Raw genomic sequence first — 60,948 nt, forward strand, 5'->3', positions numbered from 1 at the left:
ACTGTTGTGGCCTCTCCCGTTGTGGAGCACAGGCTCCGGACACGCAGGCTCAGCAGCCATGGCTCACGGGCCCAGCCACTCCATGGCACGTGGGATTCTTCCGGACCGGGGCACGAACCCGTGTCCCCTGCATCGGCAGGCAGACTCCCAACCACTGCACCACCAGGGAAGCTCTACTGAGAGTTTTTATCAGGAATGAATATTTGATTTGTTAAATGTTTTTTTTCTGTATCTATTCAGATGAGCTGTTTTTTTATCTTTCAGTTTCTTAATACATTGAATTACATTCATTGGCGTTCAAATGCTAAACTAACTCTGTATTCCTAGGATAAAACCCACTTGGCCATGATTTGATTTGCTAAAAATTTGTAAACAATTTTTGTGCCTATGTTCATGATATTGGTCGGAAGATTTATTTTCTTATAATGCCTTATTAGGTTTTAGTACTAGGGCAATTATGGCTTCATGGAATGATTTGGGAAATATTCCCTTCTCTTAATGTTTTTTGAAGAGTTTATGTGGAATTGATATTTCTTCCATAAAAGTTTAGTAGAGTTCTCCAGTGAATCATGGGGCTTGAAGTTTTCTTTATAGGAAAGCTTAACTACAAATTCAGTTTCCTTACTACACAGGGCTATTTGACTTATCTACTTTTTCTTCATTTTTTGTAGTTTGTACTTTCAAGTAATTTGCCTATTTCATCTGTTGTAGAATTCATTGACATAAAGTTGTTCATAATATTCCCTTATCTTTTTTTGAAACACCTTTATTGGAGTATAATTGCTTTAAAACAGTGTGTTAGTTTCTGCTTTATAACAAAGTGAATCAGCTATATATATACATATATCCCCATATCTCTTCCTTCTTGCATCTCCCTCCCACCTTCCCTATCCCACCCCTCTAGGTGGTCATAAAGCACTGAGCTGATCTCCCGGTGCTATGTGGCTGCTTTCCACTAGCTATCTATTTTACATTTGGTAGTGTATATATGTCCATGCCACTCTCTCACTTCATCCAACCTTACCTATCCCCCTCCCTGTGTCCTCAAGTCCATTCTCTACATCTTTGTCTTTATTTCTGTGCTGCCCCTAGGTTCGTCAGAACAATTTTTTTCTTTCTTTTTTTTTTTAGATTCTATATAAATGTGTTAGCATAAGGTATTTGTTTTTCTCTTTATGACTTACTTCACTCTGTATGACAGACACTAGGTCCATCCACCTCACTACAAATAACTCAATTTCATTTCTTTTTATGGCTGACTAATATTCCATTGTATATATGTGCCACATCTTCTTTATCCATTCATCTGTCGATGGACACTTAGGTTGCTTCCATGTCCTGGCTATTGTAAATAGAGCTGCAATGAACACTGTGGTACATGACTCTTTTTGAATTATGGTTTCCTCAAGGTATATGCACAGTAGTGGGATTGCTGGGTCGTATGGTAGTTCTAACTTTAGTTTTTTTGAGAAACCTCTATACTGTTCTCCATAGTGGCTACATCAATTTACATTCCCACCAACAGTGCAAGAGGGTTCCCTTTTCTCCACACCCTCTCCAGCATTTATTGTTTGTAGATATTTTGATGATGGCCATTCTGACTGGTGCGAGGTGATATCTCATTGTAGTTTTGATTTGCATTTCTCTAATGATTATTGATGTTGAGCATTCTTTCATGTGTTTGTTGGCAATCTGTATATCTTCTTTGAGAAATGTCTATTTAGGTCTTCTGCCCATTTTTGGATTGGATTGTGTGTTTTTTTGATATTGAACTGCATGAGCTGCTTGTATATTTTGAGATTAATTCTTTGTCAGTTGCTTCATTTGCAAATATTATCTCACAATCTGAGGGCTGTCTTTTCATCTTGTTTATGGTTTCCTTTGCTGTGCAAAAGTTTTGAAGTTTCATTAGGTTCCATTCATTTATTTTTATTTTTATTTCCATTTTTCTAGGAGGTGGGTCAAAAAGGATCTTGCTGTGATTTATGTCAAAGAGTGTTCTTCTTATGTTATCCTCTAAAAGTTTTATAGTGTCTGGCCTTCCATTTAGGTCTTTACTCCATTTTGAGTTTATTTTTGTGTACAGTGTTAGTAAGTGTTCTAATTTCATTCTTTTACATGTAGCTGTTCAGTTTTCCCAGCAACTCTTATTGAAGAGGCTGTCTTTTCTCCATTGCATATTCTTGCTTCCTTTATCAAAGATAAGGTGACCATAGGTGCGTGGGTTTATCTCTGGGCTTTCTATCCTGTTCCATTGATCTATATTTCTATTTTTGTGCCAGTACCATACTGTCTTGATTACTGTAGCTTTGTAGTATGGTCTGAAGTAAGGGAGCCTGATTCCTCCAGCTCCGTTTTTCTTTCTCAAGATTGCTTTGGCTATTTGGGGTCTTTTGCATTTCCATACAAATTGTGAAATTTTTTGTTCTACTTCTGTGAAAAATGCCATTTGTCATTTGATAGGGATTGCACCGAATCTGTAGATTGCTTTGGGTATTAGAGTCATTTTCACAATATTGAGTCTTCCAATCCAAGAACATGGTATATCCCTCCATCTCTGTGTATCATCTTTAATTCTTTCATCAGAGTCTTATAGTTTTCTGCACACAGGTGTTTTGTCTCCATAGGTAGGTTTATTTCGAGGTACTTTATTCTTTTTGTTGCAATGGTAAATGGGAGTGTTTCCTTATTTTCTCTTTCAGATTTTTCATCATTAGTGTATAGGAATGCAAGAGATTTCTGTGCATTAATTTTGTATCCTGCTACTTTACCAGATTCATTGATTAGCTCTAGTAGTTTTCTGGTAACATCTTTGGGATTCTCCATGTATAGTATCATGTCAACTGCAAACAGTGACAGCTTTACTTCTTCTTTTCCGATTTGGATTCCTTTTCTTTCTTTTTCTTCTATGATTGCTGTGACTAAAACCTCCAAACCTATGTTGAATAATAGAGGTGAGTGTGGACATCCTTGTCTTTTTTTTTTTTTTTAAATGGCTTTATAACCTGGCTTCAACCTTTTTTTTTTTAAATTTATTTATTTATGTTTGGCTGTGTTGGGTCTTCATTTCTGCGTGAGGGCTTTCTCCAGTTGTGGCAAGTGGGGGCCACTCTTCATCGTGGTGCGCGGGCCTCTCACTGTCGCGGCCTCTCGTTGCAGAGCACAGGCTCCAGACGCGCAGGCTCAGTAGTTGCAGCTCACGGGCCCAGCCGCTCTGTGGCACGTGGGATCTTCCCAGACCGGGGCATGAACCCGTGTCCCCCGCATTGGCAGGCGGACTCCCAACCACTGTGCCACCAGGGAAGCCCCGACATCCTTGTCTTGTTTCTGATCTTACCAGAAATGGTTTGTTTTTCACCACTGAGAACGATGTTGGCTGTGGGTTTGTCACATATGGCTTTTATTATGTTGAGGTAAGTACCCTCTATTCCTACTTTCTGGAGAGTTTTTATCATAAATCGTTGTTGAATTTTCTCAAAAGCTTTTTCTGCATCTATTGAGATGATCATATGGTTTTTCTCCTTCAACTTGTTAATATGGTGTATCACATTGATTGATTTGCGTATATTGAAGAATCCTTGCATTCCTGGAATAAACCCCACTTGATCATGGTGTATGATCCTTTTAATGTGCTGTTGGATTCTGTTTGCTAGTATTTTGTTGAGGATTTTTGCATCTATGTTCATCAGTGATATTGGCCTGTAGTTTTCTTTCTTTGTGACATCCTTGCCTGGTTTTGGTATCAAGGTGATGGTGGCCTCGTAGAATGAGTTTGGGAGTGTTCCTTCCTCTGATATTGTTTGGAAGAGTTTGAGAAGGATGGGTGTTAGCTCTTCTCTAAATGTTTGATAGAATTCGCCTGTGAAGCCATCTGGTCCTGGGCTTTTGTTTGATGGAAGATTTTTAATCACAGTTTCAATTTCAGTGCTTGTGATGGGTCTATTCATATTTTCTATTTCTTCCTGAGTCAGTCTTGGCAGGTTGTGCATTTCTAAGAATTTGTCCATCTCTTCCAGGTTGTCCATTTTATGGGCATAGAGTTGCTTGTAGTAATCTCTCGTGATCTTTTGTATTTCTGCAGTGTCAGTTGTTACTTCTCCTTTTTCACTTCTAATTCAATTGATTTAAGTCTTCTCCCTTTTTTTCTTGATGAGTCTGGCTAATGGTTTATCAATTTTGTTAATCTTCTCAAAGAACCAGCTTTTAGTTTTATTGATCTTTGCTATCGTATCCTTCATTTCTTTTTCATTTACTTCTGATCTGTTCTTTAAGATTTTTTTCCTTCTGCTAACTTTGGGGGTCTTTTTGTTCTTCTTTGTCTAAGTGCTTTAGGTGTAAGGTTAGGTTATTTATTTGAGATGTTTCTTGTTTCCTGCGGTAGGAGTGTATTGCTCTAAACTTCCCTCTTAGAACTGCTTTTGCTGCATCCTATAGGTTTTGTGTCATCGTGTTTTCATTGTCATTTGTTTCTAGGTATTTTTTGAATTCCCCTTTGATTTCTTCAGTGATCTCTTGGATATTTAGTAGTGTATTGTTTAGCCTCCATGTATTTGTATTTTTATAGACTTTTTCCTCTAATTGATATCTAGTCTCATAGCATTGTTGTCAGAAAAGATACTTGATACGATGTCAATTTTCTTAAATCTACCAAGGCTTGATCTGTGACCCAAGACATGTTCTATCCTGGAGAATGTTCCATGAGCCCTTGAGAAGAAAGTGTATTAGGTTGTTTTTGGATGGAATGTCCCATAAATATCAATTAATCCATCTTCTTTAATGTGTCATGTAAAGCTTGTGTTTCCTTATTTATTTTCATTTTGGATGATCTGTCCATTGGTGAAAGTGGGGTGTTAAAGTCCCCTACTATGACTCTATTACTGTTGATTTCCCCTTTTATGGCTGTTAGCAATTGCCTTATATATTGAGGTACTCTTATATTGGGTGCATAAATATTTACAATTGTTATATCTTCTTCTTGGATTGATCCCTTGATCATTATGTAGTGTCCTTCTTTGTCTCTTTTAGTAGTCTTTATTTTAAAGTCTGCTTTGTTTGATATGAGAATTGCTACTCCATCTTTCTTTTTATTTCCATTTGCATGGAATATCTTTTTCCATCCCCTCACTTTCAGTCTGTATGCATCCCTAGGCCTGAAGTGGGTCTCCTGTAGACAGCATGTGTACGTGTCTTGTTTTTGTATCCATTCAGCCAGTCTATATCTTTTGGTTGGAGCATTTAATCCATTTACATTTAAGGTAGTTACTGATATGTATGTTCCTATTACCATTTTCTTAATTGTTTTGGGTTTGATTTTGTAGGTCTTTTCCTTCTCTTGTGTTTCTTGCCTAGAGAAGTTCCTTTAGCATTTGTTGTAGAGCTGGTTTTGTGGTGCTGAATTCTCTTAGCTTTTGCTTTTCTATAAAGGTTTTAATTTTGCTGTGAAATCCGAATGAGATCCTTGCTGTGTAGAGTAATCTTGGTTGTATGTTCTTCCCTTTCATCACTTTAAATAAGTCCTGCCACTCCCTTTTGGCTTGCAGAGTTTCTGCTGAAAGATAGCTGTTAACCTTATGGGGATTCCCTTGTGTGTTATTTGTTGTTTTTCCCTTGCTGCTTTTAATATTTTTTCTATGTATTTATTTTTTGGTAGTTTGATTAATATGTATCTTGGCGTGTTTCTCCTTGGATTTATACTGTATAAGACTTTGTGCTTCCTGGACTTGATTGACTATTTCCTTTCCCATATTAGAGAAGTTTTCAACTATAATCTCTTCAAATATTTTTCTCAGGCCCTTTCATTTTCTCTTCTTGTTCTGGGACTCGTATAATTTGAATGTTGGTGAGTTTAACATTGTCCCAGAGTTTTCTGAGACTGTCCTCAATTCTTTTCATTCTTTCTTCTTCGTTCTGCTCTGCAGTAGTTACTTCCACTATTTTATCTTCTGTTCTTATCCATTCTTCTGCCTCAGTTATTGTGCTATTGATTGCTTCTAGAGAATTTTAAATTTCATTTATTGTATTGTCCATCATTGTTTGTTTGCTCTTACTTCTTCTAGGTCCTTGTTAAACTTCTCTTGTATTTTCTCCATTCTATTTCCAATATTTTGGATCATCTTTACTATCATTACTCTGAATTCTTTTTCAGGTCGACTGTCTATTTTTTCTCATTTGTTTGGTTTGGTGGGTTTTTACCTTGCTCCTTCAGCTGCTGTGTGTTTCTCTGCCTTTTCATTTTGCTTAACTTACTATGTTTGGGGGCTCCTTTTTTGCAGGCTGCTGGTACATAGTTCTTGTTGTTTTTGGTGTCTGCCCCCAGTGGCTAAGGATGGTTCAGTGGGTTACGTAGGCTTCCTGATGGAGGGGACTGTTGCCTGTGTTTTGGTGGATGAGGTTGCATCTTGTCTTTCTGGTGGGCAGGACCATGTCCGGTGGTGTTTTTTTGGGTGTCTGTGACCTTGTCATGATTTTAGGCAGCCTTTCTGCTAATGGTTGGGCTTGTGTTCCTGTCTTGCTAGTTGTTTGGCATAGGGTGTCCAGCACTGTAGCTTGGTGGTCATTGAATGGAGCTAGGACTTAGCTTTGAGATGGAGATCTCTGGGAGAGCTTTCACCATTTGATATTACATGGAGCTGGGAGGTCTCTGGTGGACCAATTGCCTGAACTTGGCTCTCCCACCTCGGAGGCACAAGGCGTGGCACTCAGCTAGAGCACCAAGACCCTGTCAGCTAAATGGCTCAGAAGAAAATGGAGAAAAAAAGAAAGGAAGAAAAAAATGAAATAACATTATTAAAATTTTTTTTTTTAATTATTAAAAATAAAAAAAATTAAGGGCTTCCCTGGTGGCTCAGTGGTTGAGAGTCCGCCTGCCCATGCAGGGGACACAGGTTCGTGCCCTGGTCTGGGAAGATCCCACATGCTGTGGAGCAGCTAGGCCCATGAGCCATGGCTGCTGAGCCCACACATCCAGAGCCTGTGCTCCGCAACAGGAGAGGCCACAACAGTGAGAGGCCCGCGTTCCGCAAAAAAAAAAAGTAAAAGGTAATTAAAAAAGAAAAAGTAAGAAGAGAGCAACCAAAGCATAAAACAAATCCACCAATGATAACAAGCACTAAAACTATATTAAAAAATAAAGTACAGACAGAACCCTAGGACAAATGGTAAAAGCAAAGCTATACAGACAAAATCACAGAAAGAAACATACACACTCACAAAAAGAGAAAAAGGAAAAAAATATATACATCTATATATATAAAAAAGGAAGAGAGCAACCAAATCAATAAAAAAATGTACCAATGATAATAAACTCTAAATACTAAACTAAGATAAACATAAAACCAGAAACAAATTAGATGCAGAAAGCAAACCCCAAGTCTACAGTTGCTCCCAAAGTCCACTGACTCAGTTTTGGGATGTTTCATTGTCTATTCAGGTTTCCAGGCATGCAGGGTACATCAGGTTGATTGTTGAGGTTTAATCCGCTGCTCCTGAGGCTGCTGGGAGAGATTTCCCTTTCTCTTCTTTGTTCGCACAGCTCCTGGGTTTCAGTTTTGGATTTGGCCCCGCCTCTACGTGTAGGTTGCCTGAGGGCGTTTGTTCTTCGCTCAGACAGGAGGGGGTTAAAGGAGCAGCTGATTAGGGGACTCTGGCTCACTCAGTCCACAGGGAGGGAGGGGTACGGAGTGCGGGGCGAGCCTGCAGCAGCAGAGGCCAGCATGACATTGCAACAGCCTGAGGCATGACGTGTGTTCTCCCAGTGAAGTTGTCCCTGGATCACGGGACCCTGGCAGTGGCGGGCTGCACAGGCTCCCAGGAGGGGAGGTGTGGGGAGTGACGTGTGCTTGCCCAAAGGCTTCTTGGTGGCGGCAGCAGCAGCCTTAGCGTCTCATGCCATTCACTGGTGTCCGCGCTGATAGCTGTGGCTCACGTCTGTCTCTGGAGCTCATTTCGGCGGTGCTCTGAATCCCTTCTCCTCATGCACCCCGAAACCATGGTTTCTTGCTTCTTAGGCAGGTCCAGACTTTTTCCCGCACTCCCTCCCGGCTAGCTGTGGCCCACTAGCCCCCCTTCAGGCTGTGTTCACGCAGCCAACCCCAGTCCTCTCGCTGGGATCTGAACTCCAAAGCCCGAGCCTCAGCTCCCAGCCCCCGCTCGCCCTGGCGGGTGAGCAGACAAGCCTCTAAGGCTGGTGAGTGCCGGTTGGCACTGATCCTCTGTGTGGGAATCTCTCCGCTTTGCACTCTGCAACCCTGTTGCTGCGCTCTGCTCCGTGGCTCCGAAGCTTCCCCCCTCCCGTCCCCCATCTCCACCATTGAAGGGGCTTCCTAGTGTGTGGAAACTTTTCCTCTTTCAAGCTCCCTCCCCGAGGTGCAGGTCCCGTCCCTATTCTTTTGTCTCTGTTTTTGTTTGTTTGTTTGTTTGTTTTTCTTTTGTCCTACCTAGCTACGTGGGGAGTTTCTTGCCTTTTGGGAGGTCTGAGGTCTTCTGCCAGTATTCAGTAGGTGTTCTGTAGGAGCTGTTCCACACGTAGATGTATTTCTGATTTATTTGTGGGGAAGAAGGTGATCTCCACGTCTTACTCCTCTGCCATCTTGAAGGTCTCTCCTCCCTTATGTTTTTAACATCTGTAGAGACTGAATCTATAGTGATATCATCTCTCATTCTTGAAATTAGCAACTTATGCCTTCTTTCCTTTTTCCTGGTCAGTCTGGGTAGAATTTTATCAATGTTGTTGGTCTTCTCAAAAAACAGCTATTGGTTTCATTGATATTCTCCATTGTTTTTCTTTTAATTTATTTTCATTATAATATTTATTATTTCCTTAGTTTGTTCTTCATCTAGTTTCTTAAGGTGGAAGCTGAGGTTATGGATTTAAGACCTTTCTTATAGTCTACAATAGGTCATTGATGCTATAAATTCTTCTCTAATAGGTGCTTTAGTAACATTCAATAACTGTGTTTTTTATTTTCATTAAATTCACAATATTATCTAATTCCCCTTTTGGTTTCTTTTTTCACCCATGAATTAAATAATGTGTTATTTAGTTTTTGTTATTGTTTTTTCTTTTTTCTTTAGAGATTTTCCAGATCTCTTTCTTTTATTGATTTCTAATTTATTTCCACTGTGGTCAGAGAACATATTTTATATGACTTGAATCTTTTTTTTTGGGGGGAGGGTCTCATTTTACTTATTAACATAATTATTGGAGTATAATTGCTTTACAATGGTGTGTTAGTTTCTGCTTTATAACAAAGTGAATCAGTTATACATATACATATGTCCCCATATCTCTTCTCTCTTGCATCTCCCTCCCTCCCACCCTCCCTATCCCACCCCTCTAGGTGGCCACAAAGCACCGAGCTGATCTCCCTGTGCTATGTGGCTGCTTCCCACTAGCTATCTATTTTATGTTTGGTAGTGTATATATGTCCATGCCACTCTCTCACTTTGTATATGACTTGAATCTTTATGAATTTATTGAGATGATTTTATGGCCCAGAATATGGTCTATCTTGGTAAATGTTCTGGGTGGACTTGAAAAGAATGATGTTGTTGAGTAGAGTGTTTTAAAAAGTCAGTTAAGTCAAGTTGGTTGTTAATATTATGAAAATCTTCTGTATCTTTGTTGACTTTCTGTCTACTTGTTCTATCCATTACTGAGAGAACAGTATTGAAATCTCTATTTGTGAATATGTCTGTTTCTACATGTATTTTGCAGCTCTTTTATTAGGCAAATACATGTTTAGAATCGTTGTGTCCTCTTGATGTTCTGACTACTTTAATATTATAAAATGACCTTCTTTATCCATGGAAATATTCTTTGCTTTAAAATCTACTTTCTCTGATATAATTATAGCCATTCTAGCTTTCTTTTGACTACTTTTAGTGTTGTATATCATTTTTCACCCTTTTACTTTTAACTATTTGTGTCTTTATATTTAAAATAATTTTTTTGTAAGCAGTATATAGTTGAGTATTGATTTTTTAAAAATCCAGTATGAAAGCCTTTGCCTTTTTATTAATGGTGTTTTTATTAAGTTTTTTTTAATGATTCCATTTTATCTCTTTTCCTGGCTTATTAACTATAACTCTTTGTTTCATCATATAGGTGGTTGCTTTAAGGTTTATACCATCATCTTTTTTTTTTTTTTTTTTTTTTTTTTGCGTTACATGGGCCTCTCACTGTTGTGGCCTCTCCCGTTGCGGAGCACAGGCTCCGGACGCACAGGCTCAACAGCCATGGCTCACGGGCCCAGCCGCTCCGCGGCACGTGGGATCTTCCCAGACCGGGGCACGAACCCGTGTCCCCTGCATCGGCAGGCGGACTCTCAACCACTGCGCCACCAGAGAAGCCCCTATACCATCATCTTTAATCTATCACAATCTACTATCAAATGATATTATACCACATCACATATATTATAAGAACTATTCTGTAGTATACTTTCATTTTTATCCTCCTGGCTTTAATGCTAGTTTTTTGTTCTGTATTTTATTTATACATATGCATCACACAAACATCATTTTTATTGTATTTAATAAGATATTTAAATAATAAGAAAAATCTTACTTATTTACCAATTAGTTTGTCATGTAGTTACCACTCTGCTCTTCATTCATTTCTTTGTGTAGATTTAGTTTTCTATCTAGTATTATTTTTGATTATCTGAAGATATGCTAGTGATGAATATTTATTCTTTTTTTTTTTTTTTTCAGTACATGGGCCTCTTACTGTTGTGGCCTCTCCCGTTGTGGAGCACAGGCTCCAGACGCACAGGCTCAGTGGCCATGGCTCATGGGCCCAGCGCTCCACAGCATGTGGGATCCTCCCGGACTGGGGCACGAACTCGTGTCCCCTGCATCGGCAGGCGGACTCTCAACCACTGCGCCACCAGGGAAGCCCTGAATATTTATTCTAAAAGATATTTTTGCTGGGTTTAAGTTTGTAGTTTGACAGGTTTTTTTTTCTTTTAGTACTTTAAAGATGTAGCTGTCTTCTCATATTGTTTCTAATGAGAAATCTGATGTCATCATTATCCGTGTTTCTCTGTGCATAACATGTTGTTTATTCTTCTGACTGACTTTAGGATTTTCTCTTTCGCACTGGTATTCTTACTGGTTTTAAGCAACTTGCTTATGATATACCTTGGTGTAGTGTTCTTCATGTTTCTTGTGCTTAGGGCTCAGGAAGCTTCTTGGTTCTATGGGTTTATAGTTTTTGCATCACATTTGGAACATTTTTGGACATTATTTCTTCAACTATATCTTGTGCCCCATTCAGACTCAAGTTATGCATATATTAGGCTGCTTGAACTTGTGCCAAATCCCACTGAGGAATTCTTTTAATTTTTAAGAATTTCTCTGTTTTTCATTTGGATAATTTCCATTACTTTCTCTTCAAGTTCACTAATCTCTTCTAAAATGCCAATCCTAAACAGCGTAAATTTCATCTCAGGCATTGTTATTTACACCTCTATCAGTTTGCTTTGGGTTCTTTTTATTTCTTCCCTGTCTCTACTTAATCTTTTTAAATATTTGGAATACAGTTGTAATAATCACTTTGTAATGCCCATCTGCTAATTCTAACATCTGTGTCATTCTGATTTGGTTTGAGTTGATTTTTGTCCTCATTATGGGATGTATTTTTCTGCTTCTTTCTATGCCTAGTAATCTTTAATTATATGCCAACTTAATTGGCATTGTGATTTTACCTTCTTGGGTTCTGAATATTTTGTATTCTTAAGCTTTGCATTTAAATTACTTGGAAACCGTTTGATCCTTTTGAGTTAGCGTTTAAGAGTTGTTAGGTGGAATCAGAGTAGCATTTAATCTAAGGCTAAATTTCTTTCCTTCTACTGAAGCAACTCCATTTTGAATTATTTCCCGTGTCTTGTGAATCATCAGGTTTACCAGTCTGGCTACTGCAAAAAGGCACTATTTCTGACCTTGTGTAAGTGCTGAGCACTGTATCCTGTAATAGTCTTTCTTCCTGAATTCAGGTGGTTTCCTCATATTCATACACCAATCAGTACTCAGTTAAATACTTATCTCTAAAATTATTTCTCTGTACAGCTCTGTCCTGTTCAGTACTCTGTCCTGTTAACTTTAACTTCCTTGGCCTCCTGGACACTTAGGTCTGTCTCCTCAACCCAGGGAGTCTGCTGGGCTCCACTTGGGTTCCCCCACCTTGAACAGAAGACTGTAAACTCTCTCAAGGGAGTAAGCCAGGGTAATAATAGGGCTTGCTTCATTTGCTCTCCATTTCTCAGGGATCACTACCCTTTGTGTCTTGATTTCTAGTGTCTCTAGTGTCTCAAGAATGGTAGTTTCATATATTTTGTCTGTTTTCTGTTTTTTTTTCTTTTTTTTTTGTTATTTCAATTGGGAGTATAAATCTTGTCCCTGCTACTCAATCTATTCCAGAAGCAGAAGTCACTACGTTTTTATTATGTTGTTTTTATTTTATTAAAGATTTATTGATTATACTTTTTTTTTTAATGGTTAGTGCTTTTAATGTCCTGTTTAAGCAATCTTTGACTCTTCCAAGGGAACAAAGATATTGTCTTTGTTTTCACTTAAAAGGCTTTATTTGTTTTACCTTTCACATTTAGACCTGCAATCAATCTGAAACTAATTTTTGTGTATGGTGTAAAGTAGGGGTCAAGAAAATTTTTTTTTTTGGTATGGATATGTAATTGACCCAGCACTACATATTGAAAAGGCCATACTTTCTGCACTTCACTGCAGTGTCACCTTTGCCATAAATCAGGTGAATGTACATATATTTCTTTGTTTATGGACTCTCTGTTCTGTTCCATTTCTCAGGTTGCCTATAATTTCATCAACACCACACTTTTATAATAAGTATAGTTTATAGTGAGTCTTAATATATGATAGTAAGGCCTCTAGGTTTAAAATTTATTATTCTTAAAGATTTACTTGTCCATTCATAAGCCTTTGCATTTACATATGAATTTTAGAATTATCCATTTCTGCAGAGAAGTCACCTGTTAGGATTTTGAGTGGATTACACTGAATTGATAGATTAGTTTATGGGTAATAAACTTTACATATTGAATCTTCTTGTCCATGAACTGGTATGTCCCTCTATTTATTTATTTAGCTCCTCTTAACTTCTCTCAATAATGTTCTATAGTTTTCATTGTAAAGGTATTGTACATCTTTGGTCTGCTCAATATTTTAAAAGTTGTCCATATTAATAAGAACCATTATCTCATTTTCTCCTCAAATATTTCCTAAGATCACACAATGGTAAGAAAAAGCAGACATGGATTTGTCCTCATGAAACATAAAGTCACTAAAACGTTTGTCATATTCATAGGTTAAATAGTAAATTTGTATCACTAAAGAAACCATATAACTCACATTAAATTAATATTGAATTTTATGGATTTCATGAGCTTATTTTTGCTCATACATTTATTTAGGTTTCATTATATAAAATCAAACAGGTTTAATTAACATTATGATAAAAATATTTTAATGTTGGGGGATCCACAAGAACTTTTTTCTTTTGCAAAATATCTATAAATCTCTGAGGTTTGAAAAACTGCTTAAGGAAATGTTTTTTGCCTAATTCATGTTAATTGTCAAATTGAGTGTCAAATGTGTAGGTATATAATTGTGGACAAGATAAATGAAATAACTTTCCAGAAATAGCCTCTAAATCTTTGGTCAAAGATTTTAGTTGCTGATGTTCTTCCTGAAGGTAGAAGAAAATATTCTCCAAAAAACACTCTTTTATTAAATGTAAAGTGTCAGAGGAAACATTCTGACATATCAAAGACAGAGGTAAGCTCCAAGTCTACGGTCCATGAGAAATTAACTTGCGGTTTTTAGTCATTTTTATTTGCGCCATTGTTCATACCTGGTTAAAACACTGATGCTATCTTCATAGTGTTCATCCGAGAAAGAAAAAGTGTACAAATACATGAGATCTTTGTTTTGGACTGAACTCAAACCCAGTGGATTTTAGAGAATTTTTGTTGAGGTTTTGTTCTTTGTTTGGTTTTGTTTTTATATTTGACTTAACAGGATCTCTGGAACATTATTCTATGAACACTTTGGGTGAGGTAATTAAAGTGTAAAGTAAGGCAAGATGCAAGGTATACCTATAGAAATACCCAATATTTGGTGAAAAGTGAAGAACTTAAAATTGATTAGATTTTTCCAAAGAGGTATGTTTGACATCATGTAATTTAAACATTCAGATCTACTACCAGTTTCCCCTCTTTCCCTCAGATGTTTGGCATCAGTAACCATGGTGATAATCTCAAATACCAGGCTCTGTGTTTTAGAAATATGTGTCGAATTGAAATAGATTTTGCTTATGAATGCAGAGAAAATCTTGTTTTTGTCAAAAAAACAAAATTAGTTCTGATAACTCTTGAGAAGAAGCCATATGAAAAATAATTTCTATAAAGGTAACAGTCATCTAACTATATCCATAAGCTCGTTATGAAAGATATAAAAATGTGATACATTTGAAATTAGGGGAAGGAAAGGCCTTGTTTTTTTCAAGATGTTATTCCCCAACTAGTGTGTGACTAATAGGGAAGGTATGTGACTCTTGGGGCATCCCTGCAGGTAGAGTGAATGAGCAAATTCTTAGCAGCATTATGACATCACCAGAGAGCGTGACTTAGGTCAAGAGCTTGGCAGAGACTTTGGGAACAGTAGAATCAACAGCAATCAAGACTGGCAAGCTAACTTACTGGCCACCATAAAGCTGAAAAGGGAGCTTATTGTACCTCATGCACAGCAGCAGGTTTAACAGAAAGTAGACATGTTTATAGTCTCAGATTTACAGCACACCTTATAAACACCTTATTACTTAGAATCCAGTCTGCTGTCCTAGAAACTAAGAATGTGACTTTGTTAAGCAGTAGGATTTGTTGACATAACTGTCTTGACTAAGTATGCCATTGTGGTTAACCAAAATGCATTGACTCCTGGGAAAGTAAACACAAGCAAACAAAATGCCTCTTATACTACAATACGGTAAGTTTCAAACTGACCAAATTTAATGCTATGACATAAATATGCTTAATGTTTATGGAATTTTTTAGAAACATTTTGCCATGTTGGGCTTACCATCCTGTATAAGTCTTACTGAATGGGAATGTGTTTTCAGAATTACATGTGCTTAAAGACTTCATCAGAAATATTCAGAAAACCTGCCATGAATACCAGGTCTGACCACGCAGCAAACAAAATGGTTCATGGTCTCCTTAGACATTAACGTGGACAATTCAGTTCTGCACCATGTAATAGCTACACATTGAAATGGTTAGCAACAATTAAAAATAGAGAACTAATGGAAAATAATGTTGAATAAATATTATAAAACCACATGAAAGTATGTTCAAGGAAGGCAAAGTATCTGGTTGAAACCCCCACAGTTGAGAAAATTCCTAGGGAAGAATAAAAATTCAAACTGATCTTCTGGTGCTTAAAAATTCATCTATTTAACAGTAGATAAAACTCCTGGTTCGGAGGTGGATTTTTGAAATTACATACTCATAGAACCATGGGAGTATAACCAAATCAGCTTAGTAGGTTTCCTATTCTTTCAGGCTTATAGTTGGCCCTCTCCAAACCTTAAAAATTCTATAGTAGGAAAGTTCTTTATGTTAGACATAAATGGGTAGCCATGATTATATAGTTTGAACCCGAAATAATAAATCTTTTTGCAACAAAATTTATATCAACAAAGATCTATAGGACATTACTAAGAAGATGGTGTCTGTGTGACTGACAGAATAAAATGTGAACAAATATACAGTCATAAATTTACCAAATCCTATAAACTAGATCCTATAAATGACAAGGACCTGGAAATCTTTCTAACAAAATCATGTGACTGACTTTATGAACCACAGCAAAGGAAAACGACCACATGAAACCATAAAAACATTTTTTTACAAGTTTGAAACATGAGACACGTTGCTCTGTAGTAGTCTATTCAAGATTATTGGGGTTTTGGTGACTAAGCTCCATGAGTCTCCTCCAAATCAAATGCAATTATAGGCCACATTAACAGAAACAGAATGTTCAAAATGAAAGAGTTGATGGTTGCAATCAAGATAGGAATTACTGTTCACAGTCCTGGGCATACAAATTAAAACTGACATTGACAAACCGAAGCAAACCCAAAGGAAACAGATTTGAATAAAGAGATTACTACCATATATTCTCTCATTATGAGAAATTTGAAAAAAATCAGAGATAATTAGTTTGTAAAAAAAAAAAAGTGTTCAGAAGAATAGGATCATTGACTCAAATATGTTAAATAGAGCACAATCTAGTTTTGTTCTAGGTTCAACAAATAGAAGTTATAAGGAAACCAACAAAACATACAAATGAAATTTCTAAACAAACAACTAAAGCTGTCCAAAAATAAGATGGCCTTCCTTGGGAGGAAAGACATCACTGGAAGTGCTAAAAGGTTGAATATTGTAGGAGGGAGTGAAACACTGGAGGGAAGAGGAGGTTGGACTATACAAAGTAGTTTTCAAATGGTTTAGTGGAACCTTAGTATCTTCGAAGAAACAAGAAGACTGAGTAATATGTTAGGGTTCTGCCTCCCTCTTCAGCCAAAGCATTTTTGACTAAATCTATTTTTATATGGTGCTCTACCCATGATTTCATTTTATAAAAGACATGTCCTATTAAAAAATCTTATAAACCACTCGGGAAGATGATTTCTGCAGTCAATTCTGATGCTATGATTCCGATTTCTGGAAAAATTCCATCTTTATGGTGTGACCCATTGTCATTTTACTAAGACTAGAGTAGCTCTGTTTAATGAAGTGCTGGTACTCAGAGGGCTTGGAGCATCATACATGAAGGAATAGCAACTAACTTGATGTCTACTGCCAAGAATGTGGCTTGGGCAGGAGAGAATAATTCAAAAGCAGAGATATGGGGAAGGTAATATCTAGGTAAATCAGAAGAAAAAACCTGCAGTCTAGAGACTTGGGATATTGGAGTAATTTTCAGGACCACATGAATGTCGTTCACAGCAGTGTGAAAGAGGAAACACCCTTGGCCTCCAAGGGGCATCTCAATGCTATTACTCGAATCAAATTGCACTTCCAGTGGAGCACTAATTTGATGAGTTACTTGTAGAAAACTTAAGTCTCCGAGGACAGGAAAGGAAGAAGGCTGCGTTCAATTTTTAGATATTTAGCATGTTAAGGCCTCTGGCATAATTCCAGAGAAAGTGTACATTCTTCTTTGGCCATCTTCTTCCACAGAACAGCAGTTGATAATTTAGAAGTATTTTCCCAGACATGATCTCCTTTTGTCTCTCAATGATGACCTAAGGGATACAGGACATGCATTTTCATTCTAATTTTCCAGATGAGGGAACTGGAGATCAGAAAAAATATGTGACCAGCCCAGGTCACACAGCTACTAAGTAGAGGGGCCAGGATTAAATCTGTCTTGATCCTAAGTTAAAAAGTCTTTTGCAATATCTTCAGCACATAATTCTTCAACTAAAGAACTCTGATAAAGCTAAGAGTGCCCCTAAACTTTGTCTTTTTTCTTACTATTTATTTGTGTCTGATACACAGCTAACTGTTAATCTGACACAGCCTTAGCATTAGGATATATAAATGTACCAAAAAACCCCACTTGGATTCAAATAGTCACATCTCTATTAAAAATCAACAGTCCTCTAGAAATAAACAGGTCTATTTAAAAAAATCTGAATTCAGTGACTCAGCAAATCGTGCCATGATAGCTTTCAGTAATTACTTTGTTTTCTTTTAGCATCCTTATTGGAGTATAATTGCTTTACAATGGTGTGTTACTTTCTGCTTTATAACAAAGCAAATCAGTTATACATATACATATATCCCCTTATCTCCTCCCTCTTGTATCTCCCTCCCACCCTTCCTATCTCACCTCTCTAAGTGGTCACAAAGCACTGAGCTGACTTCCCTGTGCTATGTGGCTGCTTCCCACTAGCTAGCTATTTTACATTTGGTAGTGTATACATGTCTATGCCACTCTCTCACTTCGTCCCAGCTTATCCTTCCCCCTTCCTGTGTCCTCAAGTTCATTCTCTACGTCTGTGTCTTTATTCCTGTCCTGCTTCTAGGTTCGTCAGAACCATTTTTAATTTTTTTTGGATTCCATATATATGTGTTAGCATATGGTATTTGTTTTTCCCTTTCTGACTTACTTCACTCTGTATGACAGACTCTAGGTCCATCCACCTCACTACAAATAATTCAATTTTGTTTCCTTTTATGGCTGAATAATACTCCATTGTATATATGTGCCACATCTTCTTTATCCATTCATCTGTTGATGGACACTGGGTTGCTTCCATGTCCTGGCTATTGTAAATAGAGCTGCAATGAACATTGTGGTACATGACCCTTTTTGAATTATGGTTTTCTCAGGGTACATGCCCAGTAGTGGGATTGCTGGGTCATATGGTAGTTCAATTTTTAGTTTTTTATGGAACCTCCATACTGTTCTCCATAGTGGCTGTAACAATTTACATTCCCACCAACGGTGCAAGAGGGTTCCCTTTTCTCCACACCCTCTCCAGCATTTATTGTTTGTAGATTTTTTGATGATGGCCATTCTGACTGGTGTGAGGTGATATCTCATTGTAGTTTTGATTTCCATTTCTCTAATGATTAGCGATGTTGGGCATCCTTTCATGTGTTTGTTGGCAATCTGTATAACTTCTTTGGAGAAATGTCTATTTAGGTCTTCTGCCCATTTTTGGATTGGGTTTTTGTTTTTTTGATATTGAGCTGCATGAGCTGCTTGTAAATTTTGGAGATTAATCCTTTGCCAGTTGCTTCATTTGCAAATATTTTCTCCCATTCTGAGGGTTGTCTTTTCGTCTTGTTTATGTTTTCCTTTGCTGTGCAAAAGCTTTTAATTTTCATTAAGTCCCATTTGTTTATTCTTGTTTTTATTTCCATTTCTCTAGGAGGTGGGTCAAAAAGGATCTGGCTGTGATTTATATCATAGAGTGTTCTGCCTATGTTTTCCTGTAAGAGTTTTCAGTAATTACTTTTTATTTTTGTTTTTTGTTTTCTTAAGTGTCTATGGTAAGAGAAGCATGCAGAAAAGTATCAGGCTTCACGAGCCCTTTTATTTTCATTGCCTCTTCTACCACTTGAGAACGTCTGGCCTTCACCAGTCTTTTGAATGTCCAGTGGATGGATCAGTTTTGGTAAACCACCTTGAATTATATTAGCTGAAAACAAGTGTAAAGAGCCCATAAGAAGCTAGATGTCCCCCAAATGGTGTCCTTGAAGAGGGTCATGTTTTTTGACAGTTTAATCTCTAGTTTGAGACTTCAAAGGCCAGAATGCCAGGGTCTTGGGTGCAAGGATTATTAATAAAAAGCAATTTCTAGAATGATGCCTATGGGAAGCAGAGAAAAAGTCACATGGATACTCTTATCTACTTTCATAATTGGAATTTTCTTCACTGTTTTCCCTAAGAAGAGACTAGATGGTGTCTATTAGAACATTTACTATTGCAATCAATTTCAGAGCAATTTCCACAAGATCAGACTGTTCTCCTGGGTTAGTCTAGCTGAAGATAGAGTTTCTCAAAGGGTAGTCCTTGTTCTGTGCAATACTCTGGCATGAGTTCCATTTTCAACCTCATACTATACCTTTCCTGTGCAGAATCATAGTGGTATGAGAAATCCTATAGTTAAGAAATCAGTGTTCTTTGTTTAACCTAGCATTTCTCAAAGCTTGTTGGCCATTGTGCTGATCCCTTGCTTGCCCTTTCTCTGCCCTCCCCCAGCTGGGGGAGAAGTGGAAGGGAGAGAGCATTCTGGCAAGCTATGTTTTTTCAGGCTTCCATGGGAACTAGCTTCCTGCTATGTTTGGCTAATATCAGGCTGTGATGGGAGACTGGGAGAACAGAAGAAAGAGAAACCAGGGTATTCTTCCTCCCCTGCCTCAGTGGAATTTCCTGCAACAGTGGTGTTTCCTTATAGTTCCAGCTCCCTCAGGACGGGACAGACTCTCACTGGTTCCAACTTCTAATGGGTGGTCCTAGGTCCACTTCTTTCCTTTGTACTAAGGGTAGTTAGGGATTCCTGCTATTGGTAACCTATGAGTTGCTTTGCAAGTGGTGGGCCAGGTGGTTTTTCAGAAGTGTCCATAGCATTCTGTTTGCCAGGACTCACACAGCATGCTCACCTGTCCTGGCAGCAGAGCACTAGCTGCATAGAGGTCAGTATTGTAGAAATATTGTTTTGAACTCTAAATGGCAGAGGTATTATGGAAATATTTTAGTGGTTTCTTTGTACCTGGCCTAAACTAATAAACAATATGTGTAGTTGTATGTATGCATGCATATATACATACTTATATATTTATTTTTACAGAGACACTTGAAATTCTCATTTTTAAAACAGATTTATTCACAAACATTCAAATTCAGCACTACCAAGAAAATAGCCATCTAATTTTCTAAGACTATAATAACATGAATTTCCTAAATATGACGTCATTTAGATAAGCTTCTACATTAGAGAATCACAATAATTATTAATTTATTCACCAATTTTATAAATGCTCTACCTAATTGATAACACAAGTTTTCTATGACACATATCCCTGAGATGGTAGCTCTTAAAATACTTAAAAATCTGTAATGGTCATTATAAAACCACTACCTCAGAAAAAAGAGGAAAGTAGAAATAGTAAGAGAGAGAATTTAAATTGTATTAAAAAATCTTGGGTTGGTTATGAAAAAAATACTTTGGAGATGGTAACCTCTGCAATCTTAATAAGGTGAAAATAGGAAGAAAGTTGAGTCAGCCTAATAGGAAGAATTTCCTGATAGAAATTCTTTGTAGATCTGATTTAAGAAACAGCTCTCATGATTGTATATTATCATTGATATTGTTACTTGAGGAGATTAAGATAGTTAAAGATGTGTCACCTTGGATGCTTTAACTAATTTTCCTTTGACATTATTTATATTATTATTTCCCTAAAAAGATACCTTCAAATAGATATTCCAGAGGGATGCTTCTGTCAAGCCTTTATCCAAATGATGTAGACTCTATGAGTGCGTCTTGGTCTGAATCCACAAGCTACTGATAACTTGATGTCTTTATGTAGGCAGAGATAAAGAAGCCCACATCAAGGGCTAAAGATCAACAACAAGGTTAACGAGCGTTACAGAGATCTAATCTCCCTTTATACAGATGGGGGTCATAGAAATAGTTTTGTTTCTTGATATTATTGTGGCCTCACTGAGTGTCATAGAAACAGTACTCCAGTTTACAGAAGTTCTTATCGGCTTAAAATTGCTTATATTTTAAGAGAATTGTCCCCCTTTTTAAGTCTAGATTCAAGAAAGAGTAGTGTACACATGATAGCTACAACGTACTTGTGACACCTAAGCTGCTCAAAGGCCAGGCTTGTGGCGGTGGCAAGTGGAAGACACCTATATAACAGTTACAATGTACCAGGCACTGTTTCAGACAAATCAGGCCTCCCACAAGCAGCCAGTGAAACCCCAACTACTTCAAACACCTTTAAAATCAGTTACTGCATTACTGGCTGTCAGCTCTATACAAAACTGCATTTTTATATTTCCAGTATAGTGAAACATCATGAGCTCTAGAATCAATTTGTTTCCACCATTTACTATTTGAATTCATAAAAATCAACCCCTTTGAGACTCAGTTTCCTCATCTTAAAACTGAATAGAACACCTTCTTCCTCCCTTTCCCATGCAGAGGGGCCAAGGTAGCTCTGAATGGGATGCAATGACGTTAGAACTGGAGTTCAGGTACTCCAAGGAGAAATTTGGCAGGAGGTATCAGCCTTTAGCTGGCCAGAAGCACACACAGAGGAGTGTAAGTCACTGTTCTCAACAAAGATAGTTAGCAATGTGAGATTTACCACCTGATGATACACCAGGGCTCGTCTGAACCCTGGGAAACTAAAACTACCTGTTCACACTTGCCTATTGTAAAATCATCACACTTGGCTAAGGAAAGTATTGGAATTCTAAGGTTTGATAACACACACACACACATGCACACACACACACACACAAAGAGAGAGGGAGAGAATGAATTTCCTCATTAACATACTTTAGGTGAGATGGAGAAGGCTAAGTGGATTTGTTAGCATGCACATTCCATTCTCTAAGGACAATTTACCCTAGAATGGGGAATTTATAAACTGGGAAAATATCCTAGAGGGCCTTTGAAAAGGAATAGGATAGCTTGGATTACAGCTCACATTCACTGAGTAACAACAAAATGACTAACTGCCTTTTAGTTGTTATTTTGGAACTATTAAAAAATACATTCAAGGCGAGACCTTCAAGGTGGTGCAGGAGTAAAACATGGAGATCACCTTCCTCCCCACAAATACAGCAGAAATACATCTACATGTGGAAAAACACCTACAGAACACTTACTGAACGCTGGGAGAAGACCTCAGACTTCCCAAAAGACGCCCTCAGGCGACCTACAGGCAGAGGCAGGGCCAAATCCAAAACTGAACCCTAGGAGCTGTGCGAACAAAGAAGAGAAAGGGAAATTTCTCCCAGCAGCCTCAGGAGCAGTGGATTAAATCTCCACAATCAACTTAATGTACCCTGCATATGTGGAATACCTGAATAGACAAGGAATCATCCAGAAATTGAGATGGTGGAATTTGGGAGCAACTGTAGACTTGGGGTTTGCTTACTGCATAAAATTTGTTTCTGGTTTTATGTTTATCTTAGTGTAGTATTTAGAGTTTATTATCATTGGTAGATTTGTTTATGGATTTGGTTGCTCTCTTCCTTTTTTAATATATATATGTATATATAGATACGTATTTTTTTTATCTTTTTCTATCTTTGTGAGTGTGGATGTGTATGCTTGTTAGTGTGATTTTGTGTGTATAGCTTGACTTTTACCATTTGCCCTAGGGTTCTGTCTGTCCTTTTTTGTTTGTTTGTTTGTTTGTTTTATAATATAGCTTTTAGCGCTTGTTAACATTGGCGGATTTGTTTTTTGGTTTGGTTGCTCTCTTCTTTCTTTCTTTTTTCTTTTTTATATTACTTTAATTTTTTTTATTTTTAATAATTTTTCAAATTTTTTATTTTAATAACTTTATACTTTTTTATTTTCTTTCTTTTTTTCTCTGTTTTCTTCTGAGCCTTGTGGCTGACACGGTCTTGGTGCTCCAGCCAGGTGTGAGGCCTGTGCCTTTGAGGTGGGAGAGCTGAGTTCAGGACATTGATCCTCCAGAGACCTCCGAGCTCCATGTAATAACAAATGGTGAAAGCTCCCCATGAGATCTCTGTCTCAAGGCTAAGACTCAGCTCCACTCAACAAACAGCAAGCTACAGTGCTGGACACCCTACACCAAACAACTAGCAAGACAGGAACACAACCCCACCCATTAGCAGAGAGGCTGCCTAAAATCATGATAAGGTCACAGACACCCCAAAACACACCACCAGACTTGGTCCTGCCCATCAGAAAGACAAGATCCAGCCTCATCCACCAGAACACAGGCACCAGTCCCTTCCACCAGGAAGCCTACACAACCCACTGAACCAACTTTAGCCATTGGAGTCAGACAACAAAAACAACGGGAACTCCAAAACTACAGCCTGTGAAAAGGAGCCCCCAAACACAGTAAGTTAAGCAAAATGAGAAGACAAAGACATACATAGCAGATGAAGGAGCAAGGTAAAAACTCACCAGACCAAACAAATGAAGAGGAAATAGGCAGTCTACCTGAAAAAGAATTCAGAGTAATGATAGTAAAGATGATCCAAAATCTTGGAAAGAGAATGGAGAATATACAAGAAACTTTTAACAAGGACCTAGAAGAATGAAACATCAAACAAACAATGATGAACAAAACAATAAATGAAATTAAAAATTCTCTAGAAGGAATCAATACAGAATAACTGAGGCAGAAGAACAAATAAGTAACCTGGATGATAAAATAGTGGAAATAACTACTTCAGAGCAGAATAAAGGAAAAAGAATGAAGAGATTTGAGAACAGTATTAAAGACTTCTGGTACAACATTAAACGCACCAACATTCGAATTATAGGGGTCCCAGGAAAAGAAGAGAAAAAGAAAGTGACCGAGAAAATATTTGAAGAGATTATAGTTGAAAACTCCCTAATATGGGAAAGGAAACAGTCAATCAAGTCCAGGAATGGCAGAGAGTCCCATACAGGATAAATCCAAGGAGAAACACACCAAGACACATATTAATCAAATTATCAAAAATTAAATACAATGAAAAAATATTAAAAGCAGCAAGGGAAAAACAATAAATAACACAGAAGGGAATCCCCATAAGGTTAACAGCTGATCTTACAGTAGAAACTCTGCACACCAGAAGTGAGTGGCAAGACATATTTAAAGTGATGAAAAGGAAAAACCTACAACCAAGATTACTCAAACCAGCAAGGATCTCATTCGGATTGCACAGAGAAATTAAAACCTTTACAGACAAGCAAAAACTAAGAGAATTCAGCACTACCAAACCAGCTTTACAACAAATGCTAAAGGAACTTCTCTAGGCAGGAAACACAAGAGAAGGAAAAGAGCTACAATAACAAAACCCAAACAATTAGGAAAATAGTAATAGGAACATACATATCGATAATTACCTTAAAAGTAAATGGATTAAATCTCCCACCAAAAAAATATAGACTGGCAAAATGGATAAAAAACCAAGACCCATATATATACTGTCTACAAAAGACCCACGTCAGACCTAGTGACACATGCAGACTGAAAGTAAGGGGATGGAAAAAATTATTCCATGCAAATGGAAATCAAAAGAAAGCTGGAGTAGCAGTCATCATATTAGACAAAATAGACTTTAAAATAAAGATTATTACAAGAGACAAAGAAGGACACTATATAATGATCAAGGGATCAACCCAAGAAGAAGATATAATAACTATAAATATTTATGCACCCAACATAGGAGCACCTCAATACATGAGGCAAATGCTAACAGCCATAAAAAGGGAAATCGACTGTAACACAGTCATAGCAAGGGATTTTAACACTGCACTTTCACCAATGGACAGATCATCCAAAATGAAAATAAATAAGGAAACACAAGCTTTAAATGACACATTAAACAAGATGGACTTAACTGATATCTATAGGACATTACATCCAAAAAGAACAGAATACCTCTCTTCTCATTTGCTCATGGAACATTCTCCATGATAGATCATATCTTGGGTCATAAGTCAAGCCTTCATAAATTAAGAAAATTGAAATCATATTAAGTATCATTTCTGACCACAATGCTATGAGACTAGATATCAATTACAGGAAAAAAATCTGTAAAAAATACAAACACGTGGAGTCTAAACAATACACCACTAAATAACCAAGAGATCACTGAAGAAATCAAATAGGAAACCAAAAAATACCAGGAAACAAATGACAGTGAAAACATGACACCCCCAAACCTATGGGATGCACCAAAAGCAGTTCTAAGAGGGAAGTTTATAGGTATACAATCCTACCTCAAGAAACAAGAAACATCTCAAACAAACAACCTAACCTTACACCTAAAGCAATTAGAGAAAGAAAAACAAAAAAAAAACCCCCAAAGTTAGCAGAAGGAAAGAAACCATAAAGATCAGATCAGAAATAAATGAAAAAGAAATGAAGGAAATGATAGCAAAGATCAATAAAACTAAAAGCCGGTTCTTTGAGAAGATAAACAGATTAGATAAACTATTAGCCAGAATCATCAAGAAAAAAAGGGAGAAGACCTAAATCAATAGGATTAGAAATGAAAAAGGAGAAGTAACAACTGACACTGTAGAAATACAAAGGATCATGAGAGATTAATACAAGCAACTATATGCCAATAAAATGGACAACCTAGAAGAAATGGACAAATTCTTAGAAAAGCACAACCTTCTGAGACTGAACCAGGAAGAAATAGAAAATATAAACAGCCCAATCACAAGCACTGAAATTGAGACTGTGATTAAAAATCTTCCAACAAACAAAAGCCCAGGACCAGACGGCTTCACAGGTGAATTCTATCAAACATTTAGAGAAGAGCTAACACCTATCCTTACCAAACTCTTCCAAAATATAGCAGAGGGAAGGACACTTCCAAACTCATTCTACGAGACCACAATCACACTGAAACCAAAACCAGACAAAGATGTCACAAAGAAAGAAAACTACAGGCCAATATCACTGGTGAACATAGATGCAAAAAATCCTCAACAAAATACTAGCAAACAGAATCCAACAGCACATTAAAAGGATCATACACCATGATCAAGTTGGGTTTCTCGCAGGAATGCCAGAATTCTTCAATATAAGCAAATCAATCAATGTGGTACACCATATTAACAACTTGAAGGAGAAAAACCATATGATCATCTCAAGAGATGCAGAAAGAGCTTTTGACAAAATTCAACACCCATTTATGATAATAACCGTCAAGTAGGTGTAGAGGGAACTTACCTCAGCATGATAAAGGTCATATATGACAAACCCACAGCCAACATCGTTCTCAGTGGTGAAAAACTGAAACCATTTCTGGTAAGATCAGGAACAAGACAAGGTTGTAACTCTCACCAGTATTATTCAATACAGTTTTGGAAGTTTTAGTCACAGCAATTAGAGAAGAAAAAGAAATAAAAGAAATCCAAATCAGAAAAGAAGAAGTAAAGCTTTCACTTTACTTCTGTTAGTAAGAAGTTTCTGTTCTGCAAACAAAAAAAGCTGTTTGCAGATGGCATGATACTATACATAGAGAATCCTAAAGATGCTACCAGAAAAGTACTAGAGCTAATCAATGGATTTGGTAAAATAACAGAATACAAAATTGATGCCCAGAAATCTCTTGCAATCCTATACACTAATGATGAAATATCTGAAAGAGAAATTAAGGAAACACTCCCATTTACCATTGCAACAAAAAGAATAAAATACCTAGGAATAAACCTACCTAAAGAGACAAAAGACGTATATGCGGGAAACTGTAAGACAGTCATGAAAGAAATTAAAGATGATACAAACAGATGGAGAGATATACCATGTTCTTGGACTAGAAGAATCAACATTGTGAAAATGACTATACTACCCAAAGCAATCTACAGATTCAATGCAATCCCTATCAAACTATCAATGGCATTTTTCACAGAACTAGAACAAAATATTTCATAAGTTGTATAGAAACACAAAAGACCCTGAATAGCCAAAGCAATCTTGAGAAAGAAAACTGGAGCTGGAAGAATAAGGCTCCTGGACTTCAGACTATACTACAAAGCTACAGTAATCAAGACAGTATGGTACTGACACAAAAACAGAGAATAGTTCAATGGAACAGGATTGAAAGCCCAGAGATAAACCCACACATAAATGGTCACCTTATCTTTGATCAAGGAACCAAGAATATACAATGGAGAAAAGAGAGACTCTTCAACAAGAGGGGCTGGGAAAATTGGACAGCTACATGTAAAGGAATGAAATTAGAACACTCCCTAAGACCATATACAAAAATAAACTACAAATGGATTAAAGACCTAAATGTAAGGCCAGACACTATTAAACTCTTAGAGGAAAACATCAGCAGAACACTCTATGACATAAATTACAGCAAGATCCTTTTTGAACCACCTCCTAGAGAAATGGAAATAAAAACAAAAATAAACAAATGGGACCTAATGAAACTTCAAAGCCTTTGCACAGCAAAGGAAACCCTAAACATGATGAAAAAACAGCCCTCAGAATGGGAGAAAATAATTGCAAAAGAAGCGACCAACAAAGGATTAATCTCCAAAATTACAAGCAGCTCCTACAGCTCAATATCAAAAAAACAAACAACCAAGTCCAAAAATGGGCAGAAGACCTAAATAGACGTTTCTCCAAAGAAGATATACAGATGGCCAGAAACACATTAAAGGATGCTCAACATCACTAATCATTAGAGAAATGGAAATCAAAACTTCAATGAGGTATCACCTCACACCAGTCAGAATGACCATCATCAAAAAATCTACAAACTATAAATGCTGGAGAGGGTGTGGAGAAAAGGGAACCCTCTTGCACTGTTGGTGGGATTGTAAATAGATACAGCCACTATGGAGAAGAGTATGGAGGTTCCTTAAAAAAGTAAAAATAGAACTACCATACGACCCAGCATTCCCAGTACTGGGTATATACCCTGAGAAAACCATAATTCAAACGAGACATGTACCACAATGTTCATTGCAGCACTGTTTACAATAGCCGGGACATGGAAGCAACTTAAGTGTCCATTGACAGATGAATGGATAAAGAGGATATGGCACATATATACAATGGAATATTACTCAGCCATAAAAAGAAATGAAATTGGGTTATTTGTAGTTAGGTGGATGGACTTAGAGACTGTCATACAGAGTGAAGTAAGTCAGAAAGGGAATAACAAATACGGTATGCTAACCCATATATATGGAATCTAAAAAAAAAAAAAAAGGTTGTGAAGAACCTAGAGGCAGGACAGGAATAAAGACACAGACGTAGAGAATGGATTTGAGGACACGGGGATGGGGAAGGGTACACTGGGACGAAGTGAGAGAGCGGCATGGACTTACATATACTACCAAATGTAAAATATATAGCTAGTGGGAAGCAGCCCCATAACACAGGGAGATCAGCTCAGTGCTTTGTGAACACCTAGAGGGGTGGGATAAGGAGGGTGGGAGGGAGACACAAGAGAGAGGAGATATGGGGATATATGTATATATATAGCTGATTCACTTTGTTACAAAGCAGAAAGTAGCACACCATTGTAAAGCAATTATACTCCAATTAAGATGTTAAAGAAAAATACATTCAAATAGAAAAATTACACTCTACCTTGGAAAACTGTATCTTTACAATGATTTAAAGAATATCAATTCAGCTCATGGTCATTTTATCTTTATTTGCATTCATATTTTAATGCAGACAGACACAAACATATAAATAAAATGAAATTAAAAAAATTTTAAACTCATAACAGTGAGTATATTTTGGTTAAAAAAATAATAAAGGGGCTAGATATCCTGAAAAAACTTCCCACTAAAAGCCTGTAGAGTGCTGAATGAAATATTTCACACGTCTTTTAAATTTATGGCTCATTTAATTTCACAAAGAAATCAGAGTGGGAAACTGATGCCAAATCTTCAGCCATTCAGGGCATTTGATGACCTCTGTGCCCTGAAGCTTGGGGATGAAGGGGGGTGGACGGGTGGCTAGCAAGATATGGAGAAGGAACTGAGACCCCAGATTAAAGCTGGGACCCCTGATGGCTTGCATCCTCAGTCAAAGTTTGCTGTATTATCCTTTATATATTTTTGTATGCCTGGAATATTTCTATATATTTATTTTTAAATTTAAAAGAAATTAAATGCATGGGGAACTACATGTTTTTCTTGAGGATTTCATAAATTAATTTTCATTTACCTAGCTAAATATTAGAGTGAATTTTTATTTTAACAATTTTTAATTTAACAGTTTTGACCAATAATAGTATAAAAAGCACTAGATAACTGGTTCTAAATGATGGAAAGTGTGACATGGATAAGCCCAAATACTGGCTATCTAAAACTAACTTCTTCCGAGGTTTTGACTTATGTTTGACTTATTCAACTAACAGTGGGATACAGGCTACTCTGAGTCATTGAATACATGTACTGCATAGCTTGAAGCCACTCCCTACTCATTCGAACATCTCCATTTTTAACTGCTCTTTCTGGTGTTGATCTTCAAGAAGTCTCCTTCAGCTATTTACTATCAGTGAGATAAACCCCATACTAGTGCAGATGCCCCCTTCCCCCAACCGGGAGCCCAAAGGCTTGTGCATGACTAGATTTTGGCTATATGTGCTCTTCCTTGATCTGGCTTTGGTGAAAAAGCCACCTAGCAAGACTGGATGCATCTTTTCATATCCCGTGTTTCCTTGGAGCATAATCTGAAATAAGTAAGAGTGGGCACCAAAATGCTAGCATTCCTGAGAATGGATGTACCTTTGTTTTCTCAATAAGAACAGCAACCTTCATTATGTGCCAGGAAAAAGTCTAAACACTTTCACTTTATCTTGTTTAATCCTCAAAACACTCTAGAAGAAAAATATAATCATTTCCATTTTATAGATAAGGAAATTTGGGCTCAGAGATGTTAAGTATCTTGCCAACATGTTAAGATGTTGACAGAGTTAAGTGGTAAAGCCAGGATTTGGACCAAGACAGTTCACCTCCCCAAATACAGAGTTCTAGGCCTTTTATCTTTTCAATTATGAAGGAAGATGGCTTTGCCAGGCAGATATATGGGTAGATGGGCTTCTTTCATCTTGGCTAACCTCGGGAAGTAAGTACTCGGGAAATACTTAGCTTATATGAAAAGAATCTTTTTGTTCTGGTTTTGGTCTAGTTCTCTGGCAGGGTTGTTAAGATTTGTCTTAACACGTACATTTCCCTTGCCAAAGCACACGTGGTATGTTTGGACATATGGTCTCATTTTTATGATCTTTTAACCTTTACATATTTTAAATGCTTCATGATGGGGTTAATTATTTGTGGTGACCAAGATTGGCAGCAGGTCTGATGGGGCCATGTTTAGTATCCCTAAGGAATGAGAGGATTGATACCCTGTGGAACATACTTTCAAAGATAAATATATAAATGTAAAGGAGAAATTCTTGATGCATTCATTAATCAGCAAAGTCCAGTGATAACTCATGGCAAGTTGGTAAATTTATTCTGAGACCTATCATTATAAATGGTTTTGAGATTAACCTTACTGTACTTCTAACCATTTTTAAAATGGATAAATACTGGGTAATCTGAATTACTTAGAAAATGATCATTTAAGTATTGTTTGTCTTTATATGTACTGAACACACAGTTGCGCTGGAGTAGTCAAAAAACTGAATACAGTAAGATTGGTTAAAAGATTCCAACCTTATTAAGCTTTAAAAATATGTCTTAGGTAACTTAATAGTGTGATCTCTAAATGTCACAGAATTATAAATAACTTTAATGTAGTTTTAACTGTAAAATGTGATAGTAAACCAAGTTCTTATCCTTCTAGGGACCCTTTGACAAGGCAGTTAAAATGAAATAAAGAAAGTTAGTGAAACACCAAGTGAAGTCAAAAACAGATGCATGGTATTCAAAGACCTTATACAATATAAAGTTTATATGGTATATGCATAATATATGTTTACCATTGTTTCAACTGCTTGGCTTTAACAAACCATGTCAGTGGACATGAGCCTGCCTTTAGAAATAGTGAAGAGGCTAGATTCAGAGGTACAGTTTACTGATGCTTGGATCCAGTGAATACGGCTGTGGGCCTAAATCCTGGATACCTGGATGGCTTGTTCCCCTACTCTATAAGCGGGGGGCATTTTTTTCCCAGGGAACATTTGGCAATGTTTGCAAATATTTTTGTTTGTCACAACTGGGGAAGGGGGTACTATTGGCACCTATTGGGTAGAGGCCAGGGATCCTGTTAAACATTTGACAGTGCACAGGTGAGCACCCTCCCTCCGCCCATAAAGAATTATTCAACCCCAAATACAGTAGTGTTGAAGTTGAGAAACTTTCTATAAATCAAGATGATCTAAGTTGGTTTTTATAGATACAGGCAGATTCCAGACTGGATCTCAGAAAAGTGTCTCATGCTGTGCAGCTAATTGAAAAAGTCAGTCTGCCCTCCAAAGGCTCTCACTCCACCCCACCTGGTCAGCAACACTTGCCAGCACTGGTATTCCTCCAAAGTGGCTCCTGCTCTGGTGGACCAGCCCCATATGCCCACAACAGTTGTGGCCAAACCTCTCAGCCAGCCTGGCCAGGGACCAGCCTCACCCACCATTGTACCTGCAGCACCCAAACAGGAGGACATGTGCAGCCCACACATGGGGTATCCTGGAGCATATAGCTCTGGTGACCAGGTGGAGATTGCACCACTGGGCACCACAGGACACCTTCTACGTATGGCCACTCTTTCAAAGCTGGGAAATGTAGCTGATATACATAATACATAGAAACAAACACAGAGAGTTAGGCAAAATGAGGAGACAAAGGAATGCCTTCCAAACAACAGAACACCCCCCACCCCCCAAAAAAGAACAAAATGAAATGGAGATAAGCAATTAAAGCAAATAAAGAGTTCAAAGTAACAGTCATAAATATGCTCACCAAACTTGGGAGAAGAATGGATGAACACAGTGAGAACTTCAACTAAGAGACAGAAATTATAAAAAAGAACCAGTCAAAACTGAAGAATATAATAATGAAATAAAAAATATACTAATGGGAATCAACAGCAGATTAGAGGATGCAGAAGAATGGATCAACAATCTAGAAGACAGGGTAGTGGAAATCACCTGATCAGAACAATAAAAAGATAAAAGAATAAAAAAGAATGAGGATAGTTTAAGGGATCTCTGGGACAACATCAAGCATACTAACATTTGCATTTTAGGAGTTCCAGAAAAAGAAGAGAGAGAGAAAAGTTCAGAAAAACCTATTTGAAGAAATAATGCCTGAAAACTTCCCTAACCTGGTGAAGAAAACAAATATCCAAGTCCAGGAACACAGACAGTCCCAAAGAAGATGAACCCAAAGTAACCCACACCAAGGGAACATTATAATTAAAATGCAAAATGTTAAAGATAAAGAAAGAATCTTAAAAGCATCAAGAGGAAAACAACTAGTTATGTACAAGGGACCCCCCCCCCCCCATAAGACTATCAGATGATCTTTCAGCAAAAACTTTACAAGCCAGAAGGGACTGACACTATACACTCAAAGTGTTGAAAGAAAACAAAAACAAAAAACTTACAACCAGTAACACTTTACCTGGTAAGGTTCTCATTAAGAATTGAGGGAGAGATAAAGAGTTTCCTAGACAAGCAAAAGCTAAAGGAGTTCATCACCAGTAAGCTGGCCTTACAAGAAATGTTAAAGGGACTTCTTTAAAAGGAAAAGAAAAGGTCATAACTAGGAATAAGAAAATTATGAAGGAAAAAAATCTCACTGGTAAAGGCAAACATACACTAAAAGTAGTGGATCAACCACCTATAAAGCTAGTATGAGGGTTAAAAGACAAAAGTAGTAAAAATCATCTATAGCTACAATAATTAGTTAAGCAATACACAAAATAAAAAGATGTAAAATATGATGCCAAAAACATAATACGTGTGGTAGGAGGGAGTAAAACTGTAGTGCTTTTAGAATGTGTGTGAACTTAAGCAACCATCAACTTAAAATAGACTGCTATATACAAAGGTTGTTATAAATGAACCTCATGGTAACCACAAAGCAAAAACCTATAACAGATATACAAAAATAAAGAGAAAGGAACACAAACATAGCACTAAAGAAAGTCATCAAATCACAAGAAAAAAGAACAAGAAAAGAAATGAACAGAGAACTGCAAAAATAACCGGAAAAAAATTATCAAAATAGCAATAAGTACATATCTATCAATAATTAGTTTAAATGTAAAGGGACTAAATGCTTCAATTGAAACACATAGGATGGCTGAATGAATTTTAAAAAAACCTATATATATATGCTGCCTACAAGAGACTCACTTCAGATCTAAAGACACACAAACCGAAAATGAAGTGTTGGAAAAAGATATTCCATGGAAATGAAAAGAAAAGCTAGGATAGCAATACTTATAGCAGACAGAATAGACTTTAAAACAAAGACTATAACAAGAGACAAAGAAGGGCATTACATAAAAGGATCAACTTAAGAAGAAGATATAACACTTGTAAATATCTATGCAACCAATATAGGAACATGTAAATAAATAAAGCAAATAGTATTACATATAAAGGGAGACGTTGACAATAATAGTAGGAGACTTTAATACCCCCTTACATCAATGGATAGATCCTCCAGACAGAAAATCAATTAGGAAATATTGGCCTTAAATGACACATTAGACAAATGGACTTAATAGATAAATAGAACATTACATTGAAAAACAACAGAAAACAAATTATTTTCAAGTGCAAATGGTACATTCTCCAGCTTAGATCACATGTTAGGCCACAAAACAAGTTTCAATAAAATTAAGAAGGTTGAAATCATATCAAGCATCTTTTCCTACCACAGTGGTATGAAACTAGAAATTAATTACAAGGAAAAAACACAAACACGTGGAGGCTAAACCACATCCTATTAAACAACCAATGGATTGTGAAGAAAAAAATATACCTTGAGGCAAAGGAAAATGAAAATGCAATGTTCCAAAACCTACAGGACACAGCAAAAGCAGTTCTAAGGGGGCAGTTTATAGTGCTACAGGCATACCTCAGAAAATAAGAAAAAATCTCAAATAAACAATCTAACCTCACACCGAAAAGAACTGGAAAAAGAAGAACAAAGCCCAAAGTCTATATACCAATAACAAAGTATCAGAAAGAGAAATTAAGAAAACAATCCCATTTACAATTGCATCAAAAAGAACAAATACCTGGGAATAAATCTAACCAAGAATATGAAAGACCTATACACTGAAAGCTATAAGACACTGATGAAAGAAATTGAAGACAACATAAATAAATAGAAAGATATACCATGCTCATGCACTGGAAGAATTAATATTTTTAAAATGTCCATACTACTCAAAGCAATCTACAGATTCAATGCAATTCCTGTCAAAATATAGATGGAATCTTTCACAGAACTAGAACAAATAATCCTAAAATTTGCATGGAACCACAAAAGACCCTAAATAGCCAAAGCAATCTTAAGAAAGAAGAACAAAGCTAGAGGGATCATGCTCCCTGATTTTGAACTATATAACAAAGCTGTAGTAATCAAAATTGTATGGTACTGGCACTAAAACAGACACACAGATCAATGGAACAGAATAGAGAGTACAGAAATAAACCCATGCTAATATGTTCAAATAATTTATGACAAAAGAGTTAAGAATAAATAATGGGGAAAAGACAGTCTCTTTAATAAATTGTGCTGGAAAAATTAGACAGCTATATGCAAAAGAATGAGAGTGGATCACTTTCTTACACCATATACAAAAATAAACTCAAAATAGATTAAAGACTTAAATGTAACACCTGAAACCATAAAACTCCTAGAAGAAAACATAGGTAGTATGCTCTCTGACATCAGTTTTAATAATAATTTTTTTTGGATCTGTCTCCTTAGGTAAGGGCAACAAAAGCAAAAATAAACAAATGGGACTACATCAAACTAAAAAGCTTTGTACAGTTGTGGAAACCACCAACAAAATGAAGAGTCAATCTACTGAATGGGAGAAGATATTTACAAATGACACACCCAATAACCAACATATACAAAGAACTCACACAACTCAATATGGAAAAACAATCAGATTAAAAATGGGCAGAGGACCTGAACAGCCATTTTTCCAAGGAGGACATACAAATGGACAGCAGGCACATGAAAAAATATTCAACATCCCTAATCATTAGGGAAATGCAAATCAAAACCACAATGAGATACCATCTTATGCCGGTCAAAATGACTATTATCAAAATGACTACAAAAAAGTGTTGGCAAGGATGTAAAGAAAAGAGAAGCTTGTGCACTATTGGTGGGGATGTTAATTGGTGCAGCAACTGTGGGAAACAGTATGGAAGTTCCTCAAAAAATTAAAAATAGAAGTACCATATGATACAGCAATTCCAGTTCTGGGTATTTATCAGAAAACAAAAACCCTAATTTGAAAAGATATCTGCACCCTTAAGTTTGTTGAGGTATTATTTACAATAGCCAAGATATGGAAGCAATATCCATCAATAGATGAATAGATAAAGATGTGGTATGTGGTGTATATATATATATATATATATATACACACACACACACACGATAGAATAGTAATCAGCCATAAAAAGAATCAAATCTTGCCATTTGTGACAACATTGATGTATGTAGAGGTTTTGCTATGGTATTATTATACTTAGTGAAATAAGTCAGACAGAGAAAAACAAACACTGTATGTTTTCACTTATATGTGGAATCTAAAAAACAAAAGAAACATACAAAACAAAGCAAAGAAAGACTCTAGATACAGAGAACAAACTGGTGTTCACCAGAGGGGAGTGAGTGGGGTGTTGGGCAAATCCATGAGGGGATTAAGAGGTACAAACTTCCAGTTATAAAATAAATAAGTTAACAGAGATGTAATGTAAAGCATAGGGAATACAGTCAAAAACATCACATTAACTTTGTGTGGTGACAGAGAGTTAGTAGACTTATCATGGTGATCAATTCACAATGTATATAAATCACTCTGTTGTACACCTGAAACTGATACATTGTTTGTCAACTATATTTCAATTTGAAAAGTCAAACTGGGACTTCCCAGTGTCACAGTGGTTAAGAATCCACCTGCCAACGCAGGGGACACGGGTTTGAGCCCTGGTCCGGGAAGATCTCACATGCTGCGGAGCAACTAAGCCCGTGTGCCACAACTACTGAGCCTGAGCTCTAGAGCCTGTGAGCCAAAACTACTGAGCCCACGTGCCAAAACTACTGAAGCCCACACACCTAGAGCCGGTGCTCTGCAACAAGAGAAGCCACCGCAATGAGAAGCCCACACACCGCAATGAAGAGTAGCCCCCGCTCACCACAACTAGAGAAAGCCCGCATGCAACAACGAAGACCCAACACAACCAAAAATAAACAAATAAGTAAAATTGATTCTAAATAAATAAAAAGTCAAACTGAATAAAGTGCCTGGGGCAGAATTTAGTCTCCAGATTGATTAATGACTATCCTGAAATATAAGCTTTAAATCTTGCCAAGTTTATTATTAACCATTCCAGACACTCAAACATTTAATCTGTAGAGAAAAAACCTTAATTCTTTGTTCTTGGGCAGGAACCTTTATCCAAGGTGTTCCACAGAGTGTTGGCTTTGGGATAAGCTGCCCAGGTTCAAATCTAAGCTTTTCATTTATTAGCAAAAGACATTGAACAAGTTACTTCATATTTCTCTGCCACAGTTTCCTCATCTGTAATATAGGGATAATAGTACTTAACCCACAGGGTTGTTGGGGGAATAAATGAATAAATAAATGTCATATCTCCTCTAATGCTTCGTAGAGTGTGACAATAACCGAAGGAAGACTAAAAGTAGAGTCAGAATTTCAAGGGTCTAATCTAAACTCTGTTCCCAACTACCTGTGTGACCTTGAACAACTGAGCATGATTATACAATTGGAGGGACTGAATTAAATAATCTCTGAAGCACCCTCCAAAATTAACATTCTATAGTTATGAGTATGTTTTCTACAAACGCTTGCTTTAGGTGGGGCCTCAAAATAGAGTGGGAAGAAAGCATAATAGAAAAAAAGAGAAATATAAGGTGAAACAAAAAGAAGAAAAAGTTATTAGGAAAGGAGTACAATGAGAAATAGAAGGCAAGTGTATGCAGGTTCAGTCAGACAACTGGTTGGTATTTTCTATTTTTAAAAGACATTGGTTATACATACAATGGAATATTACTCAGCCATAAAAAGAAACAAAATTGAGTTATTTGTAATGAGGTGGATGGACCTAGAGTCTGTCATACAGAGTGAAATAAGTCAGAAAGAGAAAAACAAATACTGTATGCTAACACATATATATGGAATCTAAGAAAAAAAAAAAAGGTCATGAAGAGCCTAGGGGCAAGATGGGAATAAAGACACAGACCTACTAGAGAATGGACTTGAGGATATGGGGAGGGGGAAGGGTAAGCTGGGACAAAGTGAGAGAGTGGCATGGACATATATACACTACCAAATGTAAAATAGATAGCTAGTGGGAAGCAGCCACATAGCACAGGAAGATCAGCTCTGTGCTTTGTGACCACCTAGAGGGGTGGGATAGGGAGGGTGGGAGGGAGATGCAAGAGGGAAGAGAGATGGGGACATATGTATATGTATAACTGATTCACTTTGTTATAAAGCAGAAACTAACACACCATTGTAAAGCAATTATACTCCAATAAAGATGTTAAAAAAAAAACCCAAAAAACCCAAACATTGGTTGAATTTTGTAGTATGGCCTTCACTTTTTCATGGAGTCTCCTCACACTGGAGTCGCCACTTTAGGAAATCAATTAATCTCTGGCTTTACTCCTCCCACGTCCTCTCCCTGATCAATCCCCTGCACGTCTAGAGATTGAAAAATAACTGCAGAGAAGAAAGGAAGGGGCTGTAGTAGAATCAAGGAAACCTCATTCCCTGAGAGGCCTCCTGGAGAAGGAGAATTTCCTGCCTGTTTAAGTGGGCTAACAAAATTGGTTATTTCGCTCCTATCCCCAGAGCTCTGGTTGCTCTTTCACTTCCCACTTCCTCAAGAGCACTGGGTGACAAAGTTATGGAGAAGCACCTGCAGGAAGCCCAGCTGTACAAGGAGGAAGGGAACCAGTATTACCGGGAAGGGAAGTGCCGAGATGCTGTGCGTGGGTACCATCAAGCTCTGAAGCAGCTGCGGGTCTGGATCCAAGTCTGCCCTCCCCGATACCTAATCTGGGACCTCAGGGCCCGGCCCTCACACCTGAACAGGAAAACGTACTGCACACCACCCAGACAGACTGCTACAACAACTTAGCTGCCTGTCTTCTTCAGATGGAGCCAGTAAACTATGAACGGGTGAAAGAATACAGTCAGAAGGTCCTGGAACGAGAGCCTGATAATGCCAAGGCCCTGTATCGGGCTGGGGTGACCTCTTTCCACCGGCAGGACTATGACCAGGCTCGGCACTACCTCGTGGCTGCTGTCAATAGGCAGCCAAAAGATGCCAGTGTCCGGCGGTACCTTCAGCTAATGCAGTCAGAACTCAGCAGCTACCATCGGAAAGAGAAGCAGCTCTACCTGGGCATGTTTGCTTAACAAAGAAGAAAGATACCCCTCCACTGGAACTTAGGTGAACCATTAAAGACCCACCAAAGGGAAACCTGAGCCTCAGCAAGAGGAATTAACCCCATACCTCTGACAGAGGTGAACTTCTATTTTGTTTCTAGTTCTGCACAAACTCTTTATTGCTTACATAGCCTGTGTCTGTTTTTGTTTCTCCATCTATGTATTTATATGGCTTTTAATACGTGGTATTATTAGGGACATTTGCCTTGAGAAATACAACCAGAAAACATTCATCAGTCATGGGTGGAATTAATCATATCTTTGGCACAGATTTTAATGATAAATGTTGGTAGATGTAGTCATTTACAAAGGAGAAGGCTAGCAGAGGATGAAGTAATAAGGAAGGAAGAAAGGAGTTTCTTCCTTCATTTCCTCAGATGCCCAAAGCCAAAGTTACACAGGCCACAAACTGGCAAATATATATACTGTGAAACTAGACAATTATAAATTGGACCCACATGGCTCAGAATGAAAGATTTGAAATTAACCATCTTGATTAAAATAATTCCTTTTTCTTAATGTTCCACATACATTCAGATTCTTTTTCCCCCACAAAAGTATCTAGTTCCTCTTGGTAATTTCTAGTCCTTGCTATTGTTCACACTCAGATCATTAATTTAGTATACTTATTTATTTTTTTTTATTAAACGCTTCTGTCTTAAAACCCCTGGAGTCAAGCATTTAAGCATATATTCTGTAATCTTTTAAAAGCCCTCATGCCAAAAAAACACATAAACATTTTAATTTTTAATAGGTGCATATCTATAGTATGCTCATTTCTCTAAAAAAAAAACATAGGAAAGACAGTTTACCAAGTCTTCTAGAAACAATACCATAAAAGAACAGGATAAGAACATAGATCTGTTCTTTACCTGTTACCCGTCCCCTTGTATTTTGCAAGAGCTCAGTTCCTTAAAGAGGAGGGAAATGGTGAGGAAAGGTTCTCTTTCCTTAGTGCCTTTTAAGCACCAGTGTACTTTCTGGAAGCTTTGTTGGGCATGGGTGCAGGTGCAGATCTGGTGCAGTCATGGCTCAGTAGGAGGCTTCATCAACTCGGAGCTCCTTTGTCATTCTGCTAATGTCTACAATATATGAGTTGTACAGAGTAGATGAGACCATAAAAGCACTGCCTCTACCTTTATGAGTGAAGGTAATAAGCATGTGTCATTAGCCATCATATAACCACAGACAGATTTCCGACAAAAACCCCTTAGTCTTGCCAAGTGTACACGAGCTCTTCTGCCTTTATCAGTAATGCGTCTCTCTCAATGAGCTAGGCTCCCCTTGGAGTCTCCCTGTACCCTTAAATAATACAACCATCAACTTACAAACAAAAAGTTTTTATACCAAATAATCTTTTAAGTCCAAGGACAGAACTAACAAAAGTTGAATATTTTATTCCTCTTCCAAGCTTCTTAAATTTCTAAGCCTAGACTGTTGCCAAATTATGTCATGGTTGTGTGTTATGTTTGTTTGGGGTTGGTTTTGCTTTCTGATTTTCTTTTTTGCCCCTAAGACTTGATGTTACAGTAAGCTATGTTCTGCATCAATGAGGAAAAAATAAAACTGATATTTAAAAAAAAACCCAAAACCAAAAAAAAAAAAAAAATTGGTTTATGCTACATTGTGAATGAGTCATTTATTCATGAAAAAAACCTGGTTGATATTTTTAAATTAAGCACCCACAGTATGCTAGGTCCTGGGGTTATGATCGACCAGCCCTCAGAGAATTTACAGATGATTATGGAATATGTAAACAGATAGCCAGAAAGAGAACACAAGAAGCTAACCTCATCTGGAGGGTCAGAGGAGGATTCCCTGAAAAAGGGTGGTGAAGATTCGGGTAGAGCATTCTGGGCAGAGAAAATAGCATTCACAAAGGCCCTGAGATAGGAGCGAGCCTGGTTTTCAAGAATAGAATGATTTCATGTGCGGCTGCAACTGGGAAGAAAATGAAGCAAGAAAAGGTAACACATCCTCTAAGGACCTGCTAGTCGGTTGAAATGAAAACCATTCCATTTCATCCCCTGTGTCTGCTATAATGTGTGATGGCCATATGCGGTTTGACCTTCCCCAACTATCAATCGTCCTATAATAAGGAATAACACAAATCCTAACCTGGTTACCCCCAGAGAATCCCTTTCAGGTCATCTGAGGGCAAAAAAAACCGGTGCATTTTGACAAGGGGAAATTCCTCAGGAAAGAAAAAAGTAAGGAGAGAATGTTAAATATGCCTCCTTATGTTTCCTCCTTGACCTCATTCCTGTATGTATCTTGTGCAAAGTGTTCCCCCTTTTCCTTAGATTCTATCTCCCTTCCTCAAGAACAGCTTTTTCCCCTCTTTTTTTCCTTTTTCTTTCTCTTTTTCCCCCTTTGGCCCAAACCATAGTACTGAAAATGTAAAACCTGCAGTTTGGGGTATGTTACCAAAGGAAGCAGTTTTACTTAAAATCTTGTTTTTGCCAAAATATTTTCAAAGTAGCTGGAGAGCTGTCAAACCACAGTGGCTCTCAGCTGCATTTCCTTCTAGCATTTCCCCAGGTTCTCCCAGCACAGCACTCAGTAACTGGATATATATGAGGAGGAGGGGAAAAAGTGCTGCACGAGACAGTTTGTAGATTTAAGAATTATCCTCTGGGTGCTGAAGGCCAGAGATCCAGAGGTGCTCAGTTGCCTAACTCCAGGGCTGCGTGACTGTGTGTCATTCCTAGATGTAGCTTTCAGCAAGGAGACATAGAGGAAACATGCTGGCAATGGTCAATATTTAGACTGTCATTCCAAAGTCTTTAGCTTGTTTTCTGTCTTAGTCATGTGACCTTGAACAAACGAATTTATTCTCATAGAAAAAGAAATGACTAAACACAGCTTGAAATGACATGCATTTTGGCCTTGTAGGTACTGACAGCCTTCCCCCATCCTTTACCATCTCTTCCAATTCTAGCTAGCAGTTGTGGGCTTTGTGTACCAGCAGAATAATTTAACAGTAAGCAATCACTCTTTATGCTCCTCTAACAACTTTCTTCCAAGACCCTGAAGGAGGAAAAACTCATTATTTAGGGACTTCTAGAAGCAGAGGCAGTAGTTACTATGTCTACTTAACTCATCCAGAAACTGAAGTTCAGGAAAGTGACATGGCTTTTCCAAGGTCATATAACAGGTCAAAGCTGTTTCTTCCTTATAATATACTTCTAATCCATTTGATTATAAGACATTATAAAATGGAACAAATGAAATATAATAAAAGTAATTTCAATAACTGTATAGAAATTATGATAACTATCAATCCAAATGATAACCACTAATTGACAGTAGATTGGGCCTCAGAGTTTAAGTGCTATTACCGCCAATCTATTTTTACCAGTTCTACTATTATGTCATCTGGATCCTGGCAAAAAACAGATGGCATACTCTGAAGTAGTAATAGAATGGAGTTAAACAGAGTGGACAAGGTCAAGGGAACCAATGAGAGGTGGTAAAGCACCCAGGACTGGGAACAGTGAGAAGCAGTTATCACTCCATCATTGTTAGGTCCAGAGAGAGGGAGCAGTGACCAGAGCTCATTGAAACCTCTCGCTATAGGAGAGGGGCTACCTGACGTGGACATGAGCCCGGGGGTGGGAGGGAGCCCCCAAAACCCCGACTTTGCTTTTCTCTTGTCTCTGCTCTCCTGCAGGTGTCTCCCAATGACCAAAACCAACAAGAAGCCAGAGGCTAAAGAAGCCTGGGTGATGCTGTCTGAAATGCTCAGATCTTTTCTCTTTATGTACCGTTTATATGCTGATGACTGTCAGGTTTCTATCAGAATTTCTTGAATTTCAACTCAGTGAATTGAATTTCAATTTCCTACTAGGAATCTCCTAACTGAGCACCTGCTCTTCTCCCATATTCTGTTCCTCTCACAATCATCCCCATTTTAGTTGTTACCCATCTCCTACCAGTCAAAAGTCAAAAATCTTGGAGACATTCCTAACTTCTCTTTTTTTCTCATGACCAGCATCCTGTTCTTCAGTAAATCTTATTGACTCTCCATCATTCAACATCTATGTGGAATCCTACTACTTCTCACTGTTTTAACACCACCACCACCACAATATGAGTCCTAATCACTACTTGCCTAGAATATTACACTAGATACACTGCTTCCACCCTTGCCCTCTTTAGTTTCAACAGAAAATAAAGTGATTCTTTGAAAAACTTAACTTAGATCATATCAGACTTCTATACAGAATGTCTAATAGCCTCCCATTTTACTCAAACTAGAGGAAGTCAAATCCTTACAATGGCCTCTAAGGCCCTATAAGATCTGCTCATCCATCCTCTTAATTCTCTGGCATCATTTCCTATTACTTCTCCCTCTTTTAAACATTCAGCTAACACTAAACTCTTACCATGCCTAAAACAAACCAGGTACACTTTCACCTCTAAACAGTGTTTATTTACACTTGCTATTTACTCTACGTGGTACACTCTTCCTCCAAATGTCTGCATAGCTCAGCCCCTAATCTCCTTCACATTTTGTTCAAATGTCACGTTCTCAATAAGACCTCTCCTGACTGTCTTTTATTAAAATGTGACCCCCCCAACACCCTGGCATTCCTGACTCACTTCCCTATTTCATTTTTCTCCATAAGCACTTACGACCATCTGACACATTTTATATTTTACTTTTGTTTGTTTGTTTGTTTATTATCTGCCTTCTCCTCCTTGTACCTCCATCCCCACTATAATGAAAGATTTATGAGCCTGACATGCATAGGGCTATGAGGAGTCATGAGCAATTGTCAAAGGTTTCACTGCATGAAAAAATCTACGTTTTTTGTCTTACGAATAGCACTTGACACTATTTGGCACAGGGATGCATAAATGCTCCCTAGCTTGAAATGGAGAGTTTTAAATAAACCCAGAGTAGCCTAGTGACAAGGGGTTTAAGTTTGAAATCAAGGCAACATTTGAGCCCTTTCTTTAGAAACAAATTAAAGGGATCCTAGAGACTTCCTTGGAAGCTGGGAGAACAAAAGACAGGCCTCTTTCAAAAATATATTATCAGTAGATTATCTGAAATCACTCAGGGCCAGAGCTAATCCCGAGAACAAAATATATGCTACAGCACTTCTGAAACCTGAGCCAGTGAGTGTCACGGGTTAGAGTTCAAGAACTGTGAGAAAATGAGAAAGGCTTCATAGCAGTTGAGCCATGGAAGGATTCTCTATGTTCTATCTAGTCTTGGTAAATGTTCAGCCAATGAAAGGCCTGACTATATTTCCCAACTTCATTTTAATGTGTTAAAGCAATACCTGATAAGCTGATATTTGCTGAATCAGTGCAGAAAGATTTGTCCAACTTCAGCAGAATGGAAAACCTGAAAAGAAATTAATTACCAGTGAAGGTTTTCCTTATGGAAAGAATAGAATAGGCATTAGCCAAGTAATATGATTTCAGGGGCCAAAGAGGCCCCAAAGTAAAAGGAAATCCTTCCTATAAGCTTGCTGATACCTAAAGTTCTACATTCCAAAATCTAACACTTTTACTTAAGGATTTGATCCTGATTAAATGCAGATTTCCCCTGGGTAAGGTTCCTCACCAGTTATTTATTCCTCAGAGTGAAAAAACAATTGGAGAACAGGTTTTATCAAAGGGTATAGGGGATGGATATGAGGGTCTTGAGAAACTTGTGATCCAGGAAACAAAGGATTAAGGGACTTTGACAACAAACTTCACTTATCTCCTAGTTTTACTTGGATTCAGCATCACTACATATGTTTTAAAGACTCCTCATATCCAAGATGAAATGTCTTTTTGGGTAAGTTGTCATTTCAGAAACCAGGTCAGCTTTCACATATATGGCCATGGAGTTGGGGATGGGCAGCAGAGTGGTACCTATCAGATGTGTGAATTACATCATCCTCCCTTTATTGCTTTTCTTACTCTTATACTGCTCATTCATATCTTTATAATGAATTCAGCACAATTGATGAGCCCACTAGCAAATTTAGTCATAGAAGAAATTGATAGTAATGACTAAAATCCATTCAGTACCCTCAACACATGAGTGGACTTCAATTTCTCAGCCTCTTTTTTTTTCAATTATCTAAATTCCTGCACTGGAAGATAACTCACATTAAGATGTGTGTTCAGTATGCTCATCTTCATAGCAGTTCTCCTTCAAGAAATGCTGGATTGCTTTATCACCACGAGATATTGAATTATATTAAAGGACTTATGAGGAAACATAACATAGTAAATGTAGGATTGCAGAATCTTTCTACCCTAAACATAAAGTACTATGAAAATAAGAAGTAAAATAAAACAGAAATAGTACCCTTACAAGACAAAGACATACAACCATGAATTCTAAATTTTATAAAATATCTCTAGATAATGAAGATTTTGAGAATAATTCAAGTTTCTCTACCTATCACTTCCCTCTTCCAAATACAATACAATACACACACACATGCACACACACACACACACAAAGAGAACAAGCAGAAGCTGTACCATGGGGAAGAAAGTGAGTGGACAAAATCCTGAAAAGTTTCTTGATGGCATAGGGAAGAAGACTGAGGGTGGGTGAATGAGAAGCTGAAAGAACTAAAAAGAGTCACAAATTTGTTTTTTCTGGCCCAGAGGAACATGAGTGAAATAATTCAGGAAGAATTATCCAGAACGAATTGTCTACAATAAATAAAAGTTTGTCAAAATAAAAGATCAGAATAAAAGGAAAATGTCATTCCTCAAATCACTGGATACTTTTACATAGTAGCTAAAAAGCATCACAGTGATTGTTGGGAGAACCTCTAAATTTTGAGTATTTCTCTAACATAACCACAACTGGGAGTGAAGCAGAAGAAACGTCTGGGCAATGGTGAGTTAAGCAGTGGTTGTTTTCATGTAGCCAAAGATTTAGTGAGGCTAAACTGGCAGACTCACTGTAAAATGAGGAAACAATCCCATACCCTTATGTATCTGGAGATGTCCCTCAAACAGAGTAAAATCTGGTAAAAGATGTTTAACAAACTTCCAAAGAAAGAGAATAAAGACAAATGGAATCAGTACACACCTCCAGCTCTTTTCTCTCACCTTTATCCCACTACTGCCCTCCTCTAGGTAACTAAAAAGCTGAACATAGAATTCAGCCAAAGATTCAGAGAGATTTACAAGAAAGATCAGGTAAAGCAGGAAGTTGGAAAGGAGAAACTAGCCACATGTTTGGGAAAAGAGATGGAGAAGTTGAAAAGATAGGGCAACTACACTGAAACAATACAGGTAAACAAAACAAAATTAAAAAAAAATGTAAGTGTATATTTTGCAACCCATAAAAATAATTCATTCTGGATGAAGACATCAATAATCAAAAAAATCTTTGGGAATTAAATACAATTAAAGAAAAGCTGACATTTTTGAAAGAAGAAATTCATGGTGAAATGAAGACAGCAAAATAAAGTAAAAATGAGACTGGAGAATGAACCAGAGACAAAATAAAATTATTTTAGAACAAATTATTTATAAATAGCAATTAATGAACAGTCACAGTGAAAGACCAAGTTGATGAAGAGCTCTAGAAAATGTTACAGAATGCAGCTAAAATAGACAAAATAGAGATGATGAAAGGAAATAAAGAGAAGTTATGATGAACAGACAAAAGGGACCAATCATATATAAATTGGTTCCCTTGAGGTAGTATACAGAACTAATGGAACAGAAAAAAATTTCAAAGTAAAATGAAAGAATTGAATTTGCAAGTGCAGTGTATTATTCTAGGATAGTTTGATAGAAAATGATCAATAGTGAGACATAGTCTATTGAAAATATTGGGCTTAAAGGATTTTTAAAAAAAGAATCCAACTTCCAGTTTCAATTCCAACACATAAAGAGTGTGGAAGTCATCACTCCTGTCCTTACAGCAAGAAAAAAGTTGAACAAAGCACAATTCAATGACTCCTTGGACCCACTAGAGAATGAAGTACAGGGCAAACAGACACCACACATTCTGCAGAGATGGGCTTCAGTATAATAATAGTGGATCACAGATGAAAGATGAAAGTCACAGACTCTACTTTAAAAGGGATTCTTAGGGAAAACCAAAGATAGCAGGAGAGACAAATGCAAGGACAACAGAGAAAACTGAAGGCCCTGGAACCTACAGCCACAGCAAACATTAGGCACAGCCCAATTCCTAACCAGATTAATATAAAATCTCACACAAAGGCATATTTACCTCAGTTTCTACCACCTGATACATCATGTCCAGCTTTCAACAAAGAAAATCACAAATCATGCTAACAGGCAAGGAAAAAACAAACAAACAAACAAAACCCAAAAAAACCCCCAAAACAGTCTGAGGCAAGTTAAGTGGTAAATTCTCCAAGAAGACATAATCTTTAATCTGTGTGCACCTAACAACAGAGAGTAAAAATACATGAGGCAAAAACTGATAGAACTCTAAAGAGAAATAGACAAATTCACTATTATAGTTGGAGAATTCAACTTTCAGTAACTGATATACCCATCAGGAAGAAAATCAGTAAGAACAGAGTTCTTATCGGACAGTACTATCAATCAACTTGATCAAACTGAAATTTATAGAATCTTCCATCCAGCAACAGAAGGATACACATTCTTTTCAAGTTCACAGAGAACATTCACCAAGATAGACTATACTCTAGGACATAAAACAAATCGCAAAAAATAGAAATTGTACAAAATGTGTTTTTAGACTACAGTGGAAATCAATAAACTAGAAATCAATAACAGGAAAATGGTTTAAATCCCCCCAAATACTTGAAGATTAAACAGGAAACTTCTAAGTAACACTTGGTTCAGTGACAAAGTCTTGAGAGAAATTAAAGTTGGGGTAGCTATATTACCTCTTTCTCAACACACACACACACACACACACACACACACACACACACACACACAGAGATGTCCTAGTGGTTCTGCTTCTCTAATTAAACCCTGAATGATGCAGAATTTAGCACTGAAGATGGTCCCTAAGGAACATAATCTTAAATGTGAGTTCCTAAGTTGATTCTAGGTTTTCTTGGTTCTCTGATCTGATCAGATTTAAAGGCATTAATGACTCTGCTTCTAGTGGTAAAGGCAACAATGGTAGTTGATGGCATACTGTAGCTAAACAGTTACTCAAGCTACCAACTGCAGATAACTTTAATAATGTGCCTATAGAAGACAAGGCCCTGGGTGACAAAATATTTTCTGACACAGAAAATTTTAGTGAAAATAAAAAGTATAATTGAGTTAGTGGGTTGCTCTGAAGTGTGCTGGAGAATTTAGGGAAAGAAAATTATGAAAGCAAGACTTTAAATTCCCAGCTCAAGGTATTGCCTCTATGAATACTATCAAAGAAGCTCTTATCTCCTGTAGTTGTGAGGCTGATATTTCTGAAAACAAAACCCCAAATCTCATGCATGCCAAGTGTAGCTGAATTACAAGACAAATTGAATTCTCAATCTCACAGAGACTCATTTGTAAAAGTTAAGACACTGCTTGGGAAGGAATGGGATCCTGAAAATCATGATAGGACAGATGGGAAGATTCCCATAAAGCTGGGTACCCTGAATCCCTAAATTCCATCAAACTATCTTTGCCAGTAGAAGCAGCCCTTTTACTAGAGCAGCTCTGGCTCTGAATTGATGCTACTCCTGGAGACCCAAAACATCACTGTGTTCCTGTCAGATGACCCACAGAGTTTTGGCTCAGGTCTACTGTACAGTGAGCCCAGTGGGTCCCTGGATTCACTCTGTGGTTATTCCCCAAGTTCTGGAATGCATAATGGAAACAGCATTACTCAGCCACTGGCAGAGTCCCCATAGTGGTTCCTTGACCCATGAAGTGAGAGCTACTAAGATAGAAAAGGTCGAGTGTAAGTCATCAGGACTGCCTCTATCTATGAAAATAGTAAACCAAAAGCAATAATGCTTTCCTGGAGGATTGCAGAGATTAGTGCCCAGTACATCTCCCTTTTACTTGACTAGTGGGCCTGTGCAGAACATAGACGGATCTTGAAAATGACAAGGAATTTATAATTATCATAAACTTAAGTAGGTGATGACTCCAATTGCAGCCAAAAAAGTTGTGTCATTAGGTAACCCACAATCATCCAAATTCAGATATCATTTTGTTGGCAAATGTTCAGTCCTCTATTCAGTCCCCATTCTCAAGTGGGGCAGACTAAAGTTCTCATCTTTTGGTTGGGGGGACATAGAGTAAAGGGGCAGGCAGATATATCTAAAGATACAGGGAAACACACTGTCCTCATAAATTCTTATGGGTCAATATTCACAGATTTGGCTAACAAAAGAGGTACCAAATGTCTAAGAGATTTGAAATTGCTGCTGCTATACTGTAAGTTCCAGCCAGCCACCAGATGCAGAATTTTCCTCATTGGTATTTAAGTGAGAGTGGCAATTTCCATTAGGACTTGGGATGGATTTGGATTTTACAAGTGAACATTAGAATTCTGGCTATTTATGTAGACCCACCTCAGTTATTTCATTAATCTCACAATAATATAATCTCACATTGTATGCAGTTGAAATTTTTTAACCCATTCGTTGTGCCATGGCAGAGTTCAACGATAATGCTATGATTCAGGAAGAGTTGTCATTCATAAAATTGATCCAAAACACTTCAGTTTGATTCTTCAATTAATAAAAATATGTGCATTGTTTAAGAAAGAAAAGTCTTAATATTTTGAATATGTCAATTCACGTAACTTAATCTATAAATCCAATTTTTGCTGAGTAAATACTACTAAATGACTTGGGATTTATGTTTTGTATATGGTGTGGGGAGATTTGACAAAATGATCAAAAACCCACATGTCAATTGGAGCTGCATCTACCTTTGAGATAGTCTTAAGATTGTCTCAAACCTTTACTTTCATAATCCAAGAAAATCTAAACCCTTCCCAAGATTTCTGTAAATTCCTGGGATCTACATGCCATGACCATTTTGTTTTTGGGCCCTGTATCTTTGGGTAATACCTTTTTTTTTTTCTACAGCACATTGGTCTCACTTTGATACTCAGTTCCTCTTCAGTTTCTAAAGCTGAAATCAGTCACATGAACAATTAGTATATTTGATAGACTTTAACTAAAATTAGAAGAATAGCATGCAGAAGAAGGATTTATATCCCAACAATGAAAATGCTTTCTATTCAATTCCTCTCAGATTGAATTCTCCCTCTAAAATCTTCTTTGTGTTATGCAGGGGTAAACTTCTTTTCTAATACCTTGGCACCCTGAAGTGACTTGGTTATTTCCAAGGAAATTTATTAAGGCATTTCCTTCAAAGCAATGAATAACTTTTAAATAGAAATTCTCTATATAAAACATCTCACTTTATTACTATGGATTGTTCAGTTGATCTGGATGAACACATAGGAAAACCAACACAAATTTGAAAAATCTGAAAAAAAGGATAACAAGCCTAATCTTACCTAATATAAAGATAGTAAGTATATGTTACTTAGAACAGAGTAGCACTGGTACAGGGAAAACTCACAGTGAGTTGAGTGAAATGCAAGAATCCAGACATGAAGAATCCATTGGGATCAATGGTACCATATGAAGGAGTATGGTGAAGACCACCAGTTTTTCCCTGCTAGTCATTGTCACCTTCTTCCATAGTTCTATCATCTTTAGGTGGGCACATCCATGCTCAAAATAAAGAATACTTTCCCCAGCCTCTCTGAAAATATGTGTAGCCATGTGACTAAGTTTTAGCCGATGAAACTTAAGCCAAGGTGTTATACGACAGCTTTTGGGAACCTGCCTTAAAGGATAGTTTATCTCTATACCTCTTTCCTATCTTCTTTACCCTGTCCTGCATCCTGATGCTTAGCATACAAAAGAAACCAACTTGGACCAAATAGCACCACATTTTGAACCATATTTGCTTTGGACCTCAAAGCCCCACATTTCAGAAGTAGTGGATCAACTGAGATAGTCTGCACTTTTGATGATTTAATGGGATAGAGCCACTGTATAAACCCCAGGCTACAGTATTATAAGAAAGAAATATACTTTTTGTGTGTGTGTGTAAGCTACTTTTATTTTTAGTATCTAACTCACAGGTAAACCTAATCTTGGTGAGTATGATCAGTGGGTGGAAAGATGGATGATCCAGTAAGTGGTATTGGAAAAAACAGCTATGAAAAACGGCCAGGAAAAAAACTTGCAACTTCACCCCTTAAATCTAAATAAATTCTGGATAAATCAAAATTGTAAGCTTCAAAAAAAAAAAAGACAAAATATGAGAAAGAAAATAGAGAATATTTCAATTCTTGGAATGAAGTAGACCTTTCTAAGTAAGAGGGGGAATTTAAAACTCATAAAGAAAAATGATAAATTTGAATACATGTAAAAAATTTCATAGACATATATGGAAATATTCATACATATTCTACAAGTAAAATAAAGAAGTAACTAATAGAATATATTTGTAATATATATGACAAAGGACTAATTTCTTAAACATACAAGGAAAGATAAGCAAACTAACTAGATAATAAACAAATGATACGAACAGGAAATCTGTAATAAAATTTCTATAACCATTTGGAAAATTGTTTAATTTCATTTGTAATGAAACACATGAAAAAAATTTAAAGATACCCCAAAGAGAAAAAGACTAAAAATATAACAATAGGGGCGCCTTCAAGACGGCAGAGGAGTAAGATGTGGAGATCACTTTCCTCCACACAAATACATCAAAACTACATCTACATGTGGAACAACTCCCACAGAACACGTACTGAATGTTGGCAGAAGACCTCAGACATCCCAAAAGGCAAGAAACTCCCCACGTACCTGGGTAGGGCAAAAGAAAAACAGAAACAAAAGAATAGGGACAGGACCTGCACCTCGGGGAGGGAGCTGTGAAGGAGGGAAAGTTTCCACACATTAGGAAGGCCCTTCACTGGTGGAGATGGGGAGTAGGCAGGGGGGAAGCTTTGGAGCCATGGAGGAGAGCACAGCAACAGGGGTGCAGAGGACAAAGCAGAGAGAGTCCCACACAGAGAATAGGTGCCAACCAGCACTCACCAGCTTGAGAGGCTTGTCTACTCACCCACCAGGGTGGGTGGGGGCTGGGAGCTGAGGACCCGGCTTCAGAGTCCAGGTCCCAGGGAGAGGACTGGGGTTGGCTGTGTGAACATAGCCTAAAGGGGGCTAGTGTGCCACAGTTAGCTGGGAGGGAGTCCAGTAAAAACTTTGGACCTGCCTAAGAGGCAAGAGACCATTGTTTTGGGGTGCACGAGGAGAGGGGATTCAGAGCACCACCTAAATGAGCTCCAGAGACAGGCACAAGGTGTGGCTATCAGCGTGGACCCCAGAGACAGGCATGAAATGCTAAGGTTCATGCTACAGCAAGCAAGAAGCCTGTGTGCAAGCACAGGTCACTACCCACACCTCCCCACCCAGGAGCCTGTGCAGCCCACCACTGCCAGGGTCCCGTGATCCATGGACAAATTCCCCGGGAGAACACAGGCTGTTGCAATGTTATGTTGGCCTCTGCCGCTGCAGGCTTGCCCCTCATTCTGTATCCCTCTCTCCCTGAGGCGTGAGTGAGCCAGACTCCCTAATCAGCTGCTCCTTTAACCCCGTGGTGTCTGGGCTGGGAACAGATGCCCTCAGGCGACCTAAATGCAGAGGCAGGGCCAAATCCAAAGCTAAAGCCCAGGAGCTGTGCAAACAAAGAAGAGAAAGGGAAATCTCTCCGTGCAGCCTTAGGAGCAGCAGATTAAATCTCCAAAATCAACTTGATGTACCCTGCACCTGTGAAATACCTGAATAGGCAACAAATCATCCAAAATTGAGGTGGTGGACGTTGGGAGCAACTGTAGACTTTAGGTTTGCTTTCTGCATTTAATTTGTTTCTGCTTTTATGTTTAATCTTGCTTAGTATTTAGACCTTATTATCATGGTAGATTTCTTTATTGATTTTCTGGCTCTCTTCCTTTTTAAATTTTTTTATATATATATATATTTTTTCTTTTCCTCTTTTTGTGAGGGTGTATGTGTATGCTTCTTTGTGTGATTTGGTCTGTATAGCTTTGTTTTTGCAATTTGCCCTAGGGTGACTGTCCATTTTATGTTTTTTTGTTGCTTTTTTCTGAGTATAGTTTGTAGAGCTTGTTAACATTGAATGATTTGTTTTTGGTTTGGTTGCTCTCTTCTTTTGTTCTTCTTTTTTATTTTTAATAATTTTTTCTATTTTAATAACTTTAATGTATTTAATTATTTAATTTTCTTTCTTTCTTTCTTTTTTCTTTCCCTTTTCTTCTGATCCGTGTGGCTAACAGGGTCTTGGTGCTCTGCTTGGGTGTGAGGCCTGAGCCTCTGAGGTGGGAGAGTTGAGTTCAGGACATTAGTCCATCAGAAACCTCCCAGCTCCATGTGATATCAAACAGCAAAAGGTCTGCCAGAGACCTCCATCTCAACACTAAGACCCAGCTCTGCTCAACGACCAGCATGCTACAGTGCTGGACACCCTATGTCAAACAGCTAGCAAGACAGGAACACAAACCCAACCATTAGCAGAGAGGCTGCCTAAAATCATGACAAGGTCACAGACATGCCAAAACACACCACCAGACATGGTCCTGCCCACCAGAAAGACAAGATGCAAACTCATCCACCAGAACACAGGAACCAGTCCCCTCTACCAGGAAGCCTACATAACCCACAGAACCAACCTTACCCACTGGGAGTGAATACCAAAAACAACGGGAACAATGAACATGCAGCCTGTGAAAAGGAGACCCCAAACACAGTAAGTTAAGCAAAATGAGAAGACAGAGAAACACACAGAAGATGAAGGAGCAAGGTAAAAACTCACCAGACCAAACAAATGAAGAGGAAATAGGCAGTCTACCTGAAAACTAATTGAGAGTAATGATAGTAAATATAATCCAAAATCTTGGAAATAGAATGGAGAAAATACAAGTAACTTTTAACAAGGACCAAGAAGAACGAAAGAGCAAACAAACAATGATGAACAACACAATACATGAAATTAAAAATTCTCTAGAAGGAATCAATAGCAGAATAACTGAGGCAGAAGAACAGATAAGTGACCTGGAAGATAAAATAGTGGAAATAACCTCTGCAGAGCAGAATAAAGAAAAAAGAATGAAAAGAATTGAGGAGAATCTCAGAGACATCTGGCACAGCATTAAATGCACCAACATTTGAATTATAGGGGTCCCAGAAGAAGAAGAGGAAAAGAAAGGCACTCAGAAAATATTTGAAGATGATTATAGCTGAAAGCTTCACTAATATGGGTAAGGAAATAGTCAATCAAGTCCAGGAAGCACAGAGAGTCCCATACAGGATAAATCCAAGGAGAAACATGCCAAGACACATATTAATAAAACTAACAAAAATTAAATACAAAGAAAAAATATTGAAAGTAGCAACGGAAAAGCAACAATTAGCATACAACAGAATCCCCATAAGGTTAACAGCTGACCTTTCAGTGGAAACTCTGCAAGCCAGAAGGGAGTGGCAGGACATATTTAAAGTGATGAAAGGGAAAGAACTACAACCAAGATTACTCTACTCAGCAAGCATCTCATTCACATTTGACGGAGAAATTACAAACTTTAGAGATATGCAAAAGCTAAGAGAATTCAGCATCACCAAACCAGATCTAAAACAAATGCTAAAGGAACTTCTCTAGTCCAGAAACACAGGAGAAGGGAAAGACACAGAATAACAAACCCAAAACAATTAAGAAAATGGTAATAGGAACATACATATCTATAACTGCCTTAAATGTAAATGGATTAAATGCTCCAACCAAAAGACATTGACTGGCTGAATGGATACAAAAGCAAGACCCACATATATACTGTCTATAAGAGACCCACTTCAGACCTAGGGACACATACAGACTGAAAGTGAGGGGACGGAAAAAGATATTCCATGCAAATGGAAATCAAAAGAAAGCTGAAGTAGCAATTGTCATATCTGATAAAATAGACTTTAAAATAAAGACTATTACAACAGACAAAGAGGGACACTACATAATGATCAAGGGATCAATCCAACAAGAAGATATAACAACTGTAAATATCTATGCACCCAACATAGAAGCACCTTAATATATAAGGTAAGTGCCAACAGCCGAAAAAGGCGAAATCAACAGTAACATATTAATAGTAGGGGACTTTAACCCCACTTTTACCAATGGACAGATCATCCAAAATGAAGAAAAATAAGGAAACGCAAGCTTTAAATGATACATTAAACAAGATGGACTTAATATTTATGGGACATTCCATCCAAAAACAACCTAATACAATTTCTTCTCAAGTCCTCATGGAACATTCTCCAGGAGAGATCATATCTTCAGATCACAAATACCACCTTGGTAAATTAAAGAAAGTTGCAATCATATCAAGTATCTTTTCTGACCACAACGCTATGAGACCAGATATCAATTTCAGGAAAAAATGTGTAAAAAAAACAGACACATAGAGGCTAAACAATACACTACTAAATAACCAAGTGATCACAGAAGAAATCAAAGAGGAAGTTAAAAAAATACCTGGAAACAAATGATGATGAAAACAAGACACCCCAAAATCTATGGGATGAAGCAAAAGCAGTTCTAAGAGGGAAGTTTATAGCAATACAATCCTACCTCAAGAAACAAGAAACATCTCAAATAAACAACCTAACCTTACACCTAAAGCAATTTGAGAAAGAAGAACAAAAAAACACTAAAGTTAGCTGAAGGAAAGAAATCATAAAGACCAGATCAGCAATAAATGAAAAAGAAATGAAGGAAACTATAGCAAAGATCAATAAAGCTAAAAGCTGGTTCTATGAGAAGATAAACAAAATTGATAAACCATTAGCCAGAATCATCAAGACAAAAAAAGGGGAAGACTCAAATCCATAGAATTAGAAATGAAAAAGCAGAAGTTAACAACTAACACTGCAGAGGTACAAAGGATCATGAGAGATTACTACAAGCAGCTGTATGCCAATAAAATGGACAACCTGGAAGAAATGGACAAATTCTTAGAAATGCACAACCCTCTGAGACTGTACCAGGAAGAAATAGAAAATGTGAACAGACCAATCACAAGCACTGAAAATGAAACTGTGATTAAACATCTTGCAACAAACAAAAGCCCAGGACCAGATGGCTTCACAGGTGAATTCTATTAAACATTTAGAGAAGAGCTAACACCTATCCTTACCAAAACCTTCCAAAACACAGCAGAGGGAGGAACACTCCCAAACTCATTCTATGAGGCCACCATCACCCTGACACCAAAACCAGACAAAGATGTCACAAAGAAAGAAAACTACAGGCCAATATCACTGATGAACATAGATGCAAAAATCCTCAACAAAATACTAGCAAACAGAATCCAACAGCACATTAAAAGGATCATACACCATGATCAAGTGGGGTTTATCCCAGGAAATCACGGATAGTTCAATATACGAAAATCAATCAATGTGATACACCATATTAACAAATTGAAGCAGAAAAAACCATATGATCATCTCAATGGATGCAGAGAAAGCTTTCAACAAAATTCAACACTCATTTATGATAAAAACCCTCCAGAAAATAGGCATAGAGGGAACTTTCCTCAACATAATAAAGGCCATATATGAGAAACCCACAGGCAACATCGTCCTCACTGGTGAGAAACTGAAAAAATTTCCACTAAGATCAGGAACAAAACAAGGTTGCCCACTCTCACCAGTATTATTCAACATAGTTTTGAAAGTTTTAGCCACAGCAATCACAGAAGAAAAAGAAATAAAAGGAATACAAAGCAGAAAAGAAGTAAAGCTGTCACTGTTTGCAGATGATGATACTATAAATAGAGAATCTTAAAGATGCTCCCAGAAAAATATTAGAGCTAATCAATGAATTTGGTAAAGTAGCAGGATACAAAATTAATCCCCAGAAATCTCTTGCATTCCTATACACTAACGATGAAATATCTGAAAGAGAAATTAAGGAAAGACTCCCACTTACCATTGCAACAAAAAGTATAAAATACCTAGGAATAAACCTAGCTAAGGAGACAAAAGACCTGCATGCAGAAAAGTATAAGACACTCATGAAAGAAATTAAAGATGCTAAAAACAGATGGAGAGATATACCATGTTCTTGGATTGGAAGAATCAATATTGTCAAGGCAATCTACAGAATCAATGCAATCCCTATCAAATTAGCAGAGGCATTTTTCTCAGAACTAGAGCAAAAACAAATTTTAATTTGTATGGAAACACGAAAGACCTTGAATAGCCAAAGAAATCCTGACAAAGAAAAATGGAGCTGGAGGAATCAGGTTCCCTGATTTCAAACTATACTACAAAGCTACAGTAATCAAAACAGTATGGTACTGGCACAAAAACAGAAATTTAGAAATAGACAGCTCAGAAGTAAACCCATGCACCTATGCGTCAATTAATCCATGATGAAGGAGGTAAGGATATACAATGGAGAAAAGACAGTCTCTTCAATAAGTGGTGCTGGGAAAACTGGATAGTGACATGGGAAAGAATGAAATTAGAACATTCCTTAACACCATACACAAAAATAGCCTCAAAATGGATTAAAGTACTAAATGTAAGACTGGACACTACAAAACTCTTAGACGTAAACATAGGCAGAGCACTCTTTGACATAAATCCCAGCAATATCTTTTTGGATCCACCTCCTAGAGTAATGAAAATAAAACAAAAAATAAACAAATGGGACTAATTAAACTTAAAAGCTTTTGCACAGCAAAGGAAACCATCAACAAAACGAAAATTCAATGCACAGAATGGGAGAAAATAATTGCAAATGAAGCAACTGACAAGGGATTAGTCTCCAAAATATACAAACAGCTCATGCAGCTCAATATCAAAAAACAAACAACCCAATAAAAAAAATGGCCAGAAGATCTAAATTGACATTTCTTCAAAGACATACAGATGGCCAAGAAGTATATGAGAAGATGCTCAATGTCGCTAGTTGTTAGAGAAATACAAATCAAAGCTACAATGAGTTATCCTCACACCAGTCAGAATGGCCATCATCAAAAAGTCCACAAATAATAAATGCTGGAGATGGTGTGGAGAAAAGGGAACCCTCTTACACTGTTGGTGGGAATGTAAATTGATACAGCCACTATGGAGAACAGTAAGGACGTTCCTTAGAAAACTAAAAATAGAACTACCATATGATCCAGCAATTGCACCCCTGGGCATATATCCAGAGAAAAACAAGTAGAAAAGATACATGCATCCCAATGCTCACTGCATCACTATTTACAACAGCCAAGACATGGAAGCAACCTCAATGTCTATTGACAGAGGAATAATGGAATATTCCATATATACAATGGAATATTACTCAGCCATAAAAAAGAATGAAATAATGCCATTTGCATCAATATGGATGGACATGGAGATTATCATAGTAAGTGAAGTAAGTCAGAGAATGACAAATATCATATGATATCACTTATATGTGGAATCTAAAATATTATACAAATGAACTTAATTTACAAATCAGAAACAGACTCACAGACTTAGAAAACAAACTTTCGGTTACCAAAGGGGAAAGGTGAGGGTGGGGAGAGATAAATTAGGGGTTTGGGATTAACTTATACACACTACTATATATAAAACAAATAATCAACAAGGACCTACTGTATAGCACAGGGCACTCTATTCAATATTGTATAATAACCTATAAGGGAAAATAATCTGAAAAAGAATGTATGTATGTATATGTATAAGTGAACCACTTTGCTGTACACCTGAAACTAACACAACATTGTAAATCAACTATATCCCAATATAAAATAAAAATTGAATTAAAAAATAAAATAAAAAATAAAATAAAATTCAATAGCTCTTGTTGTGTAATATGGTCAGATCACATTGTTTCTTATGTAGAACAAGGGGGATAGATGGTACATTCTGGAGTCCCTCCTATATCTGTGAGGCCCAAGGTTATAGGTGGAGAACGGCTCCTTCCTTTTCTATTTTCTCCTGCATTCAGTTTCTGTTTATATGTTAATTCCACTTCTGAGGCTCCATATCAGTTAGGAGCTTATAATTTTAAAAGTTATTTTAGAACTTTCTTCCCTAACAATATACAGTACTTCTATCCAATTTTGTCCTGTGGTTTCATGTTCATTTCAGCCTAGTAAAACCCAGGTGATTTAAAAAGAGCTAGGTTTAAAAGAAATGAGAGATTCCTATAGCACTGGAAAAAAGCAACGCTGTCAGTTCTAATGATATTCTAAACTTGGTATGTTGGTTATTTTCTATTTGCCGGCATTCTCCTTCCTCTAATTTCCCAACTTTTTTCTGCCTTGCCCTGGGCTGGGAAGCTGACCTCTATGGCATACTCACCCAGGACCCCTTATTCTCTGGTTTGCCTTTGGGTTCTGCCAATGAGCAGCACCCATAGGAGACTGAAGAAAGGTTGGGATAGTCATTCCTCTTGTGTTCTCCCCGTCTTACTATCCTTCTGGTAGTTTTTGTGCCCCTAAGGCCACAGTTCCTCTCAGGTGGCCCTTTTTCTACTGTTCCAGTTCTCAGCGGCTTCTATTAGGAGAACTGTTCTTTCTCCTTGCCTCTTCAGGCCTGGTAGTGACAATGCTTTCTTGCTGTTAATAGTCCCTCGATGCTTCATCCTCCCTTGCTGGTTGCCCTGGCTCCGCTCACACCTCCGTAAATAGTCTCACCCAAAATTTACTCAATTCAACCTTTTTCAGCGTGTCACTTGTTTCCTGTAGAACCCTAACTGGCAGGCCTGGTATCACCACAGTGAATGTCTCTGAATCTAACTTTTAATTCTACACTGCTTCTACATTGTTGTTAGAAGTATGAAGTATTGGTAGCTCAAGGTTTATGGGATCCAGGGGTTTGTTTTGGAATCACTGGCAAATGAAAATGAAATTGCATTTAAAAAATGGGCAAAGTAACATGATTTAACCTGCCTTCTAGATATTTCTGAAAACACAAGAAACGGAATATTCTCAATCTATATACTACAACACTATCATTTAGCAATGAAATGATTCTAGAAAATTTGGCTTGGGAATACTTATTCATTGCATCATAAGCACCATTTTAAGTAGAAATTGTGAGTTGCTATGGTTTCCACTAAATAAAACATTTGAAGGCAACTATCCTGAGAGACATCCAGACAGAACCATCTTCATAAAGCAGACTAGAGAGTTTACCATAATGCCAGGCCACTCTGTGGAGATTTCGGTGCTGACAAGGCATTTTGCTCTCATCCCTTCACTGGGAAAAAGCAAGTGTAACACAGATGTCACTTGGGACTGCCCTGTCCTTTTCAGAGAGTGTCAAACTCCCAAATTCAGAACGTGGAATGTCCAGTGGTCTCCCAATGACCTCTGTTAATATCTGACAAACATCCAGTAGATATTTTGTTTTCACTCCAGAATCCACGCTGGTAAGTCAGATTTAGCATCTAGTACAAACTTGACACAAAACTTTTCTCCATTCCTGCTTCTGCAGGAAGCTCAAACGCATCAACCACATTAGGATTTGCAGATTTAATGAAGAATTTGGGGATCACTGTGAGAGAATCACAGTGAAGAACATCCTTCCACCCACTCTCTGCTTACCGTCCTCTCCTTCTTGTCTCTCCTCACTCTCCCCTCCGCTTTCTCTCCCTCTCCCTCACTTCCCCTCTTACTACTGCTCTCTCTCTTCTTCCTGCTGTCCCTTCCATAGGACTCGTTCACTGCATGTGACTGCACATCTGCCTTTTGTGATAGTACCTGTCATCCAATTGTCACATCCACTGCTTTTTCCAAAGGAAATTCTAGTAAATATATTTTCTCTGCTTTGATGCACAAGTAATTTATGTAAATACAATTACTGGGAAAATGCCCAATTAATTCCTTAGAGAAACCTGAAGGTCTGCTACAAAGAATACACCTTTAAGAAATTAACTAAGGGCTTTGCTGGCAGTC

The 60,948-nt window shown here is 37.5% G+C and overlaps 1 pseudogene across 1 annotated transcript; it reads left to right on the forward strand.

Annotated features, from left to right (window-relative positions):
- The first annotated feature begins 38,373 nt into the window (after positions 1–38,373).
- LOC308615989 (tetratricopeptide repeat protein 9C-like) lies at positions 38,374–38,922 on the forward strand (annotated as a pseudogene). The gene has a single exon. The product of its transcript is annotated as a tetratricopeptide repeat protein 9C-like (transcript).
- The last annotated feature ends 22,026 nt before the right edge of the window (positions 38,923–60,948 follow it).

This window comes from Mesoplodon bidens (assembly GCF_964165515.1).
Source record: "Mesoplodon bidens genome assembly, chromosome: 4".
NCBI lineage: Eukaryota > Metazoa > Chordata > Mammalia > Artiodactyla > Ziphiidae > Mesoplodon > Mesoplodon bidens.